At 53.9% G+C, this 68,857-nt stretch overlaps 4 protein-coding genes and 1 pseudogene across 10 annotated transcripts in view; 2 read left to right on the top strand and 3 right to left on the bottom strand.

The window, feature by feature from the left end:
- Positions 1–12,897, top strand: part of MTG1 (mitochondrial ribosome associated GTPase 1) — a 14,484-nt gene extending 1,587 nt beyond the window's left edge. Inside the window, exons 1-11 of one of the 7 annotated variants that reach the window (XM_043475046.1) lie at positions 563–722; positions 1,592–1,656; positions 4,361–4,465; positions 6,459–6,539; positions 7,020–7,076; positions 7,278–7,368; positions 8,522–8,583; positions 8,857–8,953; positions 9,169–9,250; positions 12,120–12,232; positions 12,435–12,897. In XM_043475046.1, the coding sequence (XP_043330981.1) occupies positions 611–722; positions 1,592–1,656; positions 4,361–4,465; positions 6,459–6,539; positions 7,020–7,076; positions 7,278–7,368; positions 8,522–8,583; positions 8,857–8,953; positions 9,169–9,250; positions 12,120–12,232; positions 12,435–12,568 (999 nt within the window). In that variant the 5' untranslated portion in view covers positions 563–610 and the 3' untranslated portion in view covers positions 12,569–12,897. Of the gene's footprint in view, positions 1–562; positions 723–821; positions 894–1,591; positions 1,673–4,360; positions 4,466–6,458; positions 6,540–7,019; positions 7,077–7,277; positions 7,369–8,521; positions 8,584–8,856; positions 8,954–9,168; positions 9,251–12,119; positions 12,233–12,434 lie in introns of those variants that run through there. The other 6 variants (XM_043475050.1, XM_043475043.1, XM_043475049.1 and 3 more) reach the window with 6 other exon arrangements.
- Positions 12,898–13,247: 350 nt separating this feature from the next.
- SPRN (shadow of prion protein) lies at positions 13,248–15,749 on the bottom strand. The gene has a single exon (XM_043475051.1). It carries the CDS (start codon positions 15,747–15,749, stop codon positions 15,318–15,320), a length of 432 nt encoding a protein of 143 aa, XP_043330986.1. The 3' UTR covers positions 13,248–15,317.
- Positions 15,750–23,112: 7,363 nt separating this feature from the next.
- On the bottom strand, positions 23,113–38,031 carry LOC122446014 (annotated as a pseudogene).
- Positions 38,032–39,454: 1,423 nt separating this feature from the next.
- On the top strand, positions 39,455–57,708 carry LOC122446011 (olfactory receptor 287-like). Its single transcript, XM_043475660.1, is given in 5 exon segments — positions 39,455–39,518; positions 39,521–39,896; positions 39,898–40,083; positions 40,157–40,433; positions 57,565–57,708. Coding segments are annotated over 5 exon segments (1,047 nt in total).
- A 402-nt stretch (positions 57,709–58,110) lies between these two features.
- On the bottom strand, positions 58,111–63,380 carry LOC122446662 (olfactory receptor 226-like). Its single transcript, XM_043477133.1, has 2 exons — positions 63,165–63,380; positions 58,111–59,178 (listed from the first exon to the last, which is right to left on the bottom strand). The coding sequence occupies exon 2, from the start codon at positions 59,168–59,170 to the stop codon at positions 58,205–58,207; it is 966 nt and encodes a 321-aa protein (XP_043333068.1). The 5' UTR covers positions 59,171–59,178; positions 63,165–63,380; the 3' UTR covers positions 58,111–58,204.
- Between the last annotated feature and the right edge of the window lie 5,477 nt (positions 63,381–68,857).

Below are 68,857 nucleotides of genomic sequence, written 5' to 3'. Positions count from 1 at the left end.
GACTATACTTACACTGAGTATTGGTGCAATGAAGAGAATTTCATGCTCACTGTATTCAGAGATTTAATTTAGCAGAACTGCAGTGTTTGCAAAGGGTTTGTATATTAAAATCCAGAGTACTTGAAAAAGAGGATCTTACACTTGTCAGTTAAATTTAAAATATCTGAAAAGTTTTAGCCAAGTTTGTAAAAAGGACCAAACTGACAACGGACTACTAAATTTTGTCACTCAGAATATGGTTAAGGAAGAACAAAGATTTTTAATTTAATGAAGACGACCCCTGAGAACTCCCGGAACTGCGCCGGTGCGCCCCTGGCTCGTAGCCCGGCCCGAAGCCCTCCCGGGGGATCCACCGATCCCCGCCCCCGTCCCCTGCCCCGTCCTCGGTCCCCAGCCCCGCCCTCCGTCCCCGCCCCCTGTCCCCTTGCCGGTCCACAGCCCCAGTACCGCCCGCTGAGCGCCTCCTGCAGGCCGAGGCAGCGCCGTGCGCATGCGCGGGCCGCGCCGGCCGCGTGGAGTGCCGGAACCCTTGTGTTGGGTCGCGGGCCGGGCGGACAGGTCAGTGGGCGGAGCGGTCCGTAGTGCTGCGCGGAGCCCGGGACGCGGAGCCATGAGGCTGTCTCCGCGGACTCTGTGCGCCGCCGGGCGGGCGGCCTGGCGGGAGAGCTTCCCTCTGGAAGGTCGCGACGTGGCGCGCTGGTTTCCGGGCCACATGGCAAAGGGTGAGGCGCGGCGGAGCGCGCTGCTCCCCCGGCTCCTCGCGGGTCCAGCGCGGGGCGGGCTCGTGGGCTGACGCCGGCAGGGCCTGTTACTCGGCTCGAAGCCCATGTCCCCACCTGCTTGGAAAAGGACACAATTTCCTGGACGTTATTTGGGGACGGAATGAGGCAGGGGTAGGAAAGCACTTTCCAGGTTGAAGTCGGCTGTTTAATTACCTGAGCACCTTGAGGCGTAGATGGAGCTGGCTGTCTCTCGCCTGCACCCTCTGAGGTTCTTACTTTCCTTAGAATTTGGCTCCGAGAGCGCCTGCAGGCCCAGCCCCACCTGGTGTGAGGGTGGCGGCCCGCGGCCTGCGCAGCGCCTCGGCCCCTAATCAGGGGGACAGGGCGCCCGCGGGCGGGAAGCAGGCGGGGGAGGCGAGTTGTTGGAAAAGAAAGAAAGAAAGTGAAGTCTCTCAGTAGTGTCCGACTCTTTGAAATCCCATGGACTGTAGCCGTCCAGGCTCCTCCGTCCAGGGGTTTTCCAGGCAAGAACACTGGAGTGGGTTGCCATTTCCTTCTCCAAAGGATCTTCCCGACCCGGGGATCTAACCCATGTTGAACCCGCATCTCCCGCTTTGCGGGCAGACTCTTTACCGTCTGAACCACAAGGGATCCAGCCACAAAGATCCCAGCCACAAGGGATGTTTGTGGGTGTGCCCGAAAGACTGGTCTTGGCTGAGTGAGGGGACGCTGAGGGGCAGTGTGTATGTACAGCTGATTCACTTTGCTGTACCGGAGAAACTAAAAACATCATAAAGCAACTAACTGTGCTTCAGTAATAAAGGCCTGGACCCCGTCCTCCCCTGAGGCGTCCCTCTTCTGTTTTCCAGGGCTGAAGAAGATGCAGAGCAGCCTGAGGCTGGTGGACTGCACCATCGAGGTGCATGACGCCCGGATATCCTTCAGTGGTGGTGATGTCCTCACTTAGAATAAGCAGTACCTATCTGGTCTTTGTCCTGGTTCTGGCACAGAGCTCCTGAAAGTCTTGGAGTTTCCAAAGTGAGGAGTGTGATAAGGTGTCTCTTGCTGTGTTGATGAGGTGATTTTGGAAAAGACCCCCGGTCACTTAAGGGGGGAGCTGGTTGCCAGGGGAACCAGCCTTGCTGTGGGGAGGATTAGAACTTTCAGTCCTACCCGTGCCACCCCCACCTTAGGGCCTGGAGGTTGAGTTCACTCACCAAAGGCCAGTGTTTCACTCTGTCCTGCCTGTGTAATGAAGCTGCTATAAAACCGCAGGCTGTTGGGGGGTGGGGGTGGGGAGAGCTTCCTGATTGCTGAGAGGGTGGAGATGCAGGCAGAGGCACCTGCATGGGGGGAAGCTCCACGTCTTTTCCCAGGCTTCCTCCTGCACATGTCTTCCATTTGGCAACTCCAGAGTTGTGTCATTTTTGTTGTTTAGTCATTTAAGTCATGTCTGACTCTTTGTGACACCATGGACTGTGGCCCGCCAGACTTCTCTGTCCACGGGATTTTCCAGGCAAGAATTCTGGAGGGGGTTGCCATTTCCCTCTCCAGGGGCTCTTTCCCACCTAGGGATTGAACCTGGGTGTCCTGCACATATCTCCTGCATTGCAGGCAGATTCTTTACCCCTGAGCCACCAGGGAAGCCTGATCATAATGTAATAAATAAAATGTTTCTCTCAACTTCTTGAGCCACTGTCCAGACTAGTTTTGCTAGAACCCAGGAAAGGGTCTTGGGAACCCTTGATTTGGGCCTGTTGTTCAGAAGTGACAGGTGACAACCTGGACTTGGAGTTGCTGTTTTTTAAAATTAATTTATTTTTTATTGAAGGATAATTGCTTTACAGAATTTTGCTGTTTTCTGTCAAACCTCAACTGCAGTCGCTGTTTGAAGTGAGGGGTGGTGGCATTCCTGAGCTCAGACTGTGGGGTCTGATGCTGTCTCTAGGTAGATGGAGTCAGAGTTGTGCTGAACAGAAGGACCCCAGCTGGTGGTGAGAACTGCTTGGTGAGGGGATCCCCTCCCCCAACCCCACTGGGATTGGGAGCAGAGCTGTAGTGCAGGGGAGACCATCCGGAGTCGGGCAGTGCACACGACCCGAGAAGCATTCCTGGCTGTTACCTTGTTCCATCTGCCTTCTTCCCTGGTCCCTGCTCTGGTCCAGTCAGCCCCACAGTGGCCAACAGGGTCGGTCACCTGTCATAGTTACTGACATTTAAAGCAGTGGTTCTCGATCCTTGTTACATATTAGAATTCCCCTGGGAGGCTCTTGAAAATACTGATGTCTAGGCCCCTTTCCAGGCCTGTGAGTCAGAGTCCCTGGTGTGGGGCCCAGAAGCTCCCCTCTGGCACACAGGTAGCTTGTTTGTCTCGGGTTTCCGCCTGGCACCGCCGCGCCTTCCAACTCACTACAGCAGTAGCAGGCTCCAGGTGGGATGTGAAATCTCCATGAGAAAGTTGCTGCCAACCAGGCTTTCTTCCTGTATGAAAGGATGCATCGGAAGAGGGAACCATCTCCCTCAGTGATGAGCATGCTTTGCATACCCTGTTTTTGCTGTATTTACCTGAGCTGTGTTTAGAGGCTCCCTGTAAGACACATGTGTTGGTTTGAAAGTCATCACCATCTCTAGTTCTAGTTGCAATTTCTGAGAAAACGCTCCAGTTTCTCTACCGTAGGCTAAATGTTTCAGTTCATACAATATCTCGTGCCAGTCAGAAGGGCTTGCTGGCAATTGCATGTCTGATTACTGAAAAACAAGGAAACCTGCTGTTGCTGTCTGTGTGCCGAGGGGAGGCGCCTCCGCTCCGTCCTCCTTTGCTCGCTGGATGTCCTGACTTCTCCAGGACGGCCTCTTCAGGGAGTCTGGAGGCTTTCAGTGTTCTCAATTAGCTCAGGTTTGATTAACCTCTGAGGGCAGAGTGCTGTTTATGGAAAAAGTAAGTTGTTGTTTTTGTTGTCCCTGTGTTGTATGGGTGGGGACACAGCGGCTTAACTGGGTGCCTGGAACGGGGGCATGCTGAGGCTTCTGGACTCCTGGGGACAGGCACCAGGGAAGGGCTGAGCACTCCCGACCTGCAGATACAGACCTCCCCTCCTGATGTGCTGGTGTCACAGTGAGCGCCGGGGGCCCCTGGTGGAGATAGGAAGGGGCTGCCCCTGGTGTGAGGAGGTGGGCTCACTGGAGGTCTCCATGAGGACGCCTGGGGCTGGCGGTGGTGGCGTGAGATACATTGGTTAGGACTCATGGGAGGCGCTTGTCTTGAGTGACCAGATCTTTTGGCAACTAAACAGTGATCTAGTCACAAAACCTTCCGTTGAGCTCTGTTTTTGCCGCCATCGTTCCTGTTTGAGAAGCCACGAGAGGGCCGCTGCCCTGCCTCTTGTCCACAGGACGTGTCGGGGGGCCTGCAGGGGCTCAGTGGCCCTGAGGTCAGTGAATGCAGGACTTGGGGTCAGGCTCGGTCTCGAGGTTGGGCTGGCTGGAGCTCTCCTGCTCCTGGACCAGGCTTCTACACCCTGTCCTTTCCTTCCAAGGATGTCCTGTTACAGGCTGGTCCAGTCTGCATAACAAGACAGGGGAACTAAGTATGTCAATTGGCTGGTCAAGTTGATGGAATTTTGCCTTAATTTTGCCACATCCCACTTTCAGGCCGAAACCCTCTGTTTCAGGAAACCCTTGGGCTTAAGCCTCACTTGCTTGTCCTCAACAAAATGGACCTTGCAGATCTGAAGGAGCAGCAGGTAGGGCTCAAATCTGACCGGATCTCTGGGTGGACGTGGTGCCCGTCTGCCCAGGCCTGCCAGCTTTAGCAAAGTAGCCTTTGACTAACCTGTCATCCGAGAGACCGAAGAATTTGTACCCTTCAGCAGGGGTTCAGCCGTGGGCAAGGGGAGGAGCCGCGCTCCCACAGAGCAGCCGCAGGGCCCTCGAGGCTGGGGGCATATGGCATGTGGCTGCAGCGGTACGGATGCCTACATCTTGTTGAACTGTCACTCGCTAACGTTTCAGTGGGTCACCAGCACCCTGCTCAGTGCTCTCCGACCCAGAGGCCTCTTGGTGGGGCAGCGTTGGCTCCCAGTGTCCTCACTGGCCAGGCCCATGGCCTCCCAGACCCCTGGTCTGAGCTGTGGGCTGCCTGCTGCCCCCTGAGTGATCTGGAAGGTGGGAGACCCAAAGCAACTGGGGGTGTTCCCGAGCCCTGCTGGACGGGGACACAGTGTCCAGGGGTGATGTCCCTGAGTAAGAGAAATGTAAAGAGTAGGTGTCAGAATCTTGAAATCGAGCCAGCTTTTGTGTGTGTGTAGCTTTTCCTTTTGCAGCAGCAGTTCTGGTTTCTTAGTTGGCTGTGGTACATTGCATTCTTTAAACTCCACCCACAGACCTGTAGCTCAAGGTTTGCAGGGAAACCCAGGCACTCCAGCCCCAGGGCTCTTTGTTCATTGAGTGCCCGAAGGGAAGGCGTTTCCCATCTGAACCCACCTCCCCGCAGGCTTCTAGTTGAATCTCTCCTGCCCCGAGGACAGAACCCCGGCTTTCACTCCGGGGCAGCTGTCCTTACTTGTCATCACAAGCTTTCACTTGCTTTTCTTAGTTGAGACTTGGGTCTTAGCATCCAGCAATTGCTTCTGCTCCGAAATGCTCATCTTTGTGGAGTGATGGGCACATTAGGTGGCCTGATGGGGGTGTCGGATCTCACCTGCAGGAGGCAGCTGAGTCTGGGGAAGACAGGAGGGAGCAGCCCCTCGGCGGGGGGTGGGGGGGGGGGCTGTGTCTGCCTCGGCAGGTTGGGAGGGGGGCGTCCCATGCAGATTTGTATGCAGCCTGCAGTGTGACTTCACGAAGTCTTTGTGGGCCTGACCTTCATCTGCATCATCACAGCAAACGATAAATCAGTAAAACTAACTGAAATTATGAGTGACGTTTTTGTTCCTTTAAGTAAATCAGTAGCTGATCAAACAAGGTAGTTCAGTTCAGTCACTCAGTCGTGTGACACTTTGTGACCCCATGGACTGCAGCACGCCAGGCTTCCCTGTCCATCACCAACTCCTGGAGCTTGCTCAAGCTCATGTCCATCGAGTCAGTGATGCCATCCAACCATCTCATCCTCTGTCGTCTCCTTTTCCTCCTGCCTTCAATCTTTCCCAGCATCAGGATCTTTTCTAGTGAGTCAGTTCTTTGCATCAGGTGGCCAAAGTATTGGAGCTTCAGCTTCTGCATCAGTCCTTCCAGTGAATATTCAGGACTGATTTCCTTTAGAATGGACTGGTTGGATCTCCTTGCAGTCCAGGGACTCTCAAACAGTGCAGTACTGGCTGTAAAAATAAGAGTCATACGGTGACTTTGCTTTATGTTAAGGCCAGTAAGTTCACATTAACCTCAGTTTACTTTGGGGCTTTTAAAGTATTCCATATACTTCGTAGTTGGGTTCAAACCTTAGTTTAAGTGGAGCTTGTTTTGTGGAAGCTGGTTGGGAGGAGAGGAGCGATGATGTGACTGAGTGGAGACCAACGCTGCATCTCCAGGGCTGCAGGTGATTTTGGATGACCTTGTGTGTCCTCACACAGAGCAAGGGTGCCCTGCGGCCGACCTGCCCTCCCCCGACGTGCCCTCAGGCCACCTGCCCCGGCGGCCCAGCCTCCTCCCTGGCCCATGAGCAGATCCTCAGACTTTAGCTTATGATGCTGTCCATGTCTTCATTTAGTGTTTGAAATGGAAACGTCTTGTCTTTTTTAGAAAATTATACAACACTTAGAAAGAGAAGGCCTAAAACATGTTGTTTTTACCAACTGTGTGAAGGATGAAAATGTCAAGCAGGTGGGTCTCTTCTGTTTTGTGCTCTGAGGCTTCTGCTTAAAATGTTAAAGAAACACCACAGATTTCTCTGTGCTTCTGCAGGGAGCAGAGTGTTGTTGGGTTCGGGGCACAGGCACCTCCTGGGTCGGGCAGACTAGGGTGGGAACAGCAGGGTCGGGCCGAGAGCCGCCCTCAGTCCCAAGCAGGAGGAGCCCGTGGACGGCCTGTGCCTGTTTTCCCGGCCAGGTTTGAGAATTCTGCCGCTGTCATGTGCCTTTGGAAGGCGTGGCAGTGCCTGCTGTCCCCCTCGGGCTCTCCTCGTTCCTGGGGAAGGACAGGGCAGGGCCCCGGCCACCCTCACAGCTCCCCAGAGCACAGCCTGCGACTGACGTGTGTGGACCCGTGCCGGCCGGTGGTGGGACGCCGGTGGGAGCGCCCGCCTCTAGGGGCCGAGGGAGGCCAGGCTCCCACAGGACGGTGCCTGGTGGTTGTTGGTTGCAGATCATCCCGATGGTCACGGAGCTGGTTGGGAGCAGCCACCGCTATCACCGAGGAGAGGTTGGTGGTGGGCCGGCCTGGCCGAGGGCCCGCCCCTTTTCCTGGGACCCTGGGCCCAGCTGCTGAGCCCAGCCCGGGCCCCCGCTGCGGGGTCTCGGCAGGTGGGGTGGGGCGGCCTCACCCTGTTGGACACGCCGGTGCCCCGGGCGTGTGGGGGTGTGGGGCTAGGTGGGCGCCCAACCCCTGCCCTTGCGCTTGCAGCACGTGGAGTACTGCATCATGGTGATCGGGGTCCCCAACGTGGGCAAGTCCTCACTTATCAACTCCCTGCGGAGGCAGCACCTCAGGAAAGGTACTTCCTGCAGTTGGGGGAGGGGCAGGCACTGATTCTCGTGGTGGGATGACCCTCCAGAGCCTGAGGCCCCAACTCGCTGGGGGCACTGTTGGCACCAGGAGGCCCAGCTGACAGCTTGGCATGCAGTCAGCTAGTGAGACAGTCATTCCCTTATACATTTTTACTTCATTCGCTTTCTGTCTTTAAATGTTTAATATATGCAGTTTCTAAACGTGGGTGATTTTGTCCTTCCGTTACTTTGTCTCTTTGTCCCGCTGTGCTCAGGGTGTGTGGGAAACGTGGGTGAGACGTCAGGCCGGGACCTGGGGAGGGCTCTCCCGGCCTGTGTCTCATGCCTGTTGGTGTTTGACGCCAGGGCCGTGTTGCCTCGTGTTTTGCACATGTGTCCTTTGGGAACCTCCCCCGACAGACCTGTGCTGGACCGTCACCTCAGGCTGTTTCTGCCGCCGGTTGGAGCACTGTTACAGTCAGCTGTTGCTTGTTTTCCTGTAATTGTGTCTTTAAAGCCATCGTTGGTGTTACAATGAGTGCTGTGCAGCCCTCACCCCGTCAGTCTCCAGACACAAGTGGGCCTGCCCTCCGGAGCCCCTAGAACCTCGGGTCTGCTTTCTGTCGTGTGAATTCGATCCTCTGGTGCCTTGAGCCTGGACTCACAGGATCTGAACTGTGCTGGGCTTATTTCATGGACCTAACTCTTCGGGGTCCAATGGTGTAGCATGAGGCATAATTTCCCTCCTTTTTAAGGCTGAGTAACACTTCTTTGTGTGGGCGAAGCACATTTTGTTTACCTCTCTGCGCTGATGGATGGGAGTGTTGCTCCAGCACAGGGGGAGGGTCATGCCCTGAGCTGGGACCCCGGGCGGCCAGTGTCGAGAGCACAGGCGGCTTCCTGGTCAGGAGCGGCCCCAGGGATGAGCCGTTGTGGGCCGTCCCAGGGCGGTGCCGGCCTTGCAGGGAGGAAGGCGAGGCCAACAGGCAGCCCTGCCAGTTGTCACGGCCGTGCCTCAGCGGGTCGTGGTGCTGGGAGGCGGTTCTGTCCTTGCAGTGGCCTCGCTGGGCCCTGCTAGACTCCCCCGTGCATCACTGCTCATCTACCTTATCTGCCTGGAGGGGGTTTGACAGACTCTGACATCTCTCTTTCATCCCGCAGGAAAAGCCACCAGGGTGGGTGGCGAGCCTGGGATCACCAGAGCTGTGATGTCCAGAATTCAGGTAGGGCCTTGTCCTCACGCCAAGCCTGGGCCAGGGCTCAGGTGTCTCCCATCCCAGGGGCACGCAGGATCAGGGCAGAGCCTGTCCTCCTGGGGCGAGGTGGCTGCTGGGCTCCTGCCCTAATAAGGGCAGGAGAAGGAATACCTTCTCCACTCAGCAGTGGCATCCTGCGGGGATGCTGAGAGCTTGGTGGCAGTGACCACTCTGGGGGGCAGGTTCCAGGGCCTCCTCGAGCCTCAGGCAGAAGGCCAGCTGACCACCCTCTGCCCACAGGTGTGTGAGCGGCCGCTGATGTTCCTGCTCGACACCCCCGGGGTGCTGGCTCCTCGGATTCCAAGTGTGGAGACAGGCCTGAAGCTGGCCCTGTGCGGTGAGCCCGACCCCCACCCCCACAGCAGGCTCCTAGGCTCCCAGGCTGGGCGGCTTGTGCTTGGCCTGGCTGCTCACGGGTGACACCCCTGGCACCCTCTGAGCCCGTCGGGCCTCCTGGCCCACTCTGGAGGGGGCGCCCTCCTCCCACTTGACTGCTGGGGTGCGGAGGGCAGGGAGCAAGCTGAGCACTCGCCCTCCGCTGCCTGTTCCCAGGAACCGTACTAGACCACCTCGTGGGCGAGGAGACCCTGGCTGACTACCTTCTCTATACTCTCAACAGGCACCAGCTCTTGGGGTGAGTGCAGGGGCGGGCCCTCTTCCCCGTCCTCACCAAACATAACTAGAAAGCCAGCACTGTCAAGGTGCTGTAGACAGTCTGTGGTCATTTAATGTGTACAGTCTGCTACGTTGTGACATGTGGGTACACCTGTGAATCTGTTCAGTTCAGTCAGTCAGTCGTGTCTGACTCTTTACGACCCCATGGACTGCAGCACACCAGGCCTCCCTGTCCATCACCAACTCCCGGAGTTTACTCAAACTCATGTCCATTGAGTTGGTGATGCCATCCAACCATCTCATCCTCTGTCGTCCCCGTCTCCTCCTGCCTTCAGTCTTTCCCAGCATAAGGGTCTTTTCCAATGAGCCAGCTCTTCGCATCAGGTGGACAAAGTATTGGAGCTTCAGCTTCAGCATCAGTCCTTCCAATGAACACCCAGGACTGATCTCCTTTAGGATGGACTGGTTAGATCTCCTTGCAGTCCAAGGGACTCTCAAGAGTCTTCTCCAACACCACAGTTCAAAAGCATCAATTCTTTGGCGCTCAGCCTTCTTTATGGTCCAACTCTCACATCTGTACATGACTACTGGGAAAACCATAGCTTTGACTAGACGGACCTTTGTTGGCAAAATAATGTGAAGCTGTTACACTGTCCAGGAAACCCCCCGTTTCTTGTGCTGCTGTGTAACCCCCTCCCTGCCCCGCCTGCTTCCTGGCGCCTTCTGGAGTCTCCTGGTGGAGCCACGCGTGCAGCCCCCCTGCCTGGCAGGGGCCCCCTGGCTGGGCACCCGTGCCTGGGTTCACGCGTGTTCCCACAGTGGGCAGCGCAGGCGGTCAGTGTGCAGATGTCTAGTCGGTTTGCCCTCACCAGCGAGGATGGTGAGAGTGTGTGTGTCCTGCAGGCCCTGGAGATGTCCTTTATGACCCCGAGGACGTCAGGCCAGGTTTTTGGTTTTCCCCACAGAACTGGCTTCTGGTTTCCACTTTCTGATCTCTGGTTTTTGTTTTGTTGATTGCTGTCTGGTCTGTGTTCCTCCCTTGTTTCCACGTTGCTGATTGTCTTCCTGTTACTGCTGTGGGCAGGAGATGGGCTCTTCCCGCACCGCTGGTCCTGCTCACGTGTTTCCAGCCTCCGCGTCGGGGGAGGTCGTTGTGTTCTCCTGGTGACTTGAGGACGTGACTTCCTTTATCCTGGACAGGATAGTCTCCGCTCTGAAATCTCCCTCATGTGTTCCTCTCCCCGGTCGCTTTACTTTGAGCTGGTGTGTCTTTATATTTAAAATATGTTTATTGCTGCATGTAGCTGGCCCTTGCTTTTCACCCAGTCTGACCGTTTCTCCTTTTATTTTAGGTATTTAGACCATTCATGTCTGACATGGTCACTGACGTTAGGTTTACATCTGTCATCTTGCCTCTGTCCCGACTGTTCTTCGTGCCTCTCTTCGTCTCTCTCTTCGGCCTTTTTTAGATAAGTCAGATACCTTCTCTTTAATTCACTTGGCTGTGCCAAGTCTTAGTTGCAGCTTGCAGGATCTTTAGTCACGGCATGCAAACTGTTCTTAGTTGTGTCTTGTGGGATCTGGTCCCTGCCCAGGGATTGACCCCAGCCCCCTGCACCGGAAGTGCAGAGTCTTAGCCCCTGGACTACCAGGGAAGTCCCTCAGACGCTTTTCATGATTCCCTTTTGTCAGCTTGTGACCTAGAACGTGGGCAAAGGTGGCTCTAGGGTTTGCAGGATGTCTGGGTGGCGTTAGCGCCGTGTGGCCTCTGGGCCAGTCTGGTGACACGTGTTGTTCTTTGCGGCAGACATGCTGCTGCGCTTAACATGGATGTAAAGTGAAGACTCGGTCTTGGTGGTCTGCCCTGAGCCTCGCAGGTCACGTCCCGCCTGGTGTGGGCCCCCTGCCCTCTGGGGCCGTCTCCCTGTCGAGGATTTCCTGTGATGCTGGTGGCCATGCAGCTGCTGTCTGAGGATGTGTTCATTTCACCTTCTGTTTTGAAGGGAGTTTGCCCTGTGGGTGGAGTTCTAAGTGGATGGACTGTCTGCAGAGGAGCGGTTTCTGAGGAGGGTCTGTTCTCTACGAATGGCGCTCTGGCTGCTAAGGCTTCTCTTTGTCAAGCGTTTGGGCAGTTTATGACACTGGGCGCTGGCCTGGTTTCTTCTTGTTTCTGTGCTTGTACTCAGCCCTTGGTCCTCACCCCCGCGGCCGTGCAGTTTGCGTCACGTGTGGATGATTCCAGCCGCTGTCCTTGTCCACCCAGGACTGTCACCAGGCTTTGACCGCGGGTGCAGGGCTCTGTCACCTGCTCTGGCAGCAGGAGTGCCGGCTCAGCGCCGCTGGGCCCCCAGCTCCCTCACCCTGTCCCCTGTGGAGTTCGAGCTGCTTTAATTTCCTCTGTGTGTGTTTCATAGTGTTTTCTTCTAGATGTTAGATTTGGATTATTTCTTTTTATTGTCTTCTGTGTGGGTTCTTTGCTTTGTAACCACAGGGAATATAGTTCTAATAACTGATTCAGGGTCTCTCTGGATTCTGGCATCTTGGGTGGTTCCAGCTGACAGGTTTCTCCCCCGACGGGTCTGTTTTCCCGCTGTGTGTGCCTGGCAGCTCTGCCCCTGACCTTCGGGTGGCGGGTGTCTGGTATTCCTGCCCTGGGACTGTCATCGGGAACACTCCGGTCCTTTTGGTTAGGGTCTGCAGGGAGACCCCCTCGAACGGTCAGCTGTCCTGGCAGCTGCACCCAGGGTCCCGGTGTGTGGCTGGGTCTCGGGGCAACCGGCTGTGGCCACGTGGAAGGTGGGTGTCAGTGAGGCCCTCAGCTCTGCAAGGCGGTCATTGGCACCCACGAAGGGGTCATCGGAGAGCCAGTGACTGCCGCCCGCACGCAGGTACGTGCAGCACTACGGCCTGGGCGAGGCCTGTGATGACATCGCCAGCGTGCTAAAGCGGGTGGCGGTGAAGCTGAGGAAGACCCAGAAGGTGAAGGTGCTGACAGGCACAGGTGAGACAGGCAGCCCCGGGCCAGGCGGGGGTTGGGCCCAGGGCAGAGGGGAGGAAGCTCCAGCCTGTGATGCCCTCATTTTTGTGAATTCAGGTGTTTTTTCCCGAATGTCCTGTGCAGACGCCCACCTGCGTGGGCCTGAGGTGGGTGGGCTGGGCCCCGAGTGGGGCTCCCTTCTCACCGGAGCCTCCTGCCTCCCCAGGGGACGTGAACATCATCCAGCCCGACTACCCTGCAGCTGCCCGAGACTTCCTGCGGGCCTTCCGCAGCGGGCTGCTGGGCCCTGTGATGCTGGACCGCGACCTCCTGCAGGGCCGCCCCGCAGAGGAGCCGTGAACTGGTCTGGCGGGAGGGCCTGGCCCCTGCCCTCGGCTCCGCGGCTGGGGTTGGACTCCCAGAGTCCCCACGCTGGTCACCACACTGGGTCTCTGTTCCAGGAAGGAGGCCGAGCCCTCCTGCCCCACAGCCAGCCCCTGGTCCCAAGGGACAGGCCTGGGTGCAGATGTCAGGGCGGTGGGCGTCCCGTGTGCCTGGCCCGGGGGGGGGACACTCACTCATGTTGTGTCTCTCAGCTCCTCTCCTAAGGAGAAGCTGGTGTTTTCTCAGAAGGAGTTGAAACCATCATCTGTAATTTTAAGATTTTAAATTAAAAGTCCCGTCTCTGAGCACAGCTTGGCTGGGGCCGTCAGGGAGGACTGAGTTGCCCAGGAGCTGCCCTGGTAGGCCTTCCTGTTTAAGACTTTCAAACCGTCACATTGCCTCTGGGGCCCTGGCTCGGGCTCGGCCACCCCCCGCTGGTCTTGCGGAGCCTGGAGCTCTGTCTGTGAGGATGAGGGCATCTGGGCGCCGCACCCAAGAATGCCTGCAGCGTGGACACAGGAGGCTGCGGGGTCGGCCCTCTTACTGTGCAGACCTGCGGGTCCCTTGCCAAGAAAAACAACACGAACTTCTCAGCACCCAAGGGCTCGTGCGTCAGCTTGCTGAGTGTCCTGGTCCTGCAATAAGGATGGTCTGGTTGGCAGCAGAGTTTATTTCACCACTGAAGCGTGCACACACACACGCACACACAGGAGCTCCCGAGAAGCCTTGGCAGAATCCAGCAGCCCCATCCCCTTGGTGCCCAGGGCCGATCTGCTCACAGCCCAGCTTGTGCACAAACCAGGGCGGTCAGTGGAGACCTCAGGCCTTCCTGCCGCCTCTGAGCACCTTCCAGCTAATGAGATGGTGCCCGGCGTAGCTGTGCTCACACCTGAGGGGCAGGAAGGTCACCACCACAGCCTGCACTTCTGGAAGAGGGCGGGGAGGGAAGGGTGCTGAGCGTGGGCGTGCATCTGGTCACAGCTCCAGCTCTTCTGTGTCCAGTGGTGGTGCGACCTTCCCGGAGCCTCTTCCTGTAGGCGGCCCTCTAGGTCCTGCTGCGCCCCCACCCAGCACACTCACCAGTTCTCCTGAGGCTGTCCACCCTGAGCGCCGCCTGCTTCTTGCTGGAACCCTGCCCCGTTGGGTGGGAAGTGTTCAGGGATGTGTGGCTGCACATGCCAAACCCTCCTGAAGTTGGGTTGTGGAGTGGAATCATTTGACATGAGTGGTATTTCCAGCACGTCCATTGTTAGCGGTGCACGCTGCAGAGGCAGAAGAGGGTCTGGACCAGCCGGAGTCTGTGTCCTGGGTGTCTGAGGCTGAGCACAGCTCAGCCTGGCCCGTCAGGGAGAACTGAGTCACCAAGGAGCTGCCTTGATGGGCCCTCCTGTTTAAGACTTTCAAACATTGCCTCTGCGACCCTGGCTTGGGCTCAGCCACCCCCCGCTGGTCTTGCGGAGCCTGGAGCTCAGTCTGGGAGGATGAGGGCATCTGGGCGCCGCACCCAAGAATGCTGGCAGTGTGGACACAGGAGGCTCCAGGGAGCTGTGTCCTGTAGCTTGGCGCCTGGGTCTTTGGAGAGAAATGCTTGGTCCAGGCCCTGTGGATAATTTGAGACCCTGACTGCAACCAGAGCCGAGGGCCAGCTGGGAAGGCAGAGGCGGCAGGGGTCCTGGAGATGCTGGTCTGGACACGCATCCGTCAGCTGAGCACAGGCCTCGCGGCGTGGGGCAGGCGAGGGCAGATTCTGGAGGCAGGCCTGTGGCTTGCGAGGCTCCGGCACCTGCAGCAGTGCCCGACCGACCAGGAGCCAGGCTGGAGCCATCCTGCGAGGCCCAGGGGCTCCTCTAGCCAGAGGACGGGTGGGCGAGCCTGGGCCCAGGCTGGGCCCACGCCTGTGGAGCAGGTCGGCAGCTGGAGGGAAAGGCACCTGAGAGGCACGACTGCCTCACCCTGGGCGTCGGGAGCCAGAGGCAAACCTTGCGTCTTCGGAGGCTGCTGTGGGCTGTATTCCCCTGGCTCCCCCAGCAGTGGGTCTTGCAATGTCTGCCCAGAGAAGGCTGTGGCCCCTGGGTCCACAGGCAGGGCAAGGCTCTGGGCAGGCCCTGGGTGAGGGTGTTCTGGGAGTGTCCAGAGAACGGGCCATGTTGGGCTCACAGATCCACAGACGTACCTCTCTCCTTTCTGGATGTGTGATCAGCGCTTTTCCTCAAGTCCTTCAGTCCCTGGGGCTGCCTCTGTGGGGGGACGGGGGGCACCAGGTCCTCGGCTGTGGCAGAACCAGCCCAGCCTGAGGGTCCGCCTCCCTGCCCAGTGGTCAGCACCGCCCACAGCTCTCAAGTGTCCAGGGTGGGCTCAGAGGAGCTGGGGTGACCTGAACAGCCTGTGGAGTGGTGGGCGCCGGCCAGCGTGGACCAGTGCGGGCACAGCAGGACACCTCCTGTCCTGGCTCAGGGGGGACTCTAACCCCAGCCGGGAGGCAGGGTATTCTGGAGCTGCTGGGCGCCGGCCCCCTGGGAGGGTGTGAGGTGGGGAGGGGGTCGGGCGGGAGGTGTCACAGCTCTGGGCAGACCGGCCAGAGCTGCCGACGCTGCTGCTCTAGGCTCCTGGCTGTGGGCAGGGGAGGGAAGGGGCGATCAGGGCTGGGTAGCCTCTAAGGTGGCTGCGGGGCCTGGGAGGAGGGCACAGGCTGGGGGCAGCTCTGGCCGGAAGCGCCCAGCCCAGCCTAGGGCCGCAGCAGCCGCAGGGCGCCCAGGGTTCCACCCAGCAGCGGGCAGAGGTGCCTGTGGCCTGTGGGCCCCGCGCCCGAGGTCCACGCCCAGTAGCTGTAGACGCTTCGCTCCGTCCCGTTGCCACCAGGTGCCCCGTCCTCCGCATCCTCTGGGCCGAGCTCCGCCGGCCCCGTGGCCCTCCTCCAGCTGGAGCCCGCTGCCAGGCCTGCGGCTGCCCCCGCTGCCGCCCCCGCCGCCGCCCCCGCGGCCACGCGCATCGAGGAGCCCGCGTAGCGGGGCGCTGGCCTCACACGCACCCTCGAGGCCCCGCGCCCACCTCGGGCGCTGCCACGGGCCCCACCGCGGCCACCCTTGGCTGCACTGCCGTCGCAGAGGAAGGTGGCCGCTAGCAGCAGAGCCCAGCACACGGCGGCCGCCCAGTTCATGTTCCTGGAGCAGAACCTGCAGGACGGAGGAGGGGGCCTCAGCTGCTGTGAGGACGGGGTGCTCAGGAGCTGGGGACCGGGGACTCGGGGAGGCGGGGCGGCGTTCGGGGCCTGGGCACCGGGGGCTCAAGGGTCAGGGCCGGGCTCAGCATTGGGTGGTACCTGGGGGCCTCGACTGCTGGAGGAGTGGGGAGTGGGTTGGGGGGAGGCCTGCCTGAGGATGAGGGCCTGGGGCCTGGGGCGGGGATGGGGGTCTTGTTCAATAGCCGGGAAGGGGCGGTTGGGGGTGAGGGTTCTGCCGTGGGGTTATTCTGTGTGGGGAGTGGAGTCGGGGCAGAGAATGGGGCTTGTGAGCCCCCTGCGGTTGAGGGCGCTCAGGCCTGGGGAGGGGGTTCCATGTGTGGGCCGCTCCGGAAGGACCACCTCGGGCCTCCAGGGCTGGCAGGCCCACCGGCCACTGGGGTGAGGCTGCGTTTCCAGGTCCGACGCCCGAAGGAAGCAGGTGAGGGTCTGGAGAGGGGCCAGCAGGGAGCCTCGGTCGGCTCTCCCAGGCCCCTCCCGGGGCTCCGGGGCCGGAGACGGGCTGCGAGCCCCACCCCGCGGGAGGGGTCCAGTCTGGCGCCCCCTCCCGCCCGCTCTGCCTCGCGCTCACCCCTCCCGCTACCGCCTGGCTCGCAGCTGGGCGCGGGACCAGAGGCGACCCCCGGGCGGCGGCTCCACCCGCCTCCCGGCCTCAGACACACCCCCACCCCCATCCCCACCCCCCAGCCTTACCAGCCGCGGGCCTCGGGCAGAACCGCGGCGACTCCGAGGACTGCGGCCCGAGCGGATGGGGGCTGTGGCGGAGACCCCGCGGGCGCCGAGCGGAGCGGGGATGTGCGTGCGGCCTCCGCCCTCGGCGTGGGGCGGGCAGACGCGGAGGCTCATCCCCCGGAAGGGCGGGAGGGGATAGGGGCGGGCCTTCGCAGGCGCAGCCCCCGTCTGCCCAGCACCCCCTCACTCGCTGCCCGGTCCTCCATCCCTTGCGCACCCTCATCCTGACTGGTCCCCCGATACCAGTCAGCTCCGCTGTCTTCAGCACCTCGCACCCCCAGCTCCACCGCATCCGTCCTCCCCCCAACTTCGCACACTCCGTCCCCCGCCACTCCAAGCCCCATCTCCCCCACACCCTCTCCAGTTCCTCTTTCCGTCCGTTTCTGGGGGGTGTGTCCACACGGGCTCCTCTCCAGAGAGGAGAGGACAGCTCGCCAGGGCTCCAGGGCGTCCCAGACCCTGAGCAGCACCGGCCCTAGCAGGCACCCTTCCAGGCCTGGGAAAAGGGCGCCGGGACCCCTCTTCCCGCCTCCAGGGGCTACTGCTCAGGTTCCTCCAGGGCCCTGCAGGCGGCCCCACCACCTGTAACCCGACTGCTCCAGCTAGCGGGCCTCCAGGTCCCGTCGGATTGGACCCCTGGGCCTGGCTCCGACTTGCTTCCCAAAGTTTGTCTGTCCTCGAGTCTCCTCCCCGCCCGCTCCCAACCCCAGACTCTAGGCCTCCCCCCGGGGAGCTGCTCCCCCTGGGGACACCCGCCCTCTCACACAGCGCTCCCCCCGCCCCGGGATGCAGAGCGCCTCTGTGACACCATCTCTCTACACTTCCATCAGATCCTCGTGGTCCTTGAAGGCTCAGCCGCGTCCCACGCTGTCCTGGGCAGGCTCAGGTCCTGTTGGTTTCAAATGCCACCTGGGCCAGAAGGGCCGCGGCTGAGAGCTGCCTGCTGGCCCCAGGCCTCGGGCTGCTGTGGCGATGCGGTGGGAGGGGCGGGGCTCGTCCACAGCTCGCATCCTCTGGTGGACTCCCGGGTCCCACGCACAGAACAGCTGCAGCGAGTTGCTCACTTCCAGGAAACAAGGGCACTTCATCCGAGATCAGGATGCCGCGTGGGGCCTGCGGGGACGGACACAGCTGTGGCCTCTCAGCGCCCTTCCCCGACTCCGGTGTGTCCCCTGGGAGCCCACCTTGTCTTATTTTCGCCCATGGGGTCTGACTGTGACTGCCCCCTCCCGGCCCTGGGAGCAGGCGTGACACGCCTTCCTGGCCGTAGGGACCTGCTTCCCAGGGCCGGCCCGGGCCTGGCCCCTCTCCTGGGGCACCGCCAGTCAGGGGCAGTTGCTCACATGGCTCCACGGCTTGGAGCCTGGAGCGCAGTGGGCGGGTGGGCCCGGAGGCAGTGAAGGTCCCGTGACCCTCGGCCTCCCGCGTTGGCCAGTGCCGCAGCTGACACTGGGCACCTTCTCTGTCACCTGCGCTCGGAGGGCCCCCAGTGCAGGGACATCCCTGCCCCCTCGTGCTCAAGGGTCCTGCCCGGCACCTCCCAGACAGCCGTCGTGTGAAAGCCTAAATGGCAGCCGGCAAGGAAAGTCTGCAACACAATAAAGACCACAGCAGAGAAAAGGGAGAAAAGGCTCAAGAAGTTTGAGGAATTAGAGAAAAACCTAAAAAAGCAAAAATAATCCATAGGCTCAGAAAGACGGGGAGATACTGTGTTTGTATAAGAACAGGATGCTGTGACAAAAGTTGAGACTAAGTAAGACTAAGTAAGAAAACAAGGCTGCAAAAAGCCAACAGGAGAACTGAATTACAAAGTGAAGACATTTTTTTGGATGAACAGCAACAAGACGGCAGATATAAGAGAAAGGGCATAGTTTTGGACTCTGAGTCTGACGGACCCCTGCTTCGGAGGAGGAGAGTCAAGGGCACTCTGTAAGAGGAGCCGTGGAGTGAGGCTAATGAACCCTTTCACAAGGCCCTAAGCCTTTTCTGTTAAGAGATGTGAGGGAAGCACAGGAAAAAATTTAGACTATTTTATGTTTAAATATTAACATGAAAAATTCAAATAAAATACTAGCCACTGGGACTTCCCTGGTGGGAAGACTGCATTTCAATGCAGGGGTGAAGTTTCAACCCTTATTTGGGGACCTGGGATCCCACATGCCTCGTGGCCAAAAAACCAAAACATAAAAACAAATATTAGCCACTGAGCCCAACAGTACATTAAAAGCAGGTCACTACTGCTCAGGTCCAGGCGGCTTTGTCTGTGGACACACTTTACCTATTGCTGCACAAAGGGAGAGAAGCACTCATGATTTTCTCAGAAAAAGAAGACAGCACATTTCACTTCTCTTATGTTTGGTTTTTTGGGTTTTTTGACTATGAAAATGTATTACTATCGTGCCTTCACTATCAACATAGGATCCTGGTCCTTTCTTCTTCCTTTTGTTTTTGATGTTCAGTCGCTCAGTCGTGTGTGACTGCCACGCCATGGACTGCAGCACGCCAGGCCTCCCTGTCCTTCATCATCTCCCAGAACTTGTTCAGACTCATGTCCATTGAGTCAGTGATGCCATCCAACCATCTCATCCTCGGTTGCCCCCTTCTCCTCCTGCCTTCAGTCTTTTCCAGCATTAGGGTCTTTTCCAGTGAGTCAGTTCTTTGCATCAGGTGGCCTAAGTATTGGAGCTTCAGCATCAGTCCTTCTAATGAATATTCAGGATTGATTTTTTTTTTTAGGATTGACTGGTTTGATTTCCTTGCAGTCCAAGGGACTCTCAAGACTCTTTTCCAACACCACAGTTCAAAAGAATCAATTCTTTAGCACTCAGCTTCCTTTACAGTCCAACTCTCACATCCATACATGACTACTGGAAAAAGCATAGCTTTGACTATATGCACCTTTGTCAGCAAAATAATGTTTCTGCTTTTTAATATGCTGTCTAGATTTGTCATAGCTTTTCTTCCAAGAAGCAAGCATCTTTTAATTTTATGGCTGCACTCACTGTTTGCAGTGATTTTGGAGCCCAAGAAAATAAAGTCTCTAAATATTTCCATTGTTTCCCCATCTATTTGCCATAAAGTGATGGGACCGGATGCCATGATCTTAGTTTTTTGAATGTTGCTGCTGCTGCTAAGTTGCTTCTGTCGTGTTCGACTGTGTGACCCCGTAGATGGCAGCCCACCAGGTTCGCCGTCCCTAGGATTCTCCAGGCAAAAACACTGGAGTGGGTTGCTGTTTCCTTCTCCAATGCATTAAAGTGAAAAGTGAAAGTGAAGTCGCTCAGTCGTGTCTGACTCTTAGCGACCCCATGGACTGCAGCCCACCAGGCTCCTCCGTCCATGGGATTGTCCAGGCAAGAGCACTGGAGTGGGGTGCCATCGCCGTCTCCTTTGAATGTTGAGTTAAGGCCAAAAGAGAGATGTTGGCTATTTGATGACTTTCAAGCCGACTCCAGTAATGTCACCAACAGCATGACCTTTGTGACGAAATCTAGCAACCAGCCCCTCATCGTTTTCCTCAATAAAATCAAACAACCACCATGAAGTATAAAAGCTGAGTTCTTTTGCGATTCTTCGTTAACTGAACCCTGACACGCATCCTGAAGGCAGAATCTGGCTGTTGGACTTCAGCCCCGCCTTCCGGGGCGCAGCTCCCTTGTGCAGGAGCTCGGTGAGGGCGGCCCCCGCTGCGCCCTGCGTTTTCTGGTCCTGCTTATCAGGCGCCTTCTGGTCTCATCAGTGGCTTGGAGCTTCCCAGCAGGATGAAAATGTGCCAAAGGCCTGAGCAAAAAAGAGCATTTTCTTAATTTTTAAATGTCTTTTTTAAAAATTGAAATATATTTGACATGTAAAAAAGTGAAGAAGAACTAAAGAGCCTCTTGATGAAAGTGAAAGAGGAGAGTGAAAAAGTTGGCTTAAAGCTCAAAATTCAGGAAACTAAGATCAGGGCATTTGGTCCCATCACTTCATGGCAAATAGATGGGGAAACAGTGGAAACAGTGGCTGACTTTATTTTTTTGGGCTCCAAAATCACTGCAGATGGTGATTGCAGCCATGAAATTAAAAGACACTCTTTGGAAGGAAAGTTATGACCAACCTAGACAGCATATTAAAAAGCAGAGACATTACTTTGCCACCAAAGGTCCGTCTAGTCAAGGCTATGGTTTTTCCAGTGGTCATGTATGGATGCGAGAGTTGGACTATAAAGAAAGCTGAGTGCAGAAGAATTGATGCTTTAAACTGTGGTGTTGGAGAAGAGTCTTGAGAGTCCCTTGGACTGCAAGGAGATCCAACCAGTCCATCCTAAAGGAGAGCAGTCCTGGATGTTCATTGGAAGGACTGATGTTGAAGCTGAAACTCCAATATTTTGGTCACCTGGTGTGAAGAGTTGGTTCATTTGAAAAGACCCTGATGCTGGGAAAGATTGAGGGCAGGAGGAGAAGGGGACGACAGAGGATGAGATGGTTGGGTGGCATCACCGACTCAATGGAATGGGTTTGGGTGGACTCTGGAAGTTGGTGATGGACAGGGAAGCCTGGAGTGCTGCGGTTCACGGGGTCGTAAAGAGTCAGACACGACTGAGCGACTGAACTGAGTGGAACTGACACGTAACATTTTGTAAATTTAAGATGTCCAACACGTTGATTTGATACACTTACATATTGTTATGTGATTTGATTTGATTTCCATCAACATTCATTTGTGGGGAAAAAGGCCAAGAAACCTAGCCATAGAAATGACTTTTTAAACTTGATTAAAGCTGTATTTCAGATAAACCCTCAGCAGATTTCATATTTAGTGGAGAGCCTTTAAATATGTTTTGTCAAAAAATATGAGCGAGGAACGCTTCCTACCATCACCACTTCTTTTGATCACAGGCCTGAGCCCAGGAGACAGCCGTGCCCTGAAGAAGCTGTGCACTCTGTGGGTGACCGCTTACTCCCAATGCCTTGAACTGGGGAATCCTCTACTGGGCAGAGCTGGGGAACCAGAGTGTGCTCTGAGGGTGCTGGGCGGGGCTCTGCTCCCCAAGGAGGGGCCAGCAGAGCCTGCGCGTCTCCCCTCCCCTTCCCCCACTCGGGACTGTGGCCTTGGTGCTGGGAGCTGCTGGGAGCTGCTGCTGCCCTCTGAGGACTGCAGGCTGGACACGCAGGCCAGAGGGTAGGTGGAAGGTGGGGAGGGGCGTTCTGGGTCTGGGATCCTCAGTGGGGCCGCTCTGCTGGCCCTGCAGTGCCCACAGCTTGACTGCTTGTCCCCGTTGGTTCAAGAGATTGCTACCTGCACATTTTATGACTGCAGCCACATGAGTGTCTGATGGCAGATAAAACAGAAAGTCTCTACCAAAACAAGAAATAGTAGAAAATAAAATGCCATCCAGAGTAACAGTGCACTCTATAAAAAACCTCCCAGAATGCAAAGGATCTTTATGGCGAAAACAAACAGATCATTAAGGAACATAAAGGAAGACCTGCATAAACAGGGGAGAAAGAGGCAGCACAGCTCACCCCTAACCCCGTGCAGCTCCAGTAAGAACCTCAGCAGTTCTTAAAGCAACCTACTGCTGACTGAATTGTGGCCCCACTGTTCATGTTTTGAAGTCCTGTCCCCAGCACCTAAGAATGTGATTATATTTGGAGATGGATCTTTATAAAGGTGAGAAAAGGTTAAATGAAGTCATCAGGGTGGTCCTGACCCAATGTGACTTGTGTCTTTATAAGCGGAGATAAGAGGAGATTGGGTCACAGACATGCACCCGGGGATGACCACATGAGGATGGCTGGGTACCAGCCATGGACACGGGCCTCAGAGGAAACCAACCCTGCTGACACCTTATCTCAGATTCCAGGCTCCAGAATTGTGAGAAAATGAGTTTCTGGTGTCTAAGCCAGCCTGTCCGTGGTACTGTTTTTTCCCTGTGCCTTATAGCTTGTGGAATCTTGGATCCCCAACCAAGGACTGAAGCACAGAGCCTGCCTTTGGACTGCCAGAGACGTCCCTGTGGTGTTTTGTTATGGCAGCCCAAGCAAGCTAAGGAACTCGGGGGCTCACACAAAAGGATAAAAGTCAAATTTAAACAAATTTTGAAAAAGCAGTTCAAAGAAGAGGGATTCACGTGCCGGATAAGAGCTCGCAGACACCATGGTGACAAAGCAGTCTAGACAGAAGACAGCCCAGTGCAGAAAGCAGGTCACGGACAGAATGCAAGGACCTGTACACGTGCAAGGAGAGAAACAAGACCAGGAATGTGATGGAGAAGAGCGAAATTGTGAGAAGAACCAGAGAGCAATTTTAAAATGCATCCGAGAGCCGAGCCCAGCTCACCCTGGGCTGAGGAGCTGTCCCCGGCTCTGGTGCTGAAGTTCCCTGAGAGCAGCAGCTGGTGCCTTTGGCGTTTGGCTGCTGCTCCTGTGTCTCAGGGTGAGGGGGGAGGAGGGGAGCTCGCTGGCTGCGCTGGTGGGAGAGAGCTGGGGCCCACCTGGTGCGTGGGCTGGTGGCGGCGAGCAGATGACAGGGTGGGGAGGGTTTGAAGTTCCTCCTCCTGCTGCTGGTGCTAGGAGAGGCCAGGAGCCCGGTGGAGTTTGCCCAGGGCCTCGTGGATGTCACGGTTCCGGAGGCAGTAGATGATGGGGTTGAGCAGTGGGGTCACAACGGAGTAGACCACGGACACCAGTTTGTTGAGGTCAAAGGAGCGGATGGCCTGAGGCCGGGCGTACATGAAGGTGGTGGTGCTGTAGAAGAGGGCCGCCACGGTCAGGTGGGAAGCGCAGGTGGAGAAGGCCTTCTGGCGGCCAGCCCTTCCTGGGATCCTCAGCACCGTGGCCACGATGTGGGTGTAGGAGATCACGGTCGCCAGCAGGGAGGTGGCGAGCACAGCTAGGGCTGCCACGAAGTCCAGCACTTCGATGGTGGTGGTGTCAGAGCAGGGGAGCTGCAGCAGGGGTGAGATGTCACAGAAAAAGTGGTTGAGGACGTTGGGGCCGCAGAACCTGAGGCGGGAGATCAGAGCTGTGGACACGCAGGAGGCCAGGAAGCCACCCAGCCAGGCGCTGAGGGCCAGGCGCAGGCAGAGCCCCGAGTCCATGATGGCTGGGTAGCGCAGGGGGCGACAGATGGCCAGGTACCGGTCATAGGCCATGGTGGCCAGGAGGAAGCACTCGGAGGAGCCAAGGGAGAGGAAGACAAAGAGTTGGGTGAGGCAGCCTGAGAAGGAGATCGTCCTTGCTGAGGCCAAGAGGCCAGCCAGCAGCTTGGGGATGGTGACTGAGGTGTAGAGGGTCTCCAGCACTGACAGGTTGGCCAGGAAGAAGTACATGGGCGTGTGCAGTCGACGGCTGGCTCTGACAGTGACCACAATGACCAGGTTCTCCAGGATGGTCACCGTGTATATGGTGAGGAATGCCCCGAACAGCAGCCCCTGCATGTGGCACAGCTCTGGGAAGCCCAGCAGGATGAACTCTGTCACCGACGTCTTCGTGGAGTTGCTCATAGCCCTCTTGGCAGGGGGGTCACTTCTGAGCACCTTGGAACAGTGGAGAGAGGCAGGTGTGATGTGTGCTGGGCGGGAGACTGGGTCCTGAGAGCTGGGTGGGAGGACCATAACCCCTTCTCAAAGTTGCTGCAGCACTGACACCCATACCCTTAACCCAGCGCACACCTCACCCTGAACAAACCCCTGGCAGGGGGGCCTGCCTGCACACCAGTGGGCACAAGCACACCTCTCACGTCCACTCTCACGTGGAAGCGCTCAGGTGTGCACGGCTCCCTGTCCCAGGGCCGCGTACACAGCCACATGTGGGAGTGTGCGTGCCCGTGCACACACACATACCCAGGCACAGGCACATGCACACACATCTAGGTGCATGCACACATGCACACACCCAGGTGCACTCCTGCACCCCCCCCCCCCCCGCCCAGGTGCATGCACAAGCACACACATATCTAGGTGCATGGACCTGTGCACACATTCAGGTACACACACACACCCAGGTGCATGCACACACACACATTCAGGTACACACACCCACCCATGTACATGCACACTCACACACAGGTCCATGTGTGCACACCGCAGGGGAGAAGACCTGTTCTGCATGCTTGGTGTGCTGTCTTAGCTGTGTGTCCAGGCACTTCCCTGGCCTTCTCCATGTGGGCCCCTCATCCTCAGGAAGGACACCACTTCCATCAGAAGGTTAGCTGGATCTCCAGGGGTGAGCAAAATCTGGGCCTCGGATTTGTGGGCCTGGGGCTGGGGGTGGGGGGGAAGGTTCATCCCCACCTTGGTTTCCCCACGTGGACCCGTCTTGAGCTGGCCTGAGGTCTGTATCCTGTGTTTTCTGAGCTTGAAAGTGGCCTTTGGGAGATGGTGGAAGCAGTCCACTCAGAGCCTTTAAGGGGGTGGGTGGTTTGGGACTTTTGGGCCAGGACACCCAGGAGCTGGGTGTCTGAAGGACAGGTGGGCGGTCGGAGGTGGCAGGCTGGGGCAGAGCCGGTTCCCGGCCTCTGGGGCTTCCACGCCTCCTCAGTCCCTCGCCTCACTGGCAGGACCAGAGAACCCCTCTGGAGGTGGAGGGGATTCCTGCGGGCAAGTGGAATTCTTGGGAAACCCTCAGCCTGTTCCTCCTATGTTTACCTGTGCTGCACAGAGGCTGAACTGGGGTGCTCCTGGCTCACCTCGAAAGGGCTCGTAGACCCCCCCCCAATAGCAGCAATGCTCAGCCCTGTGGGGAGGGGCTGCAGGAGGGCTCAGGGCTAGTGGGGGTGCAGGGGGGGAACAGAGCAGATGGAGGGCTGTGCCCCAGTCTCTGGGGACATGAGACCATGAGTGATGTGGCAGAAGAGGCTGGGCCTGCAAAGGGTCTGCAGAATCTGCGTTGGTGCCAGCCTGGACCCAGGGCATCAGGGCTGGGGCCCCAGGAGCCCTGCTATCTGGGCCGAGCAGCTTGGCGGTGTGTGTTGGGGGCACTAGGAAAATCTGCCTGCCTAGCACCCCCAGGCCCTTTGCCTCAAGACCAGGCTGTTACCTCCAGCCTCCTCCACGTTTCTGCAGTTCTCCAGCCAGGGCCTGGAGAAGCACTCCGGGTCTCCCTGGGTCCCCCTGCCTCGTGGCCAGGTGGCTTTTATGGTGCTCATTAGTAGCCTTGCCACCCCCTGGCTTTCTGGAGGACTTTAATTGAGAATTCTCACCCCTGTGGGACTCTCAGAGCAATCTGCAGGGTCCCCAGAGGGAATGTAAGAAGGGAATATGAGGTAAGGTGTGGGGGCTTCCCGCCTTCCCCTTGGGATAAACAGAGTCTGGCCTGCTGCCTGCCCTCCAGGTGCCCTGGCCCTGGTGAGGCCCATCCTGAGCCGGCTCTCAGCCTTAAGGCCCTCGCCTGGGGTTCAAAGGGGAGTGGATGCTACACAATAGCATTCATTTTATTTCCTTCCCATGCTCGGCATTTATTTATTCATTTAGTTGTAAAATAATGGAACTATGGTAAACCTAGTCTCAACTCGAGACCTAGACAGTGGCTACTAAGTGACCCTAGCTTCCCCCTCCCTCTCCAGGGACCATTCATGGGATTCCCCTGCTGCCTAAAGCATTTTAATTATAGATATTGCTTAGTTTTGCTTGTATTCAAATGTTATGACAAAGGGTATTATGCTACATGCTGTCTTCTGGGTCTTGCTTTTTTGTACTAAGATTCTTTCTCTTCTTGGTAGCTGTTCTGCATTCATTCTGACACCTGGGCAATAACATTCTATCACGTCTGCCTCTGCATCACAATTGGTAGTTTTGTCCTTTGTGCACAGCTCCTGAGCACCACGCACCAGAATTTCTCTTGGAGCTACACCTACGAATGGGAGCGCTCGGGGTGAACTTCACATGCAACTTTACAAGAAAATGCCAAGTTCTCTCCTCAGAGTGGCTGTATGGCTTACCCTCATACAATCGAACTACATCCTTTCCAACAGATGGTGTGGTGGATTTCCTAATCTCTGCGAGTGGAGAGGGTAAAAATAGTGTTGCACTATGAATTGTCTTTCTCTGCTGCTCTTGGTATGGTTAGTATCAATGAGCGTTTCTGCTTCTGTGAGATGCCTATGAGTGTGTGTGTGTGTGTGTCTTTTGCCCATTTCTCTCCACATTCTTATTGACTTGCAGGTGTTATTTATACACTCTTCTAAATTTCTTTATTGAGGTGTAATTTACACAGTGAAGTGCACAGACCTTAGATGCTAAGTTTGATGAGTTTTGATGAATGCACAGATGCGTGAACCTGCACCTCCTCAAGATACAAACTTCCTTCACCGTAGAAGCACCCTGCACGCTCCTTCCCAGTCAACCCTTCACCCCCCCACTTCGAGGCAACACTGTTCTGAGTCTTTTCTTCGCAGATTACTTATTTTCTAGACTGTAACAGAATGAAACCACCCAATATCCCCTCTTTGTCTGACTTCTGTCAGCATGTTTTTGACGATGTGTGTTCTATTATATGGGTAGACCATGGTTATCTGGAAGAGTGTTTTAAAATTTTCAAATGTTTGGAGATTTTCTGGAGATGTTTTTGTTATTGATTTACTTTAACTTCTTTGTAATCAGAGAGCACACTGGGCATAAATCTGAGCCCTGTGAGATTCATTTTATGCTTGAGAATATGGGCTTGTGTTGGCGAATTATCTGTGTCCACAGGTCTATTTCTGGGTTCTGTTCTGTTCCGTTTGTCTCTAAGTTTGTCATCTCTCTGATTCTGCACTGCCTTGATTACGACAGCTTTATAGGTTTGAAACCAGCTGGTGTGAATGTTCTGACTATTCTTGTTTTTCAAAATAGTTTTGGCTCTTTCAGTTCCTTAGCCTTTCCATAAATTTTAGATTCAGCTCGTTGATTTCATGAAGTATTCTGTTGTAATTTCTATTGGAATTGAATATAATCTAGATCAGTTTGGGGAGAATTAACATCTTTACAATATTGAGTCTTCCAATCCATGAACGTGATCTATCTCTTTATTCTTTGGTTCATCTTTGATTCCTTTCATCAGTATGTTATAATTTTTATAATGTTTTGCAAATATATTTTTTCCAGTTTATAGCTTTTCTCAGTTTCTTTAAGATGACTTTTGATGAACAGAAGTCCTTAATTTTTCAAAATTATTTTAGAACAGTTTTAGATTTATAGAAAATTTGCGAAGATAGTTCTCATACATTCCATACAGAGTTTCTCCTAATGCTAATATCTTGTATTAGTGTGGGGGTACATTTGTTACAATTTATGAACCAGTATAATACATTATCAACCAAAGTCCATACTTTATTTGGATTTCCTTAGTTTGTACCCAATGTCTTTTTTTCTGTACCAGGGTCCCATCCAGAATCACATTACATTTAGTTGTCATGTTTCCTTAGGTTCCACTTGGCTGTGGGTTTCTCATACTTTTTTGGACAATTTTGAGGAGTTTGGTAATCTATTTGATAGGATGTCCCCAAATTGGGGCTTGTCTCATGTTTTTCTCATGATTAAACCGAGGTTATGGGTCTTTGGGAGGAAGACTGCGGAGATAAAGTGCCCTTCTCATCACGTTGTGTCTAGATCCACACCGTCAGCAGGACCGTCACTGCTGTTGACCTTGACCACGGGGCTGAGGCCATGAGTCCTCTCCTGTCACATCACCCTCCTGCATCCACACTGTCCTCTCTGGAAGGAGGTCATTACATCAGCCCCCATTTAAGGGTCATACTCTCCCTCCTTGAGAGACAGATATAGAGTTAAGTTACTTGCAGTTCTTCTTCATGGAAAATTTGTCTTTTCTACTTGTTTCTTTCTTTATCCAATCATTCATTTATATCAGTATAGACTCATGGGCATTTATTTCATATTTTGGTTTATAATCTGATACTATTCTGATTATTTGCTGCTTGAAATATGGTATGTAGCATTTTGTGTCTGGCTTCTTTCGTTTAGCCTGATGTTCTCAAGGGTCGTCCGTGTTGTGGCCTGAATCAGTGCTTCGCTCCTTTTTATGACTGAATCATGCTGTTGTGAGTGTACACCACCTCCTCCTTCTCTGCCCATCTCTTAGGGTTGTTCGTACCTTTTCGCTGTTGTAAGCAGCGCTACTATGGACATTTGTGTACAAATACTTGCTTGAGTACCAGTTTTCAGTTCTCTTGGATATATATCTATAAATGGGATTGCTGGGTCACGTGAGAATTTTATGTTTAACTTTTTGAAGAAATGCGGAATTATTTTCCACAGAGGCTGCACCATTTTATATTCTTATCAGAAAAGTACAAGCATTCCAATTTCTCTACATTCTCACCAACACTTGATATTTTCTGTTTTTAAAAAATATATAGCCACCCTAGTGGGTGTGAAGTGGTATCTCATTGTGGTTTTGATTTGCATTTCCTTGGTGACTGATGACACAAAACATCTTTCCACATTGGCCATCTGTACATCTTCTTTGGAGAAATGTCTATTCAAGTCCTGGCTCATTTTCAATTGGATTATTTGTCTTTTAGTTTTTGAATTGTAAGAGCTTTTTATGTAGTTTACATACAGGACCCTTATTAGAGATATGATTTGCAATATTTATCCCATTTTGTATGTTTTGCTTTTTTGATAGTGTTCTTTGATGCACAAAGTTCTTGATTTTTATGAATTCCAATTCATCTATTTTTTTCTTTTGTTGTTCTTGCTTTTGGTGTTTTATCTAAGAATCCTTTGCCAAATCCAAGGTCCTAAAGATTTACTCATGTTTTCTTTTGAGGGTTTTATAGTTTTAACTCTCCTGTTTTCATTCTTGATCCATTTTGAATTCATTTTTGTATCTTGTGAGAGGTGGGAGTTGGACTGCATTCTTCTGCAGATGGAGATTTGTTGAGAGGCTACTCTTTTCTCATTGAGTGGTCTTGATACCCTTGTCAAAAATCAATTGACCATAGGTGTATGGGTTTACTTCTCAACTGTCAAGTCTATTCTGTTGGTCTATAGTCTGTCCTTATGTGAATCCCACAGTTTTGGGTAATAGCTTTGTAAGTTTTGAAATCAGGAAGTGTGAGTCATATAATTTTGTTCTTTTTCAAGATTGTTTCGGCTTTTGGAGCCCATTGCTATTCCATGTTAATTTAGAATCAGTTTTTCCAATTTTGAGAGAAAGGCCATTAGATTTTGATAGGTGTTTCACTGAGTCTATAGATCATTTGATGTAGTGTTGCCATGTTAACAATATTAAGTCATTTAATCCATGAACATGGGATGTTTTTCCATTTATTTAGATTTTTGTTAATTTTTCCACAATGTTTCTTCACAATGTAGTCTTCAGTAAGCTTTTCCCTCCTTGGTTAAATTTATTTCTAGATAGTTTATTCTTTTGGATGCTATTATAAATGGAATTGTTTTCTTAATTTCCACTTTGAATTGTTCATTGCTATTTCAGGAACACAGTTGATTCTGTATGTTGATTTTTTACTCTGAAACTTTGCTGAATTTAGTTATTAATTCCAGTAAGTTTGGGGGTATAGACTCTGGGGTTTTCTAACGAGTCTTGCTGTCTGGAAACAAGGGCACTGCTGGTTCTTCGTCCCGGGTCGGCGCCTTTCTCTGTTTACTTGCCTCGGTGCTCCGGCTGGAGCTTGCGGCTCGGCGCTGAACTGCCGCGAGAAGGCTGCTGTCTCACGTGGCCCTGCCCCCAGCAGTGCTCCACCATCAGTGATGACGTCAACTGTGGGTTTTTCATACTTTATCACGTTGATGAAGTTCCTTTCTATCCCTAGTCTTCTGAGTATTTTTATCATGAAAAGACATTGAATTTTGTCAAATATTTTCCTGCATTGAGTTGATTATGTGTCCTTACTCCTTCATTCTATTAATGTGGTATAAATATTGATTTTTATATTGAATCACCCTTGCATTCCTGGGATAAATCCCGCTGGTCACAGTGTGTAACCTTTCAATGTGCCATTGGATTTGGTTTTCTTGTATTGTGTTGAGGATTTTGCATCTGTATTTTTAGGTATTGGTGTGGAGTTTTCTTGTGGTGTTTTTGTCTGACCATCTTATGGTCATGCTGGCCTCACAGAACACATTAGGAAGTGTCCCCCTTTCTGATTTTTGGAGAATTTTGAGAAGGGTTGGTGTTGGTTATTTGTTAGCTTTCTGGTAGAATTAGTGAAGCCATCTGTCTAGTCCTGGGCTTTTCTCCGTTAGGAGGAGTTGAATTACTGATTACATTTCTTTACCTGTTGTACGTCTGTTTATTTTTTATATTTCTTTTTGAGTTGGTGTTGGCATTTGTGTGTCCAGGAATTTGTCCCTCTCTTCTAGGTCCTCTAATCCCCTGGCACAGCCCTGTTCAAAGCACCCCCTTGTTTCCTGTTTATTTCTGTGGGGTCAATAGTGATGTCCCCACTCTCATTTCTTATTGAGTTGGTTGCATCTGTTTTCCCCTTAGGGAAAGGTTTAAAGGTTTGTTGACTTTGTTGATCTTCTTGAAGAACTGACTTCTGGTTTTATTGATTCTCTCTGTTGTTTTCTGTTCTCTGTTTCACTTATCAGCTTGAGTTTCATTATTTTCTCCTTTCCACTGACTTTGAGTTAGGTTTGCTCTTTTTTTCCTGGTTCCTTACTGTTTTAATTTTATTGGTTAGAGATTTTTCTTCTTTTAAAAATGTAGATGTTTGCTCCTATGTATTTCCCTTTAGGCACATTGCTTCTTGTACATCCCATAAACTGATATGCTGTGTTTTCATTTTCAAAAACTTCCATCTTTTACAAAACTTTATATCTGGACTTTATCGTTGAGCATGGTTTGAGGTAGGCACTCATCCCACACCAGTTTTCCAGTATTTCAAGAGTGCTTTCTGTTCTCCGTTATCTGCGCAGCTCCTCTGTTCTATGTAACATTCTCTGAATGATTGACTGTGTTTCCCAGGTTCCATGTTTAAATCATACTTGTGAATAAGTAGTTAAGGCACGGATGCCCTTTATGTCCAAGCATATATTTAGTACTGGCTCTAATCGGTTTCTGTTCTGAGTCTTTCACTTCTTTGTAAAACTTGCGGTTTCCAGGCTCCGTCTTCACCAGCTGGAGCCTGCCTGACCCCAGATTTTGTCTTTAATATGCTGCTGTCCACAAAGGCAATGGGCCTCCCTCCTGTCCTTCTCCCTCTGTCCCTCCCTCCCCACCCCTGCCTGGAAGTCCCAGGGGAGAGGCTGGCTGGGAGGGGAGGCCCAGACCCCCCAGCCTGGAAGAAACCCGGCCTCCTCATCCTTGGCCATTGCTTAAGCCACACGGCATTTTGAGGGAGATGTCTGGCTTTAGGCAGCTGGAGGTCATAGAGTGAGGTTCAAATTCTTTGACGTTCTCAGGCAGAAGATCAGCAGAGTAAGGTGGGCTGGACCAGAGTTTGGCTCTGTCAGAACCAGGCTCAGAAACTGAGGAGGAATCCGGGTGTGGGACAACCATGGTGTGGGCTCCCAGGTGTGAGCTGAGTCACAGGAGCCCAGGTGTGCCCAGAGGCAAGATGGAAGCCTTGTTGTCCTGGGACCTGCCGGGTTCGTGGGGCCTTGAAGGTGGCTGGGAGGTGCTCGGTTGGCGCTGGTCATCAGAGCTGCCATGGACAGCGTCACCCTGGACTGTAGAGGGCTTTCCTGGGGGCGCCCTGAGTAGCCAGGGGAAGGGTAGGTCCCCAGACAACTGAGGCGGTGAGGTGTGCACACGCCCTGTCACACACAGACACGCACACGTCTGACTCAAGTACCACGTGGAGACAGTCATGATACATGCACACCGCCTGCAGTCGGGGCAGGCTGGACCAGACGCAGTTATGGACGGACCGTCTTACACACACATGTGCAGGTCTGCCCCAACGCACCATAAATTACTTCACTTAAAATGAATTTCCCTCAAACTAAACTAAAGCTGAAGCGCATACATACACAAACATACTCAAGTGGATGATATCTGCCCACACTAGATTCATACCAATTACTCTAGTGATCAATATTCCCAATGATTAATAACCTAAAAGACACAGTCAAAAGCAATATTGTCACAAGTTACATATGGTTTCAGCACCTTTGCGTTTAAAACTTCTATTGTGTGTTTTCACATTTTGCCTACTTCAGGGCATATTCAGGGACTTTCCATGTCCATGGAGGAAGTTCTAGCTAAAGTTCATGTGTCTGGTGAGTACACTCACTAGGCACTGACAGTATTTCTGGCAGCTTTTTAACAGCCACTTTCCAGTTTTATCTACCGTTCCGCATCTCCGGGGAGCGGGCACAGCCGTCACCGCTGACTGCCAGCCTCTCCCGGCGCCCCTCCCGTGTGTCTGGCTGTGCTCTCATACTGCACACTCAGCAGTGACTCCTTTTAGAGAAGGAGAGCGAATCTGACAGAACAGGCAGGCTTGATTGAAATGTGGTTTATTCAGCAACTTTATCAGGATGTCAGCATCGGAAAGAAATGCTGTGCTGCAGAATCTTTCAGAGGGCAGGTGGTGGCATCATTATTTTTGACCCAGGAGTCCATGTCTTACATGACTTTACAAGGAGACACACACAGGACTTCATGTTTGCAATCAGACAAATTGGAAGCAGCCCACACACCCGCTGATGGGATTCAGGCGGAGGGCGCTTGCCTGGGCAGGGGTGCAGACAGAGGCAAGTTACGAACAGGGCCTGGAAACGTGTCCTAGGTGGTGTGAGCACATCGTGATAAAACAAAACACATCCATGAAAATGTTGGGCAAGTTCCTCACGAGACTATTCTAAGCAGTGACTCCTGGGGAGTACAGTGGGACTTAGACTTTGTATATACTTCTGTGCAGTTAAAATTCCCTAAAAAGCACAAACTTAAGTATCACTTTGAAAAATAAAACCAATGATCATACAGTATTATGGAAACATGTAATAGCAATTATAAGCAGAATTATTTTTTGGATGACTGCTTAAAAATAAAGATTCTCATTGCAGTTGCCCGTCACAAGTAAAACGTGGCTCTCCTTTGTTTCCAACTGCTCCTTAAAATGCGTTCAGATGGAAACATTTCCAAATCGTTGACTTTGCTGATGACTGTCAGATGAGGAGAGGCCTCCTACCACCTTGAGCTGCAGAGCAGACTGTCCTGGGAGGCAGACTGTCTGGACAGGACAGCCACGCGGGGCGTTCTGCCCACGTCCTGCCGGTGGTCAGCACAGAAGCTGACCCCCTCCCCGACAGCGTCCACATCATCCTCCTGGAAACTGAGAGTGCTGCAGCACCTGGACAGGGCAGTTAGAGCTGGGAGTCCCTGGACAGCCCGAGGGAGCCCAGCGTCATCACAGGGTCCTTAAAGGTGGAGGAGGGGGCCGGAGGACACATGACTATAGAACAGTGTCAGGGAGATGCTGAGGGACTGGCTTTGGAAAAGGAGGAGGGGCCACAAGCCCAGGAATGCAGCGGCCTTCAGGGAAGAGGTGAGGAAAGCGGTCTCCCCGAGAGCCTCCAGAGGGAACCAGACATTCTGGTCCCTGGAATTTAGCCTAGAGAGACCTGCCTGGAACTTCTAAGGTATAGAGCATAAGATAACAAATTTGTGTTGTTCTAGGCCACTTGTGTGTATATATGTGCTAAGTTGCTTTAGTTATGTCTGAGTCTTTACGACCCTATGGACTGTAACCCACCAGACTCCTCTGTCCCTGGGACTCTCCAGGCAAGAATACTGGAGTGGGTTGTCATGCCCTTCTGCAGGGATCTTCCCAACCCAGGGATGGAACATGTGTCTCTTACATCTTCTGCTGTGGCAGGCAGGTTTTTTGCTACTGCTCCACCTCTAGACCACTACTTAGTGGTAGTTTTTTGCAGCAGCCACAGGAAACTTATGCATGATCCGATTTTTTCTTCCTCAACTCAGGATGCAGTGAGGGGTAGGGACATGTGGGGGGGTTCTTGGGAGCCAGCTTTGTGCTGTTTTTGGGTCTGGCAGTGGGACAAGGCCGTGGGACAAGGCCCTTGGGCCCCTTCCTGGTCTTCCCAGGCTCCTCTATGGACCCTGATGCATCCCCAGGATGTCCTGGGGTGTCTTCTTGGGAGTTCTGGTGCCCCCAAGGGCTACATCAGCCCAGAGGAGCTGCCACCTCCCTTCCCAACTGAACTCGAGAAGACCACCCCTCCCCTCAGCTCCTTGCTCCAGGACCCTCCCTGCCCCCCACTCCAGGGTTCCAACCATACTGGCAGATCCCTGCTCCCACAAAAGAAGAGTGTCTGCACAAACTCCTCCTCTCTCGGCTCTTTACTAACCATTACCACCCCCTCAGCCCCCACTGGGTGAGGTCCAGACCCCAGACCCTGTTCTGACACCGTGAAAGACCCGCGTGTCTTCTGGTGCCTCGTGTGGTGTCTGATTTCCATCACGTCAGCAACACGGCTGGAATGCGGTCAGGACGAGCCCTATTCTAACACTAAGTCAGTGTTTTCACTCTTCTTTTAAACACGTTTCTGCAGGAGCATTTGTCTGCATTATTACAGGTCACTAGAATGAGATACGTTCATAGGCCCTCACCTTCTTCCACACCGCCTCACATTCACCCCCAGTGCAGGGGCAGCTGAGAGAGACCAGGGCCCCATCATGGAGAAGAAGGCGCTGGTCATCAGACGACAGCGGGGGTCAGACCTGCAGAGGACCTGGGCGCACCCAGCCCGGCATCAGGGCCGGCCTTTCTGGAGATAACCCTGCTGGGCCTTGTCATCTCTTGAGTGGTCTTGTCAGTGGAGATTATGGATTTGAAGTGCACTTCTTTATTATAAGGAAATTATTCAGAAATATAGGCAAATACTTCTGGTTGACGTGTCTTTCCAAGGGCTTTAGTTGTAATAAGAAGAATGGGAAGTCCAATCTTCAGACCTGGAGTAGTTGGGGGAAGAGAGGGCAGTGAGCTTGAGAAACTGGGCCATGTGTGGTGTAAGGTATGAAGCAGGAGGTGCATCGTATGTTGAATGTTTCATCACATAAAACAAAACGGCACAGGGACTTTTAGAGGCAATGGAGAATGTTTCACAGATGGCTGGTTATCTCCAGACTCATCAAGATATGTCCATTACACATGTACAACTGTTTGTTTGTCAACCATATACCTCAATTAAAAAAAAAAAGAAAAAACAAGAACTCAGCAGTTTTCTCTAACATGAGCCCTGAAAGTGGACGGGGGAGAACAAAAACACAAGAGTGGGCACGTGTGACACACCACATCTTCACACTCATCTGTGCTTTGAAAAGCCTTTCTTCTGTACCTTTCAAGCTCCTCAAGCGTGGTTAGATTTGGGAAAATTCGTTTATTGAAGCAAACAGAAAGTGGCCCTCTTGTTCCCCCAGACAAGTGGCAGCCCTTCATGGAGCCAGTTGATGAGGCCAGGCTCCCACCCCGGGGAGCCTGCCACCAACTTTTAATGAGCTTCCAGAACAAGCTTAGGGACAGACGCACGCCTGTGGTGGTGGTGCTGCAGTCCCCAGGGTGGATGACACTTGAGGCTGAGCATGGGTGGCCAAGGTCAGTGGTCCCATCAGAGCCCCTCTGGCTGGTGCCCACCTGCCAAGTGCCAACGGGCGGGGGGGGCGGCAGGCTGGGGGTGGGCGCACACTCCTGCCACCTCCCAGACCCCTGCCCGTGGAAGTGGTGTCCCTGCCTCCAGGACTCAGGCCCCTGGCGACTAACAGCACGCAGCCTGTCTGTGGCTGACCCCACACATCCCACGTGCACCCCACACTCATGCTCGCAGAGCCCCAGGGTGGGCTCTCCCACCTGGTCCACGGCGGCTCCTCCTTCCAGCCACCGTTTCCTCCTGTCCTCGCTGGGCTGGGGTCTCCGCCTCGGGGAGCTTCAAACATTCGCCAGCTGGGGTCTTGCTGGAGCGGCTATTCCTGGAAGGCTTGGGCAGTGGTGGAGGTGGGGCTATCTGTGGCTATCAAACTCTGGGGTATCATCACCCGTTTCCAGAGAGGAAACTGAGATATGGAGTATCTGCCAAGAGCGCCCGGGGTCCACTGTGCCCCTCAAGGCGCTGGGCCCTGCAGCACACACAGCGGGGCTCTGGGCAAGAAGTGGCTCCCAGGAGAGCCCAAGGGAAGGAGGCCCCTCAGGACGCTGGGTGCCGCTGTGGACCACCCCCAGGCCCCTCCCCAGCGCCAGGGGCCAGGATCTTGCTCCTGCGTAATTGGCAAGAGGGTCCTTACAGGCTTGAGCCCCAGGGAGGCCAGAGGGAGGGCAGAAGCATCTGAGAGCAAGAGGGCTGCCTCTTGGCTTGGCTCTCCCTGCTGGTGGTGGCAGCCAGGGCGCCAGGAGGACACCCTTCCCACCGCCTTGAAGCAGGTGCCTCCGCTGCCCGGGCTGTGAGCCGGAGTGCCAGCGGCCCTGCTGATGCCCAGTGGGGCGCAGGGGAGATGCTGCCCTGGAAGAGCTGGGGCGGCAGGTGCCTGCGGCCACGATGAGTCGAGTCCGGCAGCCCAAGGAGCAGGACAACGGCAGGGGCGCCTCTGCTTCCTTCCCCCGAGGCTGAGCCGGTGCTGACCACCCTGAGTGACCAGAGTCAGCAGTGTGAGGGTCCAGTGTGGGTGGCAGGTTAGGGCACCTTCCCTGGCACCTGAGATCACCTTCTGGCCACTGCCATGAACCTGCTGGGGCAGCGTAAATGGTTTGGCTGCTCCCTGGGTGCCCAGAGCAGCCTGTGACCCCATTCCTCTGGCCACATCTCCAGAGGAGGTGGCCAGCAGAGGCAGGTGGCTCAGCCAACAGGCAGCCTTCATCAGCAGAATAGGGTCAGCCAGCCAGAGGCAGCCCCCAGGGGCATAGCCCCACCTGGAAGGTCCTCGGGGGTCCCATGCTCAGCCTTCTGGTCTCCAGGCGGCTTTGGGGGGATGTGTCCTGGAGCCTGCTCAGACCCCAGGTGAGTGACCCCTCATCATGCTGTGTCCCCACAAGCTGACCTGCAGGGAGACGTCTCCCTTCCCCATGGTGGGCTCACAGTGGGGCCCCCATTTAGTCCCCTTCCCCTGTGGTGGACTCAGAATGGGACTTTCATTTAGACCCATCTTCTCAGCTTCAGGGGATCCTTGAGATGAGGAGGACTCTGAAGGCTCTGGGTGTCCTCACTGTGTGCACGCATACTCCCAGGCGTGCGCGCGTGCACACACACACACACACCCACGGGAGAGCAGCCCCACTGTCTTCACCTCCAGGGCAGAGCAGTAGCCACCCAAAAGTCCTGGGACATTCGGAAATTCAGGCTGGAGGATTCTTAGAGCTCCAGACAGGGCAGGCTTGCCAACTCTGTGCGGTTCTGTGCTCCCTGCGTGTTGCGGGGCCCGGGCTCACGAACAGTGCAGGGGGCCCAGGCCCCGGTGCAGCCCACAGGGGGTCCCTGCCCACCCAGGGGTCCAGCGGACGGCTGCAAGGAGCACTCTGGCCCTAAGGAGTCGGCGTCCGGGATGGGGACACTGTCTTGCCAGGACATGGCCCAAGGGGTCCCCTCCTGGGACCTGGTGGGTGTGCCGGCCTCGTCCACACAGATGCAGATCCTCTGAGGTTTGCCTTTGTCTGGACATCACCGCAGGTCTCTAGGGCGTGTCTGTGGACGTGTCTGGAATGTGGGCCATCTTGCTGGGCTCTGATTAAGTTCAGCTGCCCTGGCTTCACTGTGGGGCTGGGAGGAGGTCGCAGCCAAGCGTGTCAGGGCCGTGGCACAGGCTTTCTTGCTCTCAGGCCCCAGAGTAGAGGCTGTGAGCGTCTTCCTGCCCAGGTCACCAGCAGTAGTAGAGAGCAGGGAGCCGGAACCTGCTATTTATAAGGTGGCTGGTGTGGACACTCTTCCCCTGCTCAACTCCTAGGGGTTATTTTAAAGTGGGACTTGGGCAGGACTCCTAGACTGGTTCCTGGTCTATGCCCAGACTCCGGTGTGAGCAGGGTGGTCACTGTGAAACACCAAGGGACCCCAAATCCATCAGGAATGGGGCCAGTACTCCAGAGGCAGAAGGCTGGTCCAGGCAGGGAGAGTAAGAGGTGCCCACATGTGTGCGGGGCGAGTGTGTGACGTGCAGGGGGCGGGCAGGGGCAGAGGGCAGGGATGGTGGGCAACACCTCGGGAGCCCAGCAGTCCAGCACGTGGACATGTAGACCTCGACCTGATTGGCCCTGTCTGCTGTGCTGTGGCCGCTGGTTCTGGAATCTGGGCTCTTGTCGGTGGGGTCAAGGCCCACTGAGGGTTCCAAGAAGCAGTGGGAGGCACTGAGGGACTGAGAGCTTCTTCGCTGGGCCTCCTGCCCCACCCAGGGACCTTCAGCTGCGGCCGGAGGGGCGCTGGTGACAGCTGTCTGCCTCCTGGCTTCCCCACCCTGGCGAGTAGAACGGCTCCCCTGGGCTGCCTCTGAGGTGGTCATCCTCGGGGACGGGGGCGGTTTCATGGCACACCACGATAGGAGTGCTTTACTAGGAATCAATCCGCTTTGTTGGATAAAAATGCCCTAAATTGGGCCATACGTAATTTCATTTGTGAAAAGTTGACACTGTCCTTTTGCAGCTTCCTGAGTCTAGAATAAGGAAATGCCCCCCCACCCCCATGAGGAGTCTAGAATAAGGACAGCCCCAAGGAAGGAATCTAGACCAAGGATCCTCCCCCACCAGCAGGTGACAAGGAGTTTAGAACAAGAACTCCAGGTGACAAACAGCCGGATCTGAGTCCACGCAGCTCTCTGGGCTGCTCCACTGCAGCGGGTGCTTCCCACCCACCGTTGCAGGCCGGCCTGGGGCCCTGGGGTTAGAGGGCAAGGTGAGTAGATCCAGAGAGCGGGGAGGGGGCCTCTTCTCCTGAGCCCCCTGGAGGGCTGCTGGCTGGCGGTCCCTCTTGCTGGCTTCAAGGGGCCTGTGTCCTGATGGGTGTCATGGCCTGGGGCTGCAGCCAGAACCTGTCCACTGGGGGCCCGGTCATCCTGCTGGGCTTCCCGGGTGGGGCCTGCACGTGGGGCTCTTCCCGGTCACCTACATGTTCACGGTGGCCGGGAACCTGGCCATCCTCTCGCTGCTCGGGGCACATCGGCGCCTGCAGACGCCCATGTACTTTTTCCTCTGCAACCTCTCTTTCCTGGAGATCTGGTTCACCACGGCCTGTGTGCCCAAGATTCTGGCCGTCTTCGCCTTGCGCAGCGGAGCCATCTCCTTTTCAGGCTGCGCTGTGCAGATGCACTTCGTCTTCTCTCTGGGCTGCATCGAGTACTTCCTGCTGGTGGCCATGGCCTACGACCGCTACCTGGCCGTCTGCCTGCTGCGGCGCTACGGCAGCATCATGATGCCCGGGCTCTCTGGCCACCTGGCCCTGGGCTCCTGGCTGCGGCTTCTCGGCCATCGCCGTGCCCGCGGCCCTCACTGGCCGCCTCTCCTTCTGTAGCTCGCGGGTCATCAACCATTTCTTCTGTGACATCGCGCCCTGGATCGTGCTGTCCTGCAGCGACATGTGGGCAGTGGAGCCAGCGTCTTTCGGCATCGCCTTCTGTGTCATCCTGGGGCTCCTGAGTCATCACGCTGAGCTGCTGTGTCATCACGCTGGTCTGCTATGTCATCACGCTGGGCGTCATCACGCTGGGCGTCATCACGCTGGTCTCTTACGCCCACATCGTGGTCGCCATCGTCCGGACGCCCTTGGCGCAGGCCCGGCACTGGGCCTTCTCCACCTGCTCATCACACCTCACGGTGGTCCTCATCCGGTATGGTTCCATCATCTTCCTGCACGTGGGGACCTCGGTGGAGAGCTCGCTGGACCTGACCAAGGCCGTCACTGTGCTCAACACCATCATCACCCCGGTGCTGAAGCCCTTCATCTACACCTTGAGGAACGAGGATGTCAAGGAGGCTGTGCGGGGCGGGGTGCGGGGGACTTGAGGCCCTGGGGCCTCTCTGCCCTGGAAATGGCACCCGATCTCACCGTGTGCAGAGCCCTTGGGCAGGCCATGGAGGCAGCGCCCACGCCGGCCTCAGGAGATTCCCTGCGGAAGCCTGGCAGCCTGGGGGGTCTGTTCGGGTCAGTGTGCGGATGTGCCTCACTTTGGGGAGCCTCAGAGCACACCACCAGGTCTCACACCCTCCTGGGGGCCTGGTGGTGGAACCTGCAGGCCTCGGACGCAGGGGACTTGCTGAGGTCTCTGAGTGGATAAGCCGCAGAAGATCCTCAGGCACCCAAAGGCTCAGTGAGGGGACTGGTCTGGCCCTGCAGCTCATCAGGACTTATCCTGGGAGCATGCGTGGAACTAAAGCTGGCTCTGAAGCTGGGAGTCTGGATGCAACTGTCTGTCAGTGTGACTTATGCAGGTCACATGGCCACTCTGAATCTCTTGTCTTCATCGCTACGTGGGGATTGTGAGAGTGTGATCCCACGGAGCCCTTTGAGTACTGAAGGAGTTGGTGTGTCTCCAGTGCTGAAAATAGGGCCTGACAGGGAGGCTGTTGTTTCTTTTCATTCAGGCAGCCGGATGGACTGGGCTCCCCAGGTAGCTCTAGTGGTGAAGAACCTGGCTGCCAGTGCGGGAGACATGAGACACGGGTTAGATCCCGGGTTGGGAAGATCCCCTGGAGAAGAAAATGGCAACCCACTCCAGTGTTCTTGCCTGGGAAGTCCTATGGGAAGAGGACCCTGGTGGGCTGCAGCCCACAGGGTCGCAGAGAGTCGGACACGTCTGAAGTGACCACACACACACGCACTCACACACACATGACGGACTGGTGCCCTCCACCAGTGTCCACCCTGATCGTCCAGCCACAGGGCCCCCTGAGAGGGCTGGATTCCTGCCAGCTGGGTGGAGAGAGGGAGCCCCAGCCCTGAGCTGCCCAGGGCCACGGGCTGCACAGCGGTCCTTCGGGGACGGGCGTGAGCCCAGGGCCCCCGTGCAGGGCGCTCCAGGCCTGCCTGGTGCCACTGGCGTGCTCGGGGGCCTCTAGGGGTGCTGGAGCCCCCGCAGCTGGAGTGCACCAGGCCTAGGCTTTCTGGTGGGTCTTCTGACCCCTCAGTCTTGGCTGGAGCATGACCTCTGGAGCACACTGAAGACCCTCCACCAACTTAAAACTGCCCCTGGCCACCCACTCCGGCCTCAGGGCGCCAATAGGCACCCCTGCCCCTCATCTGGTCTCTCCCCGAGAAGGAGGCGCAGGTGGTGGGCTCCAGTGGCTTCTCCTTGCTGTGACCCAGGCCCACAACAGGAGGGTCCCTGCAGGAGTGGGTGGCGTCTGCCCAGCTGAAGAGCCTCTCCCACTGCAGAGGAGAAGTCAGGGTTCCTGGAGGGCCCTTCCCCGGAGGCCAGAGCAGAAGGACACATTTGTCTGTCATCTATGGGTAATGATGCTTCTGTAGTTTTTGTGCTTTGTGAAGTTATTTTCCAAATAATGAGTTAAAAGTGTCCCAATGTAATCGGTTCTGGTGTTTGTTAAGCTGATGAGGTAAGTCCGGAACACCCCCAAGTTAGCATGGCACCCTTCCCCGCAAGATCCGTTCTCCTGCCCTCCCCCTCTCCAGCCCACGGCCCTGCCCTCTGCCCCATCCCTGTCCTTTTGCCTTCATTCTCAGCCAGTCATGGAGGGTTTCTCTGCTCAGAGCTGTGGGCTCCGGCCCTTCTGGTGCAGGTCAGGACGCAACTGCTGCCCCTGTCTTCCCGCCTGGGGAGGGCAGAAGGCCTGATCTGACCCAGCCTCCAGATGCTCCTAGCCCCTGAGGACATTCCTGGGTGGAGGAGTGGAGGGGCCAGGCCCAGCACTTGGCTCCTTTTGTCCCGAAGGCCCAGGAGTCCCTGGGGATGACCGCATGTCCTGGAGGCACCGTCCTAGGCACCTTCTCAGGTTTGGGAATTAGGTGGTATTTGAAAGCCGAAAGGGATGCTGAGAACCATGCCTTTGCTCTCGCAGAGTCTGGAAGTGGGAAACGCTTTAGAGATACCCCTCCCGGGGAATGTGGTCTGGGGATCAGGGATGGGGGCCCTGGGCCGGCCTCTCTGGGAACCGCCTCCCTCCCCAGCCCCATCCTGCCCACATGTGAGGTGGTGGTCACACCACATTGGCAATGTTTTGGATTTTAGACATTCTGTGAGGTGTTTAGTGGTACCTCCTGGTTGTTTTAATCGGTAGTCCTTAATAAGCATCTTTTGGCATGTTTGCCTTCTACATAACATCTTTGGTGGGGTGTCTGTTCAAATCTCTTGCACATTTAAAAAGTGAGTTGTTTTCTTATTGTTGAAATTTGTTTATTTTGGGTACAAGCCCTTTGTCAGATATCTTTTCTTTTTTTTTACTATTTTTTCTTTTTTTATTATCTTTTTTTTCTTTTATTTTTTGTCAGATATCTTTTGAAAACATTTTCTAGTCTGTAGCTTGTCTTTTCCACTCTCTTGGCTGTGTATTTTGCAGGGAAGAAATTTTTATTTTTAATAATGTTTGACATATCAACTTTTTATTTCATGGCTTGTGGTTTTGATGTATCTTAGAAAGTTACCACCAAACTCAAGGTCATCTTGATTTTCTCTTGTTACCATCTGGAAGTTTCATAGTTTTGCATTTTAAATTTAATTCTGAGATCTATTCTGAATTAATGATTTGGTTGAAATGTGTAAGGCCACTGTCTAGATTCTTTCCTTTTTTTTTTTTTAACTTTTTGCATGTGGATGCCCTGTTTTTCCAGGGCCATTTGTTGAAGAGATTGTCTTTGCTTCACTGTATTTCCTTTGCCCCTGTATCAAAGAGCAGTTGACTACATTTATGTGGATCTATTTCCAGGCTCACTATTCTGTTCCGTCAATCTGCTTGTCTCTTCTTTACCAATAATAGCACACCATCATGATTTCTGAAGCCTTATAGTAAATCTTGAAGTTGGCTAGTGTCAGTCCTCCAACTTTGCTGCCTTTACTGTTGTGATGCTAAACTTTAGAATCAGCTTGTTGATATCTACAAATTAACTTGCTAGATTTCTGATTAGAACTACACAATTTAAAAATAAGACTGAGAAGAACTGGCATCTTAACAACTTGAGTCTTTCTATCCATGAACATAGACTATCTCTCCATTTATTTAGATTCTCTTTGATTTTATTCATCAGAGTTTTTTAGTTTCCTCTCATATACGTCTTGTATACATCATGTTAGATTTATACTTAAGTATTTCAGTTTTTTATGTTTATGTAAATGGTATTGTTTTTAGTTTCACATTTTAATTGTTTATTGCTGTTATATAGGCATATATAAAAGCAATTGATCTTATATATTAACCTTGTATCCTGAAACCTTGCTGTTAATATTAGTTACATACATCTTTAAAATTATTTTTCTAAATTTTATTTGCAAAAGAATTTTATTTCTTTTCAATCGATATACTTTTATTTCCTTTTCTTGTCTTGTTATATTAGCTAAGACTTCCCATATGATACTGACTATAATTGATGAGGTGGCACATTTTTGCCTTTTTTCCAGTCTCAGGGTGGAGGGTGTTTAGGTTTTCATAGTGAAGTATGACATTAGTTGTAGGTTTTCTTTTTGCAGATGTTGTTTATCAAGTTGAGGAGGTTCTTTTCCATTCCTAGTTTGCTGAGCATTTTTAGAAAAAATTTGAATGGTTGTTGGATTTTGTCAAATGCTCTTTTTTTCCATCTAGTAATATAATCAGATGATTTTTCATCTTTAGACTTTATATGATAGATTACATTAGTTGATTTTCAGATGTCCAACCTGGAATAAATTCCACCTGGTTGTGGTAATTTTTTAAAAGACATTGTTGGGTTTGATTTGCTAATATTTTGCTTATGATTTTTGCATCTATCTTCATGAGAGAGATTGATCTATAGTTTTCCTTTCTTGTGACATCTTTGTGTTATTTTGGTATTAGGGTGATGCTGGCCTTGTAGAATGAGGTATGAAGAGACAGGGACATGATGAGATGGTGGCTACAAAGATGAGGAGACCTGAGGGTGGATGACAGCCAGATGTGGAGTGAAGAGAGGAGTTGGGGACACTCTGGTTACTGTCTAGGGGATGGTGGCGCCTTGAGTACCTCTCATCACCTTGGCCACGTCAGCGCACACTGGTATCACGATGCAGCTGCCTGCAGTCTGGCCCCGCTCTTGGGAACATCCTTCCCTCCACTGCTGACACCACATTCTTTTTTAAACCTCAGCTCTTGGCTTACCTCCTCCACCCTCTGCTCCCAGGAGCCCCACATCCATTCTTGGAGCAACTGAAGCCCCCACAGAGCATGCTTGTGAGTGGGTATCCTCCCCAGTGGGGCCTGTGACTGAAGGACTCCACTGACTTTTGAGGCATACCTCCTCCTAAAATGGGCTTCCCTGGTTTCTTAGACAGTAAAGAATCTGCTTGCAATTCAGGAGACCAGGGTTTGATCCCTGGGGAAAGATCCCCTGCAGAAGGGAATAGCAACCCACTGCAGTATTCTTGCCTGGAGAATCCCATGGACAGAGGAGCCTGGTGGGCTACAGTCTATGGGGTCACAAGAGTTGGACATAACTGAGCATACATGTGGACACATCAAGTCCACAAGGTCAGCAGATGTCCGAATAATCCAAGTGGAGACGGTGATGGAGCAGCTGGACATGATTCTGGACTTCAGGGGTATTGGAGAATGTCATAGAGAGAACCACCGGACTGACTGAGACCCCGCAGAAAGGTACGGAGAAAAGAGACCTTGGATGAGTGGCCTGGGCCCCTGTTGCTAAGAGATTGGAATTGTGAGGCAATAGCAGCTTGGGAGGCTGGGAGGGGTGGTCCCAGGGAGGGGATGGACAAGGCTGAGAGAGGAGGTGCTTCCTGCAACAGTGCTGCCTCTGCTCAGCCTGGCTGAGGCGGTGGGGCGCACATGGCTGAGTCAGAGTGGTTTGGTGAGGTGCTGGGGCTGAGGCTTGTGAGGAGAGTGGAGTCCCTGCACCAGGTTGAGAGAGAGATGTTTGAGACTTCTGGACAATTGCAGTAATTCCCCCGGGTCCCAGGAAATACCTACAGACATGGAATTCCTGTGCCCACCCTCAGAGGGATTTGGAATGAGCAGCTTCAAACCCACACACTAGAACTCAGCTGCGGCTTTCTCCCCAGGTAGGCGCTGACCAGGACACACCTGCTGGGCCAGGAGACACCTGCTTAGGGGACAGCTGCCGAGGGGACGCCTGCCGAGGGGACGCCTGCCGACGGGACGGCTGCTGAGGGGACACCTGCTGGGCTAGGAGGTACCAGCTCCTTGCTGGCAGCAGGCCCTGACCATGTCTGGGTTTTTGCCTGTGTTGGATTTTCAAGCCTTGTTTCCCCAGCTTCCTGCAGACGTGTGTCCAAAGTGCCTGTCCCCACAGGCTTCTCTGGGCAGCGGTGTCCTGCTCAAGGGCCAAGAGCTGAGGGCAGGTGGTCCCCCCGCCCAGCTCAGCAGCCTGTGCAGCCTGGGGCAGCTGCTCATCAGTTGCCTCTTCCCTGACCCGCTGCACCCGAGGGAATGTTTTTCTTCTGAGTTCTGTTTCTGAGAAAAGTTTGTGTTCCTCAGACAGCTAGGGAATCTTTCAGAATCCCCTTGGTGCCCAATCAACTCACAGCTGATGAGCATTCCGGTCCAGAATAATGGGAGAAGTTTTTGGAGCTGCGCGCTGAGGGGCTGCCTGCCCTGGGGCGTCATTAAAAAGAAGGCAGGTGGAACTCTGGGGGCTGAAGGCCTGGGGTTAGCAGGTGGGCGGCCTTCTGGCTCATTAGCCCTGGGCGACATGCCAGGATGTCACGCTGAGGACGGTGAGGATCTTCCCAGTTAACAATGACATGTCATTCTTCCAGGGTTCAGCTCGGAGGAGACAATTAATTTCAAACAAGCAATTGCCTCCCAGGCGGGCGATGTCCCTCCTGAGAGGGAGTGTCTGCTGGGAGGCAGGGCCGCAGGAGGGGAGGTTGGGCAAGACCTGGACTGTCTCCTCCTCCTGCCTCCAAGGCCATGGGACTGAGGCATGGGGCGCGTCCAGGCCTTGGCGGCCACCTGCTCTCCTGGTCCCCATGGACTCCCACTGCGGAGTCCTTCTGGCGGGTCTGCTCGCGGCCCCAGGGCACACCCAGGAGGAAGACCAGCCGACCTCAGTGTGTGCAGGTCACACTTCTTCCACTTGTACACACCGGACCAAGGACCTGATGAGGCTGGAGCCCCAGATCCAGATGCCTCGTTCCCCTGGGGGTCCCCCAGGGCAACCACAATCTCCACCACCTAGCAGATTCATTTTGCCTTTTTTTTCTTTCCATTTTTATATAAGTGGGGTCGCACAGAATGTGGTCTTTTGTGCCTGGCTTTTCCCCTTGATGTAACGTGTGTGAGACTCTCCCGCAGTGATGTGTGGTTGTTGTTCGCTAGTCCTCACTGCTGGTTGTCCTCCACTCCACAGACAGACCACGGTTCATGTACTCAGTCATTGAGGCTGTCTCTGTCTTTCGGTTCTTATAGGTTATGCTGCTCTGATCATTCTTACAGTGTCTTTGGGAAGAAGACTCACGCAGTTCTGTTGGGCGTGTCTGCGGGAGTGGACCTGCCGGGTCCCAGGTCGTGTGTCTGCCTTCACAGAGCACCGTCTTCCCCGGTGAGCGCCTCAGTGTTCAGCCCCTTCAGGGGTGCGGGCGTGTCCTGCACCCTCGCTGACGTGCAGCACTGTCTGTCTTCATTTTGACCAACGTGGAGGGTTTGTCATACTGCGGTTTCATTTTGCATCTTCCTGATGACTAAGGAAGTGGTCTGTCTGCTTGCTTGTTCACCATGGATATGTCAGACCTCCCTTGATCTTGGGTTCAGGAGAGCAGAACACAGCTTTCTGTTCATTCCCAGTGGCCCAAAGGATGGCACTGGGGTGGTCCTACTGATGTTCATTTCAGCATTGACCTGGTCTGAGGGTCGCCTTGGAGACGGTGGACCAGTCATGTCCTCAGTACGCTCCCCCAGCCTCTCCGTTTGAAACACATGTGCTCAGCTAACAAGCTCCCTTCAAAGCAGATGTGTCTGTGCGGCCATAGTATTGCCGTGAGCAGGTGATGCCTTACGCCAGCACTCTCTGCTCGTGGGACCACCTGAGGCAACACCGCCATTGCCAGGAGCTGGGGTGGGGTCTTGCTCAGTCCCCATGTGGGTGTGGCCAGGCCGCCCCGAAGCACCGTGCGCTTGGCGTGCTGGCCTCCTGGCAGGATGAGGCAGGGGTAGAGCCTCCTTGCAGGGGAGGCTCACGGCTGCACCACCGGCACTCAGCAACCCTGGCCTGAGCCTCGGTCCACCACCTCCGCGCACGGGAGTGAAAGGACGCGGCCCGGCCGCAGGGAGGCGGCCGGGCGGGAGGCACGGTCCCTGTGGGGAAGGGCGTAGTGCAACGGGTAGACACGTGTTATTTTTCTCTCTTTGAAAATTAGTTAATTTTTAATTGAAGTATAGTTGATTTACACTTCAGGTGTACAACAAAGGGATTCAGTTATACATATGTATGCGTATATACATTCTTTTTCAGGTCGTTTCCCGTTACAGGTTATTACAAGACATTGGATATAGTTCCCTGTGCCACAGTAGGTCCTTGTTATCTGTTTTATTTATCGTGGTGGGTGTATGTTAATCCCAACTTACCCCTCAGCCTTGCTTCCCCTTTGGTAACCGTGAACGTATTTTCCATGTCTGTGGGTCTATTTCTGTTTTATAAATATGTTCATTTGTATCATTTTTTAGACTCCACATATAAGTGATATCATATGATATTTGTCTTTCTCTGTCTGACTTATTTCACTTAGTGTGGTGATCCCTAGGTCTATCCATGTTGCTGCAGATGACATTATTTTGTCTTTCTGGCCAAGCAGCATTCCGTTGTATACATGGCCCGTATCTTCTTCGTCCAGTCATCGTCAGTGGCGTCTGGGTTTCCATGTCTTGGCTGCTGTGAACACTAGGGTGTATGTGTCTGTTTTTGTTTTGGATATATACTCAGGAGTGGAATTTCTGGATCATATGGTAGTTTTATTTTTAATTTTTTGAGGAAATGCAATACATTTTCCCACAGTGGCTGTCATTTGCAAAATATTTTTCTAGGTTGTCTTTTCTTTTACTTGATGGTTTTCTTTGCTGTGCATACAATGGACTATTACTCATCCTTAAAAGAGAAATAAACCTGCTGTATGTGACAACATGGATGAGCCTGGAAGACATCATGCTTAGTGAAATCAGCTGGACACAGAGGGCAGAGCCCGCATGAGTCCGCTCACTTGAGGCGTCAGCAGCGGTCTGACTTACAGCAGCAGAGCAGAATGGAGGAGCCAGGAGCTAGGGAGGGAAGAGGCGTCTGTGTCAACGGCTGTAAAGTCTCTGTCGTGCGAGTGAGTGAGTGCTGGAGCCCCGCTGGGCACAAGGTGCTCACAGTCAGTTCACTGCATTTGCACCTGCATTTCCAACAAGGGGAGAACGAGGTGGTGATGTGGCCTGGGCTGGCCCCCACGCCCAAACTGCACGGTTCCTGAGAGAGGGCAGGAACCTCCCCCCTGCCCCGCCCACCCAGAGCCAGGTCCTTGTCCAGCTAATGGGCAAGTGTGTCTGGCTCTGTCCTAGGCACACGGTACTGGGCGTGCACACAGTAGTGGGAGACACAGACCCTGTCCACTTGAAGCACACAGTCCAAGCATTTCTCAGGAGTTGCTCCATGGTCAAAAATAAAACCTGGACTTAGTTGCCAGTATTGCAAGAAACACACTTTACAGACAACATTTTTTTTTTCCCCTTTATTAGTTGGAGGCTAATTACTTTACAATATTGTAGTGGTTTTTGCCATACATTGACATGAATCAGCCATGGATTTACATGTGTTCCCCATCCTGAACCCCCCTCCCACACCTCCCTCCACATCCCATCCCTCTGGGTCTTCCCCGTGCACCAGCCCCGAGCACTTGTAAAGACAACATTTTTTTTTTTTTTTTAAAGACAACATTTTAAAGAAAAACATTACACCTTGCACTTATATGGTATGAAATTTCTTCCTGGTAACACCAATTTCATCATTATCAATACACAAGGTTTACTTTTGTTAGAGTTCACCTTACATTCCCTTCTGTAATTTGAATAAAGATATTTTGAAAAGCAGATTTTGCAAGGCTAAGTAGTGGACGGGCTAGGTACACAGTTGGCCAGAGCTGTCTGGGCAGAGGAGCTATCTAGTGCACCTGGCTCTTCTCAGGTCGTTTTTACTGATGTCTGGAGGACAACAGAGGCCCTGGGAGCAGCGGCGAGGGCTGTCCCACCCTCAGCCACGCCACATGACGCTTTCTGGGCCAACCTGCTGCCATCTGAGGGGCTTGTGTTGGGGGCCTCCCAGAGCGGAGAGCAGCCTGAAGGGAGCAGGGCCTCAGCCCCCGGCTGAGCGGAGATGAGTTCCACCGGGAGCCGAGGCCGCCGACGTCCCCTGCGCCTTCTTGTCTGTGTGCTCTCCATAAGTCTGTGTGGACCGTTTGCCCGTTGAAACATCTGAGGTTTCTGTGTTATTCTTGGGCTTCAGATACAAGTTGCTGAGGTTTTAAACCATTTTCTCTGTCAGGCTGGCTTTTACCTGTGCCTCTTGAAGAGCAGATTTTAATTTTGATGAAATCCAAGGATACGTTTTTTAAAATGAATTTTGGTTTTACTTTCTTAGCAAAGACATTTTTGCTTAACCCAAAGTAAACAAGATTTTTGTTAAGGTTTTTTTTTCTAGGAGTTTCAGATTTTATATTTAAGTCTATGATCTATTTTCAGTTTATTTTTATATTGTGTGATATTGATCAAAGCCCATTTTGAGGAATCCAGATTTCCAATTTTTCCAGCAATGTTTATTCTAAAGACTCTTCTTTCTCCTTTGCATCTTTGCCAAAAATCATTTGTCTATTTCTAGCTTCTCTCTCCTGTAACAAATAGGCCTCCTAGGTAGGGCAGTGGTAAAGAACCCACCTGCCAATGTAGTGGGTTTGATCCCTGGGTCAGGAAGATCCTCTGGAGTAGGAAATGGGCAACCTGCTCCGGGATTCTTGCCTGGAGAACCCGTGGACAGAGGAGCCTGGCGGGTGCCGCTCACGGGGTCCCACACACGCATCCTCTTTCTGCTCGGTTCCACAATCTGGGTCTGTCTTGATGCTGACTCCTCACTTTCTTGCTCTCTGTGGCCTTATAATAAGACCTGAAATCTGGCTTTATTTTTCCAACTTTGTTGCTATTTTGCAAAGTTGTTTTGAATATCCTTTGCTTTTGATATAAATTTTAGAATCAGCTTGGCAGTGTCTAGAGAAGCCTGCTTAGATTTTGGCTGCGATAACACTGAATCCACAGATGAGTCTGGGGGATTGGCATCTTAACACTATCGAGTCTTTCAGAGAGACAGTGTGGTTTGCATCTCTGTCAAGTTGGGTTTTAATCTTCTCCACGTCATCTTGTAGTTTTCAGTGCATGGCTCTTGCACATCTTTAGTAAGATTTACACTGACCTGTTTTGAAATATTTGAAAAATATTTCAGTTTCCTATTGCTTGTTACTAGTATATAGAAATAGAGTTGATTTTGAATATTGGTCTTGTATCTGTAACCTTATTACTCACTTTTTTATGGATTCCATTACCTTGCCCCTCCTGCTGGATCTGTCAGCTGTGAACAAGGACTTGTTCCTTTCCTGTCTGGACTCCTTGAATGTCTCTCCCGCAGTGCTGGGTTGGCGAGACCCTACAATAGCGTGGACTGGGGGCAGTGAGGGCAGACCCTGTCTTGTTCTTGATGCTGGGCAGGTGCTCTGCAGATGCGCTTTGTCAGACTGGGGGGGTTCTCGTGTTGGTGGTGAGAGAGAGATTTAGGCAGGTTGATAAGGAGTCCAAGCCTAAGGCCCCTTTAAGGAGGAGGTAAACATTCTTTTTCATTCTTTTACCTTAGACAAGTAGGCTTTGTAGGCACCAGTATCTCTTGTTCAAGGACATGCCTCTTTTTTGAGCTTTGGATGAATGTTATGGAAGAAGGCCTGGGTGAAACTCCCACAGCCTTGAGCTCTGTGTTAGCCTTCCTTCTGATTAATCTTGTGCTGACATCATCTCGGATGTATGCTATGGGAAAGGGTCTGGGCAAAACTCTCACAGGCTTGAGGTATGTTTTATCTATTCTCAGCAGCTGGTTGAGAAGTATACAAAACCCTGCTTAAACTAGTGAGGTGGGTACTCTCCTGCCCGCTTCTTATGTCTGTGTCAGAAGCCTTTTCTGTCACTTCCACTTTAAATAAAGTCTACACAAAGTTCTGAGTGACTGAGGCTGTCTTTGGTCCCAGAGTTAAATCTTCTCCTTCGGAGACCATGAATCTGGCAGCACTGATCACGTTCATCATAGGCTATCAGTAGTTTGCTGAGAGTTTTTTCCAGGGATGAAGGTTTTCAGGAATGAATTTTGTCACATGTCTTTCTGCATCTGTTGAGGTGATTGTATGGTTTGTCCTTTAAAATCTGTTGTTATGTTGTTGATGTTTTAAAGTCTTGTTATTTTAAGATCTGTAATAAGTCACATTAATTGATTTTCAAATGTTAAGACCAACCACACTTGGGCCTGAGGTATTATGCCTTGTGTACATGGTTGGATTCTATGGGTTAAAATTTGTTTAGAAAGGCTGTGTGTGTATTCATGAGAAATATGGCCCGTAGCCTTCCTTTTTTTTGGTAATACTTCTTTTGCCTCTGAATCAAGGTAACATTGGCCTTATACAATGAGCTGGGAAGTAGTCCCTTCTCGTCAATTTTCTGGAGAATTTTATGCATTATATTTTCTTTAAATGCTTTGGGAAATTCACCAGTGAAGCCATCTCTCCTGAAGTTTTTTTGTGAGTATGGCGAAGTTTTCATTTGCAAATTTAACTGATATAGGGCTACTTAGGTTCCCTGTTTCTTCTTAAGTGAGCTTTGGTACGTCGTGTTTTTCAAGCTATTTGTTTGCTTAATCTAAGCTGTAACGTTTATTGGCACAAGGTTGTTTGTAATATTTTCTTACACTTTGAAGCTCTGTAGAATATGTAGTGGTGTCACCACTCTCAATCTTGATATTTTTAATTTGTGTCTTATCTTATTTTTCCTGATCAGCTTGAGTAGAGATATATCAATTTTATTGATGCCCTCATAGAAGCAGTTTTTGGTTTCATTGACTTTCTCTCTCCCCCGCCACCCCGTGTTTTATTTCACTGATTTCTGTTCTGATCTTTATCATTTCCTTTATTCTGTTTATTTTGTGCTTAGTTTATTATTATATTTCTGGTTTCTTCGTATGGAAGCTGATCTCATTGATTTAAGGCCTTTCTTCTTTCCTAACATAGGTGTTTGATGCTATGAATTTCTCTCTAAGTATTGCTTTAGGGAAATCCCACAATTTTTGATATGTTGTGTTTTTATATTGATTTAAAAACGTTTTCTTATTACTCTTCTGATTTCTTGTTTAATGGGTTATTTAGAAATGTGCTGTTTCCAAATAGCTGGAGATTTCCCAGATATCTTACTCTTTTATTAATTTCATTTTAATTCTATTGTGATCAGAAACATACTTTGTATTGCCTTTAATTCTCTTAAGTGCAGACTCATTGTATGGCCTAGAATACATCTCGTGAGTGTGGTTTCCAGGCTCCCCTACGTCCAGTGCTGGCTGTTGCTTGTGGCCTTTCACCTCTTCACGCCCCGTAGCGTCTCTGATTTTGTGCTGATGGTCACAGCTGAAGCAAAATTTGAAGGAATGCTTGGCACTCTGATGTTATCTTCCTCCAGGACGGATTTTTGTTGGTTTTTACTTCTTCCAGACACATGGTGGTGCTGGTTGTCTACGGTCCTGTGCTGCCAAGGTCAAAGTCTGTGCTTCGTGTTCTGATTGTCCTGGACCCCAGGGAGCTGGGTCTTGTGCGAATCACCCTCGTACCCTGCGTGTTGCTGCTTCCCAGGCAGGCTGTGGGTTTGCAGGGTCACTGTGTCAGTGGGGTCTGCGGGGCCTCAGTTGCCTGAGGTCTGAGTCAGGGCTCCCCTGCCAGACACCAGTGGTCTGCGACCCCCAGCCTGGCAGTTCCTCACTGAACCTTGTCCCTTTGGTGCTTTTGAGATGAAAACGTCATTCACTCCCCGTATCTGGTTGTCCTCCAGGAAAGCAGTAATTTGAAGTGCTCAGTTCTCCAGCCTGGGTCTCCTCCGAGTTTCTGGTACTCTTGTTTAGACATCAGATCTCCCGGCCAAGTCCTTGATCCATGCTCTGGGAAGTGTTTCTGGGCTGCTGTGCCCCACGTGAGTGTCCTTGGTTCTGGGCATGTGTAGGATAGCTCCTCAGAGAAGTTCTGCCCAAGCTCCTGTCTGGAGGGATCAGGGCCAGAGCTGGGGCCTCTCTTTCCCTCAGACGTCTGGATGTGTCTTCCCTGGGCCTCTGTCTCTGGAGTTCTGAAGGGTCACACTGGGCTTTGCGGCCTTCCCTAACCCCCCATTTTCAGCCCCTAGTAGCTACACTAAAGCCTTCAACTGTGTGGATCATAACAAACCATGGAAAATTCGTAAAGAGATGGGAATACCAGACCACCTTACCTGCCTCCTGAGAAACCTGTATGCAGGTCAAGAAGCAACAGTCAGAATAGGACGTGGAACAATGGACTTGTTCCAAATTGGGAAAGGAGTACATCAAGGCTATATATTGTCACTCTGCTTATTAACATATGCAGAGAATATAATGTGAAATGCCTGGTCTGGATGAAGCACAAGCTGGAATCAGTATTGTTGGGAGAAATGTCAATAACCTCAGATATACAGATGACACCACCCTTAGGGCAGAAAGCAAAGAGGAACTAAAGAATGTCTTGATGAAGGTGAAAGAGGAGAGTGAAAAAGTTTGCTTAAAGCTCAACATTCAAAAACTAAGATCATGGCATCTGGTCCCATCACTTAATGGCAAATAGATGGGGAAACAATGGAAACAGTGACAGACTTTATTTTCTAGGGCTCCAAAATCACTCTGGATGGTGATTGTAGCCATGAAATTAAAAGGTGCTTGCTCCTTGGAAGAAAAGCTATAACAAACCTAGATAGTGTATTAAAAGGCAGAGACATTAACTTTACAGACAAAGGTCTGTTTGGTCAAACTATGGTTTTTCTGGTAGTCGTGTATGGATGGGAGAGTTGGACCATAAAAAAGGCTGAGCGCTGAAAAATTGTTGCTTTCAAACTCTGGTGTCGGAGGGTTCTTGAGAGTCCCTTGGACTGCAGAGAGATCCAACCAGTCCATCCTAAAGGAAGTCAGTCCTGACTATTCATTGGAAGGACTGATGCTGAAGCTGAAACTCCAATTCTTTGGCCACATGGTGCAAAGAACTGACTCATTAGAAAAGACCCTGATGCTGGGAAAGATTGAAGGTCGGAGGAGAAGGGGACGACAGAGGATGAGATGGTTGGATGGCATCACCGACTCAATGGACATGAGTTTGAGCAAGCTCTGGGAGACGGTAAGGACTGGGAAGCCTGGCATACTGCAGTCTGTGGGACCACGAAGAGTTGGACACGACTGAGTGACTGAACAACAAGATGTGAGCCTGGAGCTAGTGGACACCTTGCTCCCTGCTTCCCCACGGAGGCTTCTCTTTGGTCCCTGCTCCTCTGAGCCAGCACCCTCTGTCCCGTTTCTGAAACGCTGCTATTGTCCTCTTGGTGGAGAGGGTTCCTCTACCACCGTTCGGGGGGAATTAAAGGTGAGAGCACGTGGTGCCCAGTCAACTCTGCCTGAAGGCTGGTCTCCACTGGGGGTCCTGGGAGGAGGAAAGAGGACAGAGGAGACCTGCGGGTGGGGTGGGGAGGGGTGTGGTCCCGGCATGAGTTGGGGGCATCCTGGCGGGGCGCTGGCCGGGGGCAGCTTGCCTCCCCACCGCTGATGGGGTGTGTTGCCTGGCGGAGTGGGGTGAACTGGGCAGCCCCCCTGGTTTCTGGCCGCTGCTCCGACAAGCAAGTGGGAAAGCCCGGCACGCAGGCCTTCTTTGCTGCAGTGGCTGCATCTTCATGGTGTGGAAAGAAAGGCGTAGCCACTGGGAATACACAAGTTTCCAGAGTCCGAGGGAACTGGAATGGGTGTCAGCCAAGGTGGAGGGTGGGGCAGCTCAGGCTCATTCGTGTCCGCCCCCTCACCCACGTTTCCTGCCCCCTGCCCTTCCCACCCCCCTCCGCCCCCTGCCCGCCCTCTGCCCTGCTGCCCAAGGTCCGCCCGCCTTGCCCTGGGCCCCGCCCCGGGTTTTTCTGCTCACAGTGGACCCCTCAGGGCGCCTTCCTTTGCCCTTCAGTTGGGGGTGTGTGTGGAACAAATGACCGCGGTGGGTGGACACACACGTGTGGACACTCCTGTGAGCTGGGGTGGTTTTAGGGGCATCTGTGTGCAAGTCCTGCTGGTCTCTAAGAAAGAGGGGTGGGGGAGAGGCGGGGTGCCCTGGGGGACCAGGCTGGGAGGCTGGTGAGCGCTGGATCTTAGCGTCCTGGTACGGATTTGGGACTTTGTCCGATGGGTAATGGGGGTTTGAGGAGGATGGTGGGGGGAGGCGGGAGCCGGGATGGGCCTGCAGGGGTCCCCATGGGGGGAGGTGCAGGAGGGCGGGCGCAGAGCCCTGCAGGCTGGTGGTGTGGAAGGAACAGAGGAGGGTGCTGGGGCTGGGCCGAGGGGTGGAGGGTTGGCTCTATCCCCTGGGAGGGGGGCCGGTAGCGGTGGAGTGAGCACACTGAGGGTGGCTGTGGGCCTCAGCCTGGAGGACCCTCCTCTGGGGGTGGGCGAGAACGGCCCTGGGCAGCGTCCGGGGCCCAGGGTGTGGCCTGGAGCCGAGGGGCCCACACAAGGAGGCCTGGGAGGCGTTCCCACAGCTCTGCAGAGCCTGGGAGGGAGCGCCCCACCAGGGTCTTGGGGCTCGGAACTGTGTGGTGTCGTGGCCTCAACAAGAGGCAGCTGAGCACTGTTTACAAAAGCCAGGACGTGAAAGCAACCTGGATGCCCACTGGCAGACGAATGATGAGAAAGCTGTGCTACACACACAGTGGAATGTCACTCAGCTGTTAAAAAGAACACGTTTGAATCAGTTCTAATGAGGTGGATGACACTGGGGCCCATTATACAGAGTGAAGTAAGTCAGAAAGAAAAACACCAATACAGGACATTAATGCATATATATGGGATTTAGAAAGATGATAACGATGACCCTGTATGCGAGACAGTGAAAGAGACACAGATGTAAAGAACAGACTTTTGGACTCTGGGGGAAAAGGCGAGGGTGGGATGATTTGCGAGAATAGCATTGAAACATGTATATTATCACATGTGAAATAGATTGCCAGTCCAGGTTCGATGCATGAGACAGGGCGCTCAGGGCTGGTGCACTGGGATGACCCTGAGGGATGGGGTGGGGAGGGAGGTGGGAGGGGGGTTCAGGGTGGGGACACTGTACACCCGTGGCTGATTCATGTCAATGTATGGCAAAAACCACTGCAGTATTGTAAAGTAATTAGCCTCCAATTAAAATAAAAAAAAAGGACCTGCTGAGGGCTGAGACCACTGACCCGGAGGCGCCCTCCGTCCCAGCCGAGGCCGCCTGCCTGTCCCCCGTGCTGCTCCTGCGCTGAGCACGTCTGTGCCGTCCCTCTGTCCCCCCTTCCCCGAGCCCCGGACCCTGCTCTCCCTGCTGATGTCTGACCTGCTGGGATGAATCCACGCCTCGTTTCGCCTGGTCCTCTTGTCCAGGTCGCCGCCTGCATCCTTCAGGCTTTCTCCAAGGGTGAGGGTGGTATCTGGCCTCTTCCCTCCTAGGTCTGCATCCTGCCCTCGGGCGCGGTCCTGACTCTGGCTCCCACTGTATCCTGGTGACACGGAGGCTTCCATTCTGGTGCCTTCCATCTGGAGCCCCAGATCCAGGCCGAGCGCTGCCTGCTGGGCGTTTGCAGATGTGAGCTCAGCCTAGCCTGGGGTCTGCCCTCCCCTCTGCCTCCTGTCGCCGTCACTGCTGCTGTCCTGCAGGGACTGACCCCGCCCTCCCCCCGTGGAGCCTCCAGGCCCTGCTGGCTGGCTCAGGACGGGGCCTGTGGCCCCGGCACCTTAGAGGCCCTGCTGTGTGGCTCTGACCAGTTGCACCTGCTGCTCCACCGTGTCAGCCGGGCATGAGTCCCTGACCCCCGGTCTCAGCAGCACCTCACAGCACCCGGCAGCAGGCTGGCATGCAATGCTCACTTTATTGGTTAAATGACAAATCAGTGACCCAGTATTTTCACTCTGCTTTTTGAAATGATGACTTTACAGACATTTGATTTGAAAGTACACCCATTTTGAAAGAGGGACGTACCCGTAATTGCTGATGTTAGGCACCTCTTGGGGGACATCTGCCATGATGGCTGAGTGGCTGGACTTTCGGAACCTGGACCTGCTGGTCAGTGCCAGCTCTCCCAGGGCGAGGCCCCGTGGTGGGCTCTACCCTCAGTGAAGGGGCAAAGCATGGACTTGGTCCCCCACCCGCAGTGCTGGGGCTCTGTTCCCCTCATCTTTCCTGTAGATGCTGTAGAGTGCCTCCCTCACAGAGCCTTGGGCTGCCCAGCACTGTCTCCCGGCCCGGCAGGCAGTCCTGTCTGTCTGAGAGGGGTCCCGGGGCACGTGGGAGCGTGTCCTAGGAGGGGGCGCCCCGGGCCTGGGCTGCCCTCTGTACCACCTTTTGCAGGGCCTCCTTGACCTCCCGGTTCCGCAAGCAGTAGATGATGGGGTTGAGCAGGGGCGTGAGCACCGTGTAGACCACGGACACCAGCTTGTGGAGGTCAAAGGAGTAGATGGCACGAGGCCGGGCGTAGATGAAGAGGGAGGCGGAGTAGAAGACGACCACCACGGCCAGGTGCGCGGCGCAGGTGGAGAAGGCCTTGCGCCGGCCGGCGGCGGAGGAGACGCGCAGCACGGCACTGATGATGGCTGTGTAGGAGGAGACGGTGAGCAGCAGGGGCCCAAGCAGGATGAGCAGTGCCAGGAGGAAGTCCACCAGCTCGGCCAGGGCCACGTCGGAGCACGCCAGGTTCAGCAGGGGCGACACGTCGCAGAAGAAGTGGTTCATGATGTTGGGGCCGCAGTAGCCCAGCCGCGCGATGAAGAAGACCTTCCCCACAGAGATGGTGAAGCCCGAGAGCCAGGAGCCGGCGGCCAGGAGGCTGCAGAGGCTGGGACTCATGATGGCTGGGTAGCGCAGTGGGCTGCAGATGGCCACGTAGCGGTCGTAGGCCATGACGCCCAGGAGGGCGCACTCGGTGCAGGCCAGCGCCAGGAAGAAGTACAGCTGAGCCATGCAGCCTGCAAAGGAGATGCGGCGGGACCCGGGCACCACCAGGCTGAGCAGCATCCTGGGCACCGTGACGGAGACGTACCACACCTCCAGGAAGGACAGGTTGCTGAGGAAGATGTACATGGGCTTGTGCAGTGCGGGGCTGGCATGGACCACGGCAATGATGAGCAGGTTCTCGGTGACGGTCAGCAGGTAGACCAGCAGGAACAGCACCAGCAGGCACACGTGGAGCCCCAGCGAGCCCGGGAAGCCCACCAGGATGAACTCGGTCACCTCCGAGTGGTTGGCCCCTGCAGACGGGGCCCACATGGCCCTGCCTGGGGGCAGAGGTGGCGGATTAGGCGTCTCGCCTCCCATGTGGTGCCCAGCTCCCTGTGAGGAGGGGTCCTGACCCTTGTCTGCATCCTCACGGCTGCCCACGCCTGGTCCACGGCACCATGAGTTTCCTACGGGTGCTTGGTGGGTGCTGGGCAGATGTCTGCTCTGGGGCCGCTAGCCTGCCTGGCCGCCGGCAGACAAATGCGGTTATTGTGGGGAGGGGGAGCGGGTCGCCTGTAGGACACCTCAGAGCTTGATCTGGGGACCTGCTGGCAGGCTTCGCCGGGATGGGTGGGGGCCATGGCCCAGGGCCTCTGGTCAGGGACAGTGGGCAAGTGAGTGGGGCATCCAGGTGGGGCCAGGCCTGGAGCCAGGCTCACTGTCTCCCCAGGTGAGGGCACCCTGTGCATGCGATGACAGCCCTGCCAAGTTTACCCACGGTTACACTGCAGCGCTCGGCAGGCCCCAGGAAGGCTGGCACATGTTCCCGAGGAGAAGCAGGCTCCAGAGGGTTAGCAGCACCCAGGGACCAAGTCCCCCCACCCTGGGTCCCCTCATAGCCCTGGACATGTGAGCTGTGACTCCAGCCCTCAGCCACGGGATTCCATGCCAGTTCTGCCAGTTCCATCTGAGCCTGGCCCCGCAGGCGTGCTCTGGGGCAGGACCATTCTGTGTGGGTCTCCGCCCCTCCAACCCAGGGGACAGTCAAGGGGCTGCCAGGGCTGGCGGTGGCTCCCTTCCTGTTATAGGAAATTGTTCTCACGGGCTTGGAAAGGCTGGATCCTCAGGTGGGAGTCAGCCCCCACCCCACCTTACTGGGCAGCCGGGTCTCTTTTCTCCTGTGCTGCTCCCATCTGCCCCACCAGCCTGTTTCTCTGTCCTGGGCCCTCTGGACATCCCTGTGAGCTTCCAGGCCTCCAAAACCCATTTACAGACCAGCCGCTCATTGGTGATGTGGCTGACTTTAGCTTTGTGTCCACTGTAAGAGCCTCAAACATGGCCCCGAGCGGGCCCAGGCTTGATGCTGGACTCACACCCTGTCGGTTGCAGGCTGGTCACCTCTGGAGAGCGTGTCTGGGGAACAGAAGCCCCAGCCTCTCATCTCTGCCCTGTGTCCAGGTGCTCCAGGCGGCAGGAGCTCCCAGTTTTCATTCCGCAGAGATTTCAGGGGCCAGTGGAGCCCCAGGCTCCCTGGTGTGGCTCCGGGACTGTCTGCTTGGGTTCAGACCTCGCCCTCCTCCGGTCACTCAACTGTCCTGCGGGGTCATGGCAGGACCCTGGCTGGGCTCCCAGGGGTGGGGATGAGCTCTGAGGACCTGCACTCACTACCGACCCTGGGATGCCTTGAGGCCCTTGGGGGCAGCAGTGACTGCAGGCGGAGGAGGGTGCCTGGCTAGACCACGGGGGCGGTGCTGGGCCTGCTGTGGCCGGGCCTGGGCAGGACTGCCCCTGGTCCTCCCTCCCCGCTGTGGCCTCTGGTGGTCCGACAGCCTCGTCTGCTCAGACCGGCCGCTGACTGGCTGTGGGGCTTGGAACAAAGTCTATCCTCACCCAGCACCCATTTCTCTGAAAGATGGAGCAAGAGGCTGCTTCCTGGGGGCGTGGGAGGGGGAGCCCCGGTGCTCGCCACCCGACATGTCACACAGACACACAGCACGTCACACACACATGACACATCACAGACACACAACACATCACACAGACACACAACACGTCACACACACAACACGTCACACAGCACATCACACAGACACGCAGCACGTCACACAGACACACAACACGTCACACACACACGATACATCACAGACACACAACACATCACACAGACACACAACACGTCACACACACAACACGTCACACATACAGCACATCACACAGACACGCAGCACATCACACAGACACACAACACGTCACACACACATGACACATCACAGACACACAACACATCACACAGACACACAACACGTCACACACACAACACGTCACACAGCACATCACACAGACACGCAGCACGTCACACAGACACACAACACGTCACACACACACGATACATCACAGACACACAACACATCACACAGACACACAACACGTCACACACACAACACGTCACACATACAGCACATCACACAGACACGCAGCACATCACACATACACAATACATCACAGACACACAAATCACACAGACATACAACACGTCACACACAACACGTCACACATACAGCACATCACACAGACACACATCACGTCACACAGACATGCAGCACGTCACACAGACATACAGCATGTCACACACACAACACGTCACACATACAGCACATCACACAGACACGCAGCACGTCACACAGACACGCAGCACGTCACACAGACACACGACACATCACACAGACACACGGCACGTCACACAGACACACGGCACCTCACACAGACACACGGCACGTCACACAGACACACGGCACCTCACACAGACACGCAGCACGTCACACAGACACACGGCACCTCACACAGACACACGGCACCTCACACAGACACACGGCACGTCACACACACATGACACATCACAGACACACAACACATCACACAGACACACAACACGTCACACAACACGTCACACAGCACATCACACAGACACGCAGCACGTCACACAGACACACAACACATCACACACACAACACGTCACACAGCACATCACACAGACATGCAGCACGTCACACACACATGTCACACGTACAGCACATCACACAGACACACAGCACATCACACATACACAATACATCACAGACACACAAATCACACAGACATACAACACGTCACACACAACACGTCACACATACAGCACATCACACAGACACACATCACGTCACACAGACACGCAGCACGTCACACAGACATACAGCATGTCACACACACAACACGTCACACATACAGCACATCACACAGACACGCAGCACGTCACACAGACACGCAGCACGTCACACAGACACACGACACATCACACAGACACACGGCACGTCACACAGACACACGGCACGTCACACAGACACACGGCACCTCACACAGACACGCAGCACGTCACACAGACACACGGCACCTCACACAGACATACGGCACGTCACAGACAGGCACGTCACACAGGACACGTCACACAGACACACGGCACACGTCACACAGACACACGGCACGTCACACAGACACACGGCACGTCACACAGACACACGACACGTCACACAGACACACGGCACGTCACACAGACACACGGCACCTCACACAGACACACGGCACCTCACACAGACACACGGCACCTCACACAGACACACGGCACCTCACACAGACACACGACACGTCACACAGACACACGGCACGTCACACAGACACACGGCACCTCACACAGACACACGGCACCTCACACAGACACACGGCACCTCACACAGACACACGGCACCTCACACAGACACCTGCGGTCCCTGTCCTGCACCGGGATGCACCAGTGAACACAAGGGCTCCCCAAACCTGACACGATTGCTGAGCCCACAGGCCCCAGCAGAGCACTGTTCACGCGGACCCCACGCCTCCAGGCAGACAAGGACACACAGACAGACGTCCTCTGCCCCACGCCGCCTGCCCAGACCTGGTTCTGACACACGGGTAATCCCCAAGCCACAGACACACCGCCCTTCACGCCAGCTCAGTCGGGGCACAGGCCTGGCTGCCGGCAGCCCAGGTTGCTGTGGGCACAGGTGTGCGGTGTGGTCTCAGCCACGCGGAGATGGCAGGGCCCTGGGATGGAGCCGGGCGCGCTCCAGCCCTGCCGGGGCCCCGCTTGCCTGTTGGGGGGCCTGAAGATCTCTGGGGCAGGGACCCGGCCAGCGAGGCTCCCTGCCTGGTCCCGGGTGCTCAGCTCAGCTCTGGGCGCCTGGCCCGTGGATGTACCCCCCACCCCCGCCCCAGGGCAGTCCGGTTCCCCACGACCATCCGGGTGCGTCCCTACCAGGACAGGGCTCTGAGGAGGCAGAAGGATGAGCCTAGCGGCAGAGACCCCCTTTGCAGTAAAGAGGCCCCTCCAGTCAGAAATGGCAGGTGATGCCCAAGACGGAAGCAGGTGCCGCCTCAGGGTCCCCGCGTCACAGGAGCAGGAGCTGGGCCTTTTGGGGAGCTCAGGGGCCCTGGTCCTCTCTGCGTGGGGAGAGTGGCCGAGGGCAGGCTCCCGGAGCCCACACCGCCCCCTCCCCGGGCACAGCCGAGCTAGCCGAGTCTTAAGTGGGAGGCTGAGCTGGGTCCCCACTCCCCGCCTTCTCACACAGGAGGAGGAGGGGACAGGGCTGGGCTCTCCGCCCTCCTCCCAGGGGCCAGCGCCGGACCCGTGCAGCTGCAACTCCCCCGGGGAGGCCAGGCCTCCGCCCGTGTGATCCGCTTTGTCAGCCGCGGGGCTGGGAACAGACCTCAGAGGGAAACCTTCCTTCCCCACGCTCCTCCTGGGGCCAGAGCTGCTGTGACAGGCGCAGGGTGTGCGGACCAGTGGACACTCTCTTTACCCAGCAGCTGCTTGGTGCAGCAGAGGGGCCTCAGGCGGGAGCCGCTGCCCGGCGTTGGCCAGAGCTGGGGCTGCAGGAAGGGCCCAGGCCACGGCCCAGACCTGCTGTCCTGGGCGAGCTCTGTGCTGCTCCCCAGAAGGGCTGGAGCTGGGGCCCCTGCTAGACTCACGGTCACCTGCCACCTGCCCCCCGCCCCCCCCGCCGGTGGTCCACTGTGGGGGTCACACGAGGTGCATGGAGACTCCTCCGTGAGGCAGGAAGGGGAGCTGGAGCTGAGACCCTCAGCCCGGGGGAGGTGAGGGGAGGGGCTGGGACCCCACAAGTGGGCCTTGGCACCCCGGCATATCGGTGTCTGTGCTGGATCAGAGAAGGGGCCCCACAGGAGACAGGGACAGCCAGCCAACCCTCAGAGGGGGGCAGGGCCCAGGAGCGGAGCCTGGGGCGGGCAGATGGGGGAGGGAGATGTTGGCCGTGAGGCTGGTTTTCCTTTGCGTGGGCGAGGGCCTGACCGTGCCTCGTCCTGAGGCTGTTGAAGCCGACCTATGCAGGGGGTAATTTAAGTGACGGAGAGTGTGGCCAGCCCTGACGACACTGGAGGACACCGAGATGTTGCTGATGCGGTGGGTGGCGTGTCTTTCCGTCCGACACCCTCCTTTCCTGCTGGGCGGGCCGCAGAGGCGCAGCTGCGGGCTCTGGGCTGGGCTGCTCTGCCTGGCGGGCCCTGTCTGCTGCGCCCTGTGGCTCTGGCTGTGTGGAGGCCCCTGGAACCTTCGTGGGGGCATGGCTCCGGCCTTTTGAGCAGCCCCCCACTCCCACATGCTCAGGGCTTGCTCTCAAGCCTCCGGGGCCTGGCACCAACCCCCCTCCCTGAGTCAAGGTCGGGTGTCTCTCCCGGAGCCTTGGTGAGCACGCACGCAGTATCTCAGGCTGCAGAGCGCCTGGGACGTCGTGCCATCTGTTGAAGACCTTGGTGTGTGGTTGGGGATTCTCTTCTTGGGAACCCAGGCATCTGTGGACAGCCTCTTGGCTCATGGTCAAGGGTTCCCCAACCTCCACTTCCCAGGGCCCTGTGCCCCATGCCGAGTCAGACCCCCCCACCGACACCCCGGCTTCACGTCACCCCGTGTCCGAGACCTCTTGTTTTGCCTGTTTCCTGGGTCACTCGCACAGCACCCTCCCCCGCCCCACATGCAGCCTCCGGGGTTCAGTCACCCACCCCTGCCGAGGCCCCTTCTCTGTCTCTGCCACGGGAACTGCCTCCCCAGGAGCTTCCTAAACTCCACACCCCACCTTCTCAGAAAACAAGCCACAGGGTAGGGGCTGGACTTCCTGCCTCTGCACAGAGAACTTATCTGTCCCCAGGACTTCCGAGGCCTCCTGCCCGCAAGTGGGGCTGGCCTCCCCCCACTGTGCTGAGCTCTGCACCCCAACCCCCACACCCCAAGAACCCTCCCTGGCTTCGCTCCTGGGTCTCCACCTGCTTTCTCTTCTGACTTCCAGCCTCAGTGTGGAAACTCCCAGTCCCCCGGTCTCCCCCACCTCTGCCCTTGGTCGTCAGACCCTCCCTTCCGCTAGTGCCAGCCGGGCAGGGAGGCCTGTGACTGGCCGTGTCTGCAGGAGGAGGGAGCCCACTCTTGTACCCCGCTCTCTGCGCCTGCTCTGCTCTTCGGCCCCACGCTGCCTCGCCAACCCGTGTGGGACACCCTCAGTCACACGGACCACTCACCCAGAGGGGGCGCTCTGTGCTGCTTGTGTTGCCTGGGATGGCTGTTTCTGCTTGTTTGGTGCCTGCATGCTAAGTCGCTTCAGTGGTGTCTGACTCTATGTGACCCCATGGATTGTAGCCCGCCAGGCCCCTCTGTCCATGGGCTTCTCCAGGTAGGAATACTGGAGTGAGTAACCATTCCTTTCTTCAGGGGATCTTCCTGACCCAGGAATCGAACCTGCCTCTCGTAGGTCCCCAGGATAAGCCGGCGGGTTCTTTACCACGAGTGCCTCCTTGGAGGTCCATGTAAAATTTAGAATCATTTTGCCAAGTTTAGTCCCCTTCCTTTGTCTGCAAAGTTAATGTCTCTGCCTTTTAATATGCTGTCTAGGTTTGTCATAGCTTTTCTTCCAAGGAGCAAGAGTCTTTTAATTTCATGGCTGCAGTCACTGTCTGCAGTGATTTTGGAGTCCAAGAAAATAAAGTCTGTCGGTGTTTCCATTGTTTCCCCATCTATTTGCCATGAAGTGATGGGACCAGATGCCTTGATCTTAGTTTTTTGAGTTTTAAAAGCCAGCTTTTCATTCAGTAGTTACTCCTAAATAGTTAATACTTTTGTTGCTTTTATAAACCGTAGCTATTTAAAAGAATTAATTTTCTGTTTATTCTTACATGTAGAAAATCAAGTGACTTGTTTATTGACAAGTGTCAACTACAAATTGGCACTTGCCAAGAGCATTTGCCAGCAACTGAACAAAAGCAACAAGGATGCCTGCCGTCTGCCTCTGGGGAGACTGAACGCTGTGCTGCTGCAGAACGCCAGCGCCCGCTGAGGGGGACTCAGCGTGGAAATCGAGGACTCTGTGTTCCAGGGGATCTGGTGGGACAGGTCTTTAGATGGTTAGATATTTTCAGGAACTGATTTTATGGTCCCAATCCTTCCATCTCTTCGTATCTAGAAAATCACTAAATTCCTTAATGGTGACATCAGCTCCTCGTGACTAGCAGAGGAACTTTTATAAAGTACAAGCACTTGATGGCCTTGAACTCCCCCCTTCACCAAAGTCTCATATATTGACGTTCCCCCACCGCCTCTTTGGAGCAATCTCAGTGCTGTCTGAGCTGCTGTCTCCAGGCTGCAGTTCTCCTTTTGCCCCCAATAAAACTTAACTTGCAACTCTCACACTGTGTATCTTTTTTTTAGTCAACACAAGTTATCCAGTTATCTTGCTAAACTTCTGAATTCTACTAACCTATCCATAGCTTCTTCTGGATTTTTATATTCTCAGGGACCTTGTCTGGGAGAATGACAGCTTCACACTCATTTCCAACCCTTACAAGTTTTCTTCCCGTAGCTCACCACACCGGTCAAGACTCCAGGGCAAAGTCAGACAGAGAAGCGAGAGTAGCCTGTTTCTGGTCTCAGAAAGTAGGACACTGGCTGCGAGCTCTGTTCTGGTGACAGTTCTCATCAGATTGAGAAAACTCCCTCCCACTTCTCGTTTGCAAAGACTTACCTTATTTATGAGGCTTCCCTGGTGGCTCAGACTGTAAAGAGTCTGCCTGCCAACGCAGGAGACCTGGGTTGGGTCCCTGGGTTGGGAAGATCCCCTGGAGAAGGAAATGGCAACCCACTCCAGTGTTCTTGCCTGGAGAATCCCATGGACAGAGGAGCCTGGTGGGCCACAGTCCACGGGGTCACAAAGAGTCGGACTTGACTGAGTGGCTAACACACATGGATTTGCCATGTTTGCCTGTTGGCAGCCATTTTGGTTGCTTGAGTTTTTGTCTACTGTGAATAATGCAGTTACGAACATTCCCCTGTAAGCTTTCCGTACACACAGGTGTTAACGTCTCCTGGGTAGCCATCTAGGAGTCGGGTGGCAGGACCAGGGGTCGGGGTGTGTCGCCCACTCTGAGAGGCCCCGCCTCCCCGGGGGGCTGTGGACCGTCAGCTCCAGCGGCCTCGCGGCGCTTCAGTCTCCTGACAGGCCTGTAGGCTGCTTTGCTGTTTTAAGTTGCAGTTCCCCAGAGAATCATCTGACATCTATGTTTCTTCTTCGGTGAAGTTCAAATAGTTTGCTGATTATATCGTTGGGTGGTTTTCTTATCCTTGAGTGTGAGAATTTATTATCTTTTGAATAGAAGTCCTTTATTAGATGTTTAATTTTCAAATATTTCCTTCTCATCTGTAGTTTGTCTTTTTGTCCTATTTCAAAGAAAGGTTTTTAATTTTGATGTAGTCCATTTATCTATGGTTATTTTATATTTTGTATTTTTGGGTCATATCTAAGAAATATTGGCATAATCTCAGGTCAAAAAGATTTTCTCCTATGTTTTCTTGATATGTTAGATTTTTACATAGAAGTTTATGATATATTTTGTGTTAATTTTTGCCTATGGTATGAGGTCAAACATTCATTGGATCATAGAGAAAGCAAAGGAATTCCAGAAAAACATCTACTTCAGCTTCATTGACTACATTAAAGCTTTTGACTGTATGGATCAAAGCAAACTGTGGAAAATTCTTAAAGAGATGTGACTACCAGACGACCTTACATGTCTCTTGAGGAACCTGTATGCAGGTCCAGAAGCAACAGTTAGAACTGGAAGTGAAACAACTGAGTGGTTCAAAATTACGAAAGGAGTAAGACAAGGCTATATAAATTGTTACCCTGTTTATTTAACTGATATGCAGAGTGCATCATGTAAAATGCTGGGCTGGATGAATCACAGGTTGGAAATCAAGATTGCCAGGAGAAATATCAACAACCTCAGATATGCAGATGATATGACTCAAATGGCAGAAAGTGACAAGGAACTAAAGAGCCTCTTGATGATGGTGAGAGAGGAGAGTGAAAAAACTGGCTTAAAACTCAACATTCAAAAACTAAGATCATGGCATCCAGTCCCATCACTTCTTGGTAAATAGGTGGGGAAAAAATGGAAACAGTGACAGATTTTCTTTTTTTGGGTCCAAAATCACTGCAGATAATGACTGCAGACATGAAATTAAAAAATGCTTGCTCCTTGGAAGGAAAGCTATGACAAACCTAGACAGCATACTAAAGAACAGAGACATCACTTTGCTGACTAAAGTCCAAGGTATGGTTTTTCCAGTAGTTATGAGAGTTGGACCGTAAAGCAGAATGAGCTCTGAAGACTTGATCTCTCAAACTCTGGTGTTGGATAAGACTCTTGAGAGTCCCTTGGACTGCAAGGAGATCCAACCAGTCAGTCCTAAAGGAAATCCACCCTGAACATTCATTGGAAGGACTGATGCTGAGGCTGAAACTCCAATACTTTGGCCCCATGATTTGAAGAGCCGACTCATTGGAAAAGACCCTGATGCTGGGAAAGATTGAGGGCAGGAGGAGAAGGGGATGACAGAGGGTGAGATGGTTGGATGGCATCACCGACTCAATGGACATGAGTTTGAGCAAA

This window comes from Cervus canadensis, chromosome 8 (genome assembly GCF_019320065.1).
Source record: "Cervus canadensis isolate Bull #8, Minnesota chromosome 8, ASM1932006v1, whole genome shotgun sequence".
Taxonomy (NCBI): domain Eukaryota; kingdom Metazoa; phylum Chordata; class Mammalia; order Artiodactyla; family Cervidae; genus Cervus; species Cervus canadensis.
The sequence above is the reverse complement of the archived record's forward strand: the minus strand, read 5'-3'. Positions and strand labels throughout refer to the sequence as shown.

What these genes read in the sequence shown, in the direction of transcription:
- LOC122446662 (XM_043477133.1), bottom strand. Translation starts at nt 59,170, where the DNA reads ATGTGGGCCCCGTCTGCAGGGGCCAACCACTCGGAGGTGACCGAGTTC.
- SPRN (XM_043475051.1), bottom strand. Translation starts at nt 15,749, where the DNA reads ATGAACTGGGCGGCCGCCGTGTGCTGGGCTCTGCTGCTAGCGGCCACC.